Source organism: Galleria mellonella, unplaced genomic scaffold, assembly GCF_026898425.1.
Source record: "Galleria mellonella isolate WM207_F2 unplaced genomic scaffold, CSIRO_AGI_GalMel_v1 utg139, whole genome shotgun sequence".
Classification (NCBI taxonomy): Eukaryota; Metazoa; Arthropoda; class Insecta; order Lepidoptera; family Pyralidae; genus Galleria; species Galleria mellonella.
This window is the reverse complement of record NW_026441995.1, coordinates 10,874,180-10,946,268: the sequence shown is the minus strand read 5'-3', so window position 1 is coordinate 10,946,268 and position 72,089 is coordinate 10,874,180. Positions and strand designations below refer to the sequence as shown.

The following is a 72,089-nucleotide window of genomic DNA, read 5'->3' as shown; positions in this document are numbered from 1 at the left end:
ACCTGTCATCCGCACCAATATATATATACCCAAAATATATTCAAATTAATTTTTGGGAAAATTTAACAGTGCAATATTCAAAGGAAATCGGCTATCACAGACAATACGTTGACATTTTCATTAACATTACCATACTCGAACAGGTTTGTTAAATCTTTGTTTATACATGTATGTTTGTAAATATTATAAATGTAAAGCACTTCACAAAACTTCTCAATAGCAATAGAAAGATACTCATTTAGAGACTATAAAAAATAAGTAGACAAACAATATCAGAATTTATCCAATTATTACCCTGATATAAACTATTACCCTGTTTTACAAAGGTAAATGTATTTGTTATTTTTTTTTATTTTAAAGGTAAATCAATACTGATTCGTAAATCTATTTTTAATAAGTAATTGTATCTTTGAAAAAGGAATTGTCTATCTGCATATGTAAGGCAGAATTAGAGCTTACCACATTACCTGGGATGTCCATACGAGATAATTGTTTTCTGCATAACTAGCTGCAATTATGTAACAATTTCTTGTTACATAATTTCGCCTTACCTATAAATCGATCTATATTTTCGCCCACTCAGTTGCTTTCTACACTATTGTTTTCTAAGAGACAAAGCTTAAGGATTTCACGGCTATTCGAAGCCGATTCATACCAATCACGCTTTCGCAGATCATGAGTCAGGATGCAAGATAATGGTAGGTAGTTCAATAAATCTGCTTCGGATAAAACAAGTTTTAATTTCAAACTGTGGTTAGCTCAACCGCGTCGTGACTCACTATAAATAAACTAATTGGAAAAAAATTCCTTTTCCAAAGCCTCTGTGGTCTAAGAATGAAAGAGATGCAGATACTAAATTAAACATACCAGTGACACCTTAGTGAGTCATATAACTGGGAATTTAACACATTGGTGTGTCGTTTAAAATGTCATTACCTACTAGCCCTAATAGGCCCTTCCGAGATATAAAGCTGTTATCTCAATATTATCACACCTGTGGCGCCGCTACGTACCAATAGAGAATTTTAGCTATTGGAAGTCAATTAGGAAAGCAAGTGTCAAAACAAACTAATCTACAAATTATTATCATTGATATATGTACTACCTGTCGGTATTATATCACAAATGCTACAATAAACTGTATTAAATTGCAATGGCAAAATGTAACGTTCGGAATACACAGAGAAATTTCCAGGGTCATCAGCTAAGCAAGTTATACTTACATATATATATATATATATACCTGTCACGCCTGTCTCCCATTAGGGTAGACAAAAGATAAGGAATATCAAATGCTTCGATTCAAACGTATATCTTTCGCTTCCTCTACATTTATCCATCTTTTCATACCCGCTCGCCAGTTAAGGGCACTCTTAATTTGACCCTTCTTCAGCACGTCGCCTATTTGATCAACATACGTCCGTCTAGGGCAACCTTTCTGGCATCTTCATTCATTCCTTATTCTCTATGAATGTCTTTCGTGATCCTTCTTTCATCCATCCTCTCCAAAAGGCCAAACCAACGCAACATTCCTTTTTCAATTTTTTTTCACTACATCGTCTTTCAATCCACACTTCTCCATATTTCATTATTCTCCCTATTTTTACTCTATGTTTTAATATAATACGAGTACATACATATTTTTTAGAACTCTCACCTCCACAGCATATATCCTACTTTCATGCTTCTTCTGCCATATGCATGATTTGCTTCCATACATGTTATCACAATTATTAACCCAATTTATTGGACTATAGGTATTTTATCCCAGCCGAACATTAACTCGTGCCATATCTTTAAGCCTTAATTATACCTAAGAAACGTATATTCATTTCAGTACATAGTCATACAAACTAATATAAACACATACAAGCACTTGTAAACAGAACACTCGAGATTCTGACGTTTTGTTTTCCATTGCTGTCTCACCCATCGGCCCCGCACCGTCTGCCCAAAACGTACATAGTGATTGACCATGATTTTTACCTTTATACACTAGACACTTAACACTTGTTTCCCAACTAATCGTAGAAATACAATCCAGATGTTTTAAACAAAGAATCTATCAAGATATCTGTATTTAAATCTAAGTAAGTGATGATTCACTGAAACGAACTGATTCTGTAAGAGATCGTTTAAATTTGTCAAAATCGGTTTGTTTGAAAGCATAGTCTAAGAATCACATAAACAAGACTACGTACTGTATTTCTATAATACACTTTGATAGTACCTAATACAAACTTTAAGCTCAAACTGCACTAAAGAAGCTCGCCACGACGATCTTTCTAGACTACTCTGTACTAAAGCAGTGCGATAGTATGGGACGATTGATGATCGTCTCACTAAACAGACAAACGAAGTGAGTAAAGATGTGATTACGGCTTTAGTACGTAAATATACGGAAAACTAGATGGAAACAAAAGGCTACATAATATTCCTTCCTTATAGAAATGGAAAACACCAAATGCTCTTCTCACTACTCGTAAAAGACCAGATTAGATTGAACATTGATTTGTGAACGTTAAAAGAGAAATTTTATATATTATTGTAAATTGTAAATCATAAAAGAATTAAAGGATTATAAATCGACTAAAAAATTCATCGAACCTCTCATGAAAAACAGCAAAACGCTCCGTTTTGCCGTTTCCAAATATCCTTTCTGGTTAAAGTCTATAGCCCATTCTCCTCAATGCTACTCATCGTCAAAATGCATAATGTATTTTGGTTCATACAAATGTATAGAAAAAAAATATTTCATTGCACACCGCTCTGCCACCGCTTCGCACCGCGCTAGTGCGAGTTGAGCTTTTCTAGAGTAAATAAGTATTAAAAGATATATCACTATATGAACACTCGATAGTAGATACAAACAGTCCAAAGATCACTGAGACTAGATATTTACTTCATGATTATATATACGCATAATTCATAAAAATCATTTAAAAATAAAATAATAAGTAATAAAGGCACTTCATAATATATATATATATATATATATATATATATATATATATATATATATATATATATATATATATATATATATATATATATATATATATATATATATATATATATATATATATATATATATATATATATATACATATATATATACATATATATATATATACATACATACATACACACACAAAAAGTCTTTTTTAGCAGAATTAATATATTAATCATAGAATAGAATAGAATAGAAAGAATAGAAATCATTTATTCAAATAAACTTACATTGAAGCACTTTTGAAAAGTATATCGATTTTGGCGCTTCTTTTTCATAAGAAGAAAAATCTTGTTAATAATTATTATTATTTTATTTTTAATTATATCACGTGAATACAAACCCCAATAAAACTGTCTCTTAAATTCCTCAAAAAGAAAAAAAAATAAAAATATTGTGTTGATCCTATAATGTTATAATCTCTTTGATGATATCGAAATGGTGATAGGGATTTGTTTAATTATCGATTTTATTTTGGATTATATCACGTTACAATAACAGTCTTGCAAACAGAAATGAACCATTAAAAAATAATGAAAACATAAATCATCATTGATGACAAAAATTATGGTATGGTCTTATGAACTTACGGAGTCAACAACTTGTCAAGTATTCGAGAATAAAAATATAAATTGTATTGATACTCTTACGCACATACTGATTGTCGTCATGTGAAAAAATTGTAGATACATAATCAATCTCTAAAAAGGGCACAGAAAATAGAGCATATTTACCCAAATTTGACGTTCATTTCTAACCATTCAGTGACGTTTATAACCAAGCGTGTAAAAATTTCTTATAATGTCTAGACCTTATTATAGTCCCTTATTTATGGTAAGAATTCGGCTCCACTTATACCTTGTCCTACAATAACTTTTTTTTTTTTCAATTTGATTTCTGACTTAAGTATAACTTTTATATTGAATTTAATCTTAGATTATTGTGTAAATCGCTGCATTCAAAGCTCTTGCAAAATCGTTAAGGAATACGTCAATGAGTCATGTGACAGAAATCACCTGCTATTAGGCGCAAGCGTTGCTAACCAAACACATCACCTATTAGACACGACACTACATTAACACCAATAGTAATTAGGTAAAAAAGGTAGGTACTATCTATAATTATATTTTTTTAAACTATCACTTGTTTTCATCAATTTAGATCAATAAGAGCAATAAATAAATTAATGAAAATTATTAAATAATAAATAATAATAACTATAAAAACCACCCCCTGATAGTTATTTTGGAAATATATTTCATGTACAGAATTGAGCTCTCTACAAAATTATTATAAATTTAGATAAAAGGTTTCTAATGTAATAAATTTTGTTACCGTAGTTTATAGACATTGACACAAAAAAATACTAATAAACATTATTACACCAACTAAACAATGTTTAATCACTGTTAATTTGTTTTAAGCAATATAATAATTTAAGAAATATTTTAAATTAATTTGTGGTTTTATTATTTTATGAGTTTTTTTTTTTTATTTCAAAGTAAACAATTCGGTCTATAATTAAGTATAGATTAATCGTCGTAAGAATTTTTGTCTGTTTGTCTGTTTGTCTGTTCGTCTGTGCGCGCTAATCTCAGAAACGGCTGATCCGAGTTGGATGCGGTTTTCACGAATATATTGTGGGATGCTTAAATTTACATTTAGTGTTTGTTTCATGTCAATCGGTTCATAAATAAAAAAGTTATGTCAAATTAAAGAATCACATATAAAATGCTATAATACAATGGATGGACGGATATTTAGTAATCTTTCACTGTCAAAGACTACTTAGAAGAGGTTTGGTACACGGGTAGATTATATCCCAACTTAGCACATAGGATATTTTATGTGGTTACTCACGCGAGTAAAATCACGGGACACAGCTAGTATGTAATATAACAAAGGAAACTTAACCGACTTCAAAAAATAAAAAATGTAGGTATTCGTTACGCATAGTTGTCGCAAATTGTAAACCAATATCGATGAATCATTTTTAATGAATAAACTTTCAGACTTTTTTTACCGACAACGCAATATTTGGATGAATAATATTAAACCGCGGAATATTAAGAATATGTACGTAATAACGCTTATGAGTATGGAAACACTGGAACGTATCAACAGGTAAGCCACACGGGCCCACGGGCCCTGACCTACTTCTCCACTTGTTGATTTATTACCTCATTTGGGTGTTTGTAACAGCTACTGATCTGATTCCAAGCCGCAAGATTCACCCTAATCTTTATGATTCATCCTCGTCTATCGACAACCTTGGTAGTGCAGTTTAACATACTACCTCACATTCCGATAGTCGCAGGTTCAATACCCGCGCTGTTTGTAGTGTCGTAAGTATTTTCTACGTATGTTTTACATATTTTAAATTCTATTTACCTACGTAGCGTTAATTCCCGATCGTGATTTTAAAAAATGTGTAAACAAAGCGACAGTTTAAAATTAACTATTTTTTTTTTTTATGCAACTTAGAATGACAAACAAGCTGATGGAAAGAGGTAACTTTCGCCTATAGACATGAACAGTACCATAGACATAACAGAATATACTGTTTCACCCATGATACTCTCCATGCGTTACCATTCCTGAGGAATAAGTTTTTATGCCTCTGTACCCTGTAAATTCACTGTCATATCCCACCCTTCAAACCGAAACACAGCCATGCAAACACAACTGCTTCACAATAGAAACACGAATAGGACATAGGTACCCAAGGAAACAACTTTTATATAGACTCCCTCTGGTATACAATACTTATTTATACAATACGTATATGTTTACAAAAACAATGTATTTAAAAATTACTGTCAGTTGTCTAGTTCCCATAGTACAAGCATTTTTTTTTATTTTGGTACTAGATGGCGTTGTATAACAATGTCCACTGATATTTATTGCCTATTATTATTCTCATATTTCATTTTTTTACCCCGCCAACATTAATAAGCATCTACAAAAAATATAAAATTAAAAATATTACAAAACTTATTATAAGAAAATTTTTGCATTATCTTATGATTTGATTTAAGATTCAAATTTACAATAATAATTGAAGCAACTAGACGCCTCCTATTTTTATCGAAGTTTATCCAACAAATTTTCTACATTTATAATATATATAAAAAATGACAGTTTCTCTAATAAAACATTATCTTAAAAGGATGCTAATAATTTCGCCCTGTGCAGACAAACCTATGGATTTTTTTATGATTTACAAATTATCGGTCAATGACTAACATATATGATTGCTTAGCAATAAAACTGCCTTTTGTACTACAATATACTTATTGAAAATTGTTCAACAAATTCTGTTATTTTGGTGCAATAAAGTGTTAAATAAATAAATAAATATGTATACGTACAAATAGGCAGGTAAATAGTAAACCGCAATGTAGTTCGCAATTAAATCGATAGTTGAAGGGTTGCCGTAAATAATAATAAACTGGTAAATGCATCTGAAGTTATCACGAGGCTCTGTCACGTGACCACTAGCATCCAGGCCTTCTGTCTTGAACGTATTTAGGCTAAGATGTCTATTTTTAAGATGATGAAAATATATATCATGACTGCAGCAAGTTTACACAAGTTAAATAAATGTACGAGTAAAACTTTATTTATCCAAAGTACGAAACATATTCATGGTTATTTTATATGCCTCTCCTCAAACGGCTTTCAGCTTTGTGTAATTGGTACAAAAAAATTGTTAACAAATCAAAATTATACATAAAATTGTATACTTTTACAGTACAATAATGTTTTGTTTGTTTTTGTTACCTTCCAAAAATATACGTGCACAGTATAATCAAATCATAAACATACGATTAAACAAATATGTAAGTATAATATAATTAATGCAACAAACAAAAATTTTTATTCGCACTGCTTCTTAATTAATTAATTATAAATCAAGCAAGTTCGGCATTTTGTATTTTACTTCTTAATACATAGCATTAACATAGTCTATATAAAAGCTGCAAAAATGGTTTCCAATCCAACAATTCTATTTGTCGTATGTCTGTAATACGAGTATGTTACAAGATATCTTCACTTTTTCCTATTATTCATTTTTATTCAAAAGGGTATACTCTCATGTCGATTTCAATTCATACTTATCAGTTTTGTCAAGATTTTGGTTCACTATTTTTGTAGAACAAATTCACAAACTTTTATTAATGTGAACAGAAGATTCTTAAACCTCTTTTTTGTAAAAGTCAGTTAAACATTCGAGAAGCGAAATTTCGAAAATGAAACAATCGAATGAGTTTATTTTATTTTGTAAAAACTACCTACTCATCTGTTAAGCTTAAAAATTATTTCGCGCAACTTTATCCACGTCTATTAGGATATTTATATACCAAATGTTCAAATCCATTCATAAACACTGATAAAAATTTTACCCTCGGAGAGTTGAAAATGTCACACATTATAATAACAGCGCTCTGACATTGGGGATCAAACAATAAATAAATCAAGTTGTCATGTAAATGTATACTCTACGCCGTCGTGTGAAGCAAAAAAATCGTCATCACATAAAAGGTTCATCATTTAAAATTATAAAAAAAAATTGGTTACCTGTAGTTATCATTGAATAAGGCATGAGTGGAACTGAATATTTACCGAAAAATATTAAAGTCTTTGTGTAGATAGATACATTATTTATACAAAATTCGTATGAATATTTTAGCATGTTACGTAACATAATAAAATTCACCTCTTGTTAACTGTTAGAATGAAAATAGTGTGAATAATTTTAAAATTTGAATGCGGTATTTTTAATTCTACTATTTAGTATCTGATTGTACATCTTGATTTTATTGTATATAAATTTCCTTTTATGAAACTCAGAATGGGCGTACTTGTCAGCCCATCTGACGGAAAGCGGTTACCGTCGCCTATAGACATAAATAGTAGCAAGGACATTGCAAATTACATTGCAATGCCCATGATACCCCTCGCCATTACTATTCCTGAGAACTAATACATATATTATGCTTCCGTAATTTCACTGCTATATTACACGCTTCTAATCAAAACATGGCTATGTTTCGATTGGAAGGGTGTAATATGCAAGTACAGCGGCTTCACGGCATAAATATGGATGCGACAGAGATACCCATACAAACAAATTTTTTACAGTCTCCCTCTGGTATCAATGTATATAAAATTGACATATTTTATTTTAAAAAAATTACAATATCTGATATAATTGTTGAGGGACCTTTTGCCCAACACAGGGATACCATGTGCTATGATTGATATCATTACCATCATCATATCAGCCTTTAACTGTACACTGGTGGACATAAGCCTCCCCCTGGAGAATTTTGCTAGTAGTTGCCACACTTAATAGGCGGATTGGCAACTGCAGTCAGGCTTTAGGGATGTTTTAAGAAGAACACTGCTGCCCATCCCTCGCCCTCCCTTAGTCAATTCTTACGACACCTCCGGGAAAGGAAGGGGCCTATTCTATGGCGGAACCATACGGCCAATAATTGATATGATATATATTTATTACTTTTATTTATATTTTCAGTGTGGTCCCGGCATAGAATGGACCACCCCTTTCTTTCCCTTTAGTATCGTAAAAGCTGACTAAGGGAACTTAATGGTCAAAGAATGGGCAGCAGCGTCTCTCTTAAAACATCATCAAAGCCTAACTGCGACTACAAACCAGCCTATCAAGCATTGCAACTACGGGCAATATCTTCCCAATTATAAACTGCCATAGAGATTGGCTGCTTTCCTTAAGACAGTCTATGAGAGAGCTCTATGTGTCAGCAGTAACGGCTGATGATGGCGATATCTATATAGGAGTTTCAGTAAAAGTCAAAGTATCACAATATAATATCACTAGTAAGCATATATTTGCAAAAATCTACGCAGACGAGGTTAGACGCCGCACTTTCTGCGCCATAACAAGGATTCTGTGTGCGTCTATTGTGAAGCAGTAACTCAATTAGTAATCGCACTTTGGACAGTAAGTGTTCCTGGTTATAGGCATGCAAGAGTAGGTGACCTCCGCCCGCTTCGAAATATTTTCAACCACACAGAAATTGTTAAAATTTAACTTAAGAATGTAATTTATATTTCAATAATATTTCTATATGATCTCAATATTTTATTCCCTTCAAACTAAACATTACTGATTTAAACACTACAGCTTCGATGCACGAAAAAAATATCATTTATATTTATTGAATAAAAGTATTTCCATGCAAACACCCTGGTGTTCATTATTCTTATGCTAAGTTCTTAGAAATCGCTTAAAACAAATTGCAATTAATTGATTATAAATGTTATGACTGCAAAATGATTTAAACAAAATATTTACACTTTTAACCAAAATAGGAAGAACCATAAACTTTCTTTATCGGTTTATGGGAGGTAACAAGCCATAAACAATTGAGTAGTCACGCTCTCGTCACGTGTGAGTGCCGGCTTCCGTTTAGCAAACAATTGTCACGTGACCTTTGTTTTAATACAAATTCCCTATATTACACATGCTCCGCACATTGAAGATCAAAAAGCAGCTAAAATAGATTTTTATTCAAGCACAGCCGCTTCCTCAAAAGTAACAACGCATGAGGTGTTCCATGGGTGTCCTTGTGTTTTCTGTGATATCTGTGATACTACACATGCATATACCTTTTACCATAAGGCCCAGTTGATGGGCCTTACGCTTTTTTGCTATTCTAAATTTCATAAAAATAATAAAAAAATGTAACCATATCAGTCGTTAATTATCCATTGCTGAACACAAGCCTCCTCCATAAGGGTTTTACCTGTAGTTGCTACACTTGGCACGCAGGTTGGCAATCGCAGTTAGGCTTTGGTGATGTTTTAAGAGGGGCGCTACTGTCTATACTATTAAGTTCCTTTAGTCGCATTTTACGACACCCACAGAAAAGGAAATGGTTGCTCAATCTATGCCGGGACTACGCGGCAAAACGTAAATGTGGACCCAATTGTTACTAATGAGATATAGCGTGTATTTTTTTACAAATCATAATAGCAAATTATGGTTTGGAATAGGTAGGGATGTGTCATTAATCAAGAGTACCCATTGACAATCTCAGTAAAAGGGAACTAACCGGAGAAAGAAAGAATTAACAAAGTCAGAAATTGAGTCATTGATCTTTGCATATAAAATGTATTCAATTCTAAATTTAAATCAATCATTTCATGAGACATATATGACTAATCAATAATCAGCTTCGGTAGGCACCCAAGCAATGTACTGCGCGTATCAACACGTGCTTTCAGCTGACTTTTTACACGTGATTACAGAAAAGTAATTCTTTACTGAAAATTTAATTACATATGTTTTCTCGCAGTGATTAAACTGTACGCATTTAAGAATATAAATAACTCATGTTACAACCAAGTTACGGTTATTGAAATATTGGATATTCATAAGAAAAATATTATGAACACTAATAAATACAACACACTATCGTACTTCGGTTACACCCTGAGGAAATAACAGTTACAAAATAAAATGCCATAAAAAAAGGTCATGGAAAATCTATCAAACAAATATCATTAAAATACATAAACTAAATGTAGATTATTAATTTCACAAAATGACTATATCTACGACTTCTTCTACTGTTGATCATAAATGACCACACACAGCTGTAGCAACGAATTAAAGGGTTAGTTATAAAAGGGGTTAGTCTAATATTATTAATGTATAAAAAATATATATTTATTAACAGCTAATGCTCGTGAATTTGTCCGCGTGGTATTTGTTATTCCTGTTTAGTATATTATATCAATGTATGTACCTACCTATTTATTATTTCTGGGAATACTGGACCAAAATTGACAAATGACGTGTCGTTCTCACTCTTTATCTTAGGTCAAAATGACTTAACTTAAGTTTTTCTATCCCACAGGTACTCTTTAATTTTCCGTGATTAAAAGTATCAAAAATGTTGATCGGGGATGTAAAGGTACCACCATGCTAAATTTCATTTAAATCAGTCCAACAGTTTGGAAAATTAGACTTTACTAGACTTTACTAAAATTAGACATTATTAGGTTTTATTATATATATAGATTGGCATCAGATATTTTACATGCTTGAATCTTCCTTTTTTTGTACCACAAAGTTGGCAAACAAGCAAACAGTTCGTCTGATGGTAAAGGTTTACTGTAGCCTGTACGACTAGGGGTGTCCTGTCTTAATACGCCCTTTTTGTAGAATCCCATACTGTAATCTCTAGAGAAAACCTCTGCTAGAAGCTCATTACACAGCCTAGGCATTCGTGGAAGGAAATTCCTTTGTAACCGCATTACACGCGATCAATTAGGTTTTAGCGTGTGAAGATGAATTTCCTATCGATGGCGAGCGGTGCGATGGTAAAAGTTAGCGTGGGCGTCATTTCGAAAAATTTCTCAGAACACAACAATATTGTGTTACCAATATAATAAAATTGTAACTAAACAATGCCTATACAATGAAGGTATTTAAGAAAAAAATATATCCGGAATCTAAGTAAGAGCAATAGAAGATAAAACAAAGATTTTCAAGCTTGTCTTCAGTGTATATATTTATTGCGCCGTTACGCAATTTTTTTTTTCTTTTTAATATTTTAAGGGCTTTTACCTTCTACGCAAAAATTACTACACCAAATTGATTAGTGTTTTTACTGTTGTATTTCTGATGGTCCGACTTTAAAACTGATGTATTTAATTGTTTTTTCTACTTCTGAAATCCAGGCAAACAAAGTATGGGGTAAAAAACTATATTATATAAATTTACTAATTCATTCATAAAGTCATACGTATAATATTTAAAAATATATTACATTATATCTAGATAGGATAAATTAGAACAACAAACTACTTCTATAAAAATTACTACATTAAATCCTTTAATAAACACGACTGATGCAACCACCAACCAACCAACAAGAAACTGCATCTTTGGGTTATATAACTACATATAGGTATTAAAAGCGGTATATTACTACAGATTCACAAATGAAGTGTTACTGAATACATCCGGAAAGAAATAGATCGTTATAAGTTATAAGTACAAGTTTTAAGTTAGGCGTTGGAGTCCCAGATTGTTAAAACATTTATGTATCGGTATATATGGCAATACAGTAATAAAACTTCATAGAACATTATTCATAATATCCGGACAAATGAAAATTTCCAAACTAAATTCAGTATGACAATAAGTATTGAAAAATTTGTGAAATAAATGTCTGGTCTATTCGGGTGTTATAGAAAGATAATATTAGGTGGTTAATAGAATGATATGGAATGGTAAACTTTAGAATAAATATATGGTGTACATTTTTTATATACAATTTAGAATGGTAAATAAGCTAATGGACCACCTGATGGAAAGTGGTAACCGTCGGCTATGAATATAAATAGTACGATGGATATAACATTATATTGTGTCACCCATGATAGTCCTCATGCATTACCATTCCTGAGAACTAAGGTGTTATGCCTTTTAACAATATATAAGGAATATAGTCATGCAAACACAACTGCTTCACGGCAAAAACACTAATAGAACATACAGTCCTGAAATAGACAACTTTTCTACAGGCTCTCTTTTTTAACCATACACCTATAACGACATTTTATTAACGTAAATATATTACTATAACTATTATTGTTTTTATGATTATTTTAATTCATATAGTTCCGTAGTATCAGTTCTGTCCCCTTTTTGTTATTACTCATATTATATGTGTGTATACATATAATACATATACATACAACATATATACAATACATAACAAACTACCTACTTGGATAATAATCAAAACAATTATAAAGTACATCATTATTCTTATGTACAAGCTCATTAGTGATGTGCACATTAATTGACATAGGTATTTAAATGCAGACTTTCAAGGTCTAAACAATTACAGTAAACAGAAAAACATTATCTTTATTTTAATTACAAACACGATATAGGTACCGGACTGATCTTAAATCTAACAAGCAACAGAAGTTCAAAAAACAACGACGTTCTAGATTCCGGGCGCGTAGTGGGTGTGAATCACCAGCAAGGATCGTATGGGTGACAAGTCAATTTAGCAATTGAGGAAGTCCCAATAAGCACTTGAGCTTAGTTTCGTACTAAACTACTGCATAACCCCATTGTTACTTATAATCTAAGAACTGTATAAAATAAATATATAAATGTAGTTGAATAATAAATATTCTCAATCATCATCATAATATATCAGCCGTTAACTGTCCACTGCTGAAATACTTCAGACCAATAAGTCTTCAATCTTTCTTAATCAAAACTTTGGCCTTCCCCATAGACTGCGAAGAAACGGTCCGAGCTACCTGCATCCACTAACTTCTTCATTTGAGGTCGTCGCTCCATCTAGTGGGGAGTCGTCGTGTATAGGGACGCCACTCAAGAATTATATTATATATTGTAATTAGTTATGTCGGTTTTACTCACTTTTTAAATTCAGCGATTTCCGACTAGTTTCAAACTTCGTAGGAGACCTTATTTATGAGCGCAGTTTACCGCATTGTCGCGAGCAGCACTAACCGAACAGCGCTCTCTTTGTATAAGAATATTTGAAGACATGGAGATGTAATCATAAATAATCATGTAGGAGATAATCAAAATGATCGATCTCCTAAGCAGAAACGAGCCTACCTCACTTTAGGTGTTCTACCTCTTTTATAAGACTATGTTCTAAGAAATTGTTTAACAAAATGCCTAACACCACCATCATTACACCACGTTCCTTTAATTGGATGCATATCTTCAATCCTAGATTACATGGTTGTGTTCAGTGCGACTTAAGTGTAGGTTATAAATTAAATAATTCTGTCATTTGGCTCGAAAACTAGTTGTGTGTAGAAGAAGCCCTGTAGGTACGTACAAGATCTCAATCCACATTTAATGTTTCCATATCAGAAAATGTAGTGTCAATGCTAAAAATATCAGATTATACGCTTTATATAATAACATTATATAAGATATACTTAAGTCATGCGAAGCCTATCCAAACATAGGCATACATGAAGAATAATACAACAACAAACTTATTTTTGGCTTTTCGTCCTTCACTGTTTCAATCTGTTTTATAACATAATTATTATTATTCTTTAGACAACATTCGCCTGTTTCTGAGGTAAATCAATCTAACAATGTTTTAGATTTAGATCGCTGTGGTCTAAATCAACAAGAAAGTTGCGAAGTATTTCAATTAGCATTTACTAAAGTAACATCATCGTATCTTTGTATACTTCACACAATAAATTTAGAAATTGACTGACACGTTCATTTCCACGAATTCTGAACCTTCAACTGAAACGTACAATTCCACAAGGAGCTCAGCGACAAAGATAACCGTCACTTAGTTGCACACCTACTTTTAACATGTAACGAAAAATAAACAACAGATTTCTACCACCTTTTATAAAACATAAACCAATATGCAAAAGATTATTGTATATATGATATACCTAGTTACGTATAAAATTTCAAAGGCTTTGATATAGTCAAATAACATCTGTTATTTGTCTGAAATTATTCAAACATTCATTGCTTTTGATATTGGGACACGATAAAAGAATATCGTTTAGAATCCTCGGAAAATGTATTTATCTATCAACTGATGGATTTCTCCTTTTAGTACTCTGTAATTAAAATGTAAAAAGCATTCATTTCTAAAACGATTTTAGTAAGTGTATTACAGTGCAGTTTTGTTTGCAAACCAAAAAGAAATGCTTTAGAATGTATGGAACTGATGAATGACGCGATGTTATGTGACGTGTTCATCCTTTAAGGCCTATATCACAGATAATATAATATTGTACTGGAATCCATATGTCCTTGTCAGTGCTGTTGTCGAAGAGTACAGCATTATACTATTATGACACTCCATGACCTAAACATATTATTTTTTTCTTTTTTCTTTTCTTTTTAATATTACACAATTTCTATAAAGCGTCAGTGCTGTCAGTGGGAATTATTGTTAATTAGTGCAACCACTTGCTTCTACATATACCAGTGTATATTTTGATTTAAATGTCCATATTTCATAGTAAAATTAATTATAATTTAATTTATGTAAAAGCATTTCCTTATTTCTGTATGCCCTATGTGTTTATGTGAAATGTATCTAAATTAAAATTATTTAAATAAATCTGATAATATTAAATTATTGTACCAATTTTTAATCAGTATAATAATTTCAAATAATTGTAATATGTATTTAATTAGAATACACTCTTAAGTTCTACCGCTTGACCAACATAGTGTGAAGAATTGTTCAATATGATGCCTACGGCCACATTCTAGCATAGAATAGCTCGACCTCGACAGAGAGACACCCCTATAAGGTATAGGGTATATAGGGTATTTAGCCTAAATGGTTATGTACAGCGCGGTTTCAGAGGTGTTTCTTCCCACAAACGCTCAAGTTATGGAATGAGCTCCCTATCGAGATTTTTCCAAGAGACTACAGCATAGATTTATTCAAAAAAGAGGTAAAGAGGTTTCTTCAAGGTCGGCAATGCGTGCGTAATGTCCCTAGTACATATTACAGGGAGGGAAGGAATTGTTAGTAATGCGAGCTATCAGTTCCATTGCTAGCAATATACCCTGTCAGGTCGACCTCCACGCGGTCCCCCTGGAAACCATCGTGGCTAATGCTAATTGAATTCGCCAGGATAGGCTAACTAGCCTGTTTTCATTCTCATCGATCACCCTTCACTGATGCTCCGCCAGCGTATCCCGTTAGCGCGTGCGGGGTTACCATTTCATTTTCACCCATAAAAAAATAAGTACATATTATAGGCGTTCATAGGCTACCATTATAACTGCTTACCATTAGGTGGGCCATATGCTTATTTGCCACCTCAGTGGTATCAAAACAAACTCTCTTAAATACTTATACGTACTTACTACAACCATTAGGTAAATGTATATTATGTACTCGCTTTAATTAGCGCATTTAACGGACCTAATAATTAACGCAACTTTTTATTGTAAAGTATAATATCAATCTTCTAGACCGAAAAACAAATATTGAATAAGTGTTCGGTGCTTGAACCCTTATTCGATATTTATAGGAATATTGTTACTTGATTACCTATAATGAATTTGTTGTATAAACTCTCGATTCTTCATTCAACATCCGAAAGATTGGGCGTATGCCTCGGGCACCTTTTACGACAAGTCCCTAATTAAAATTTAGCAAACTGTAATCTATGCCACAGCTAAGGTACATAACACGAAGATAACATCGTGAATAACTTATAAAAAAAAAACTTTATCATGTTTGTCATCACTGTGCCATAACTATCATAGGACATGTTTGTTGACGTGTTTGACATGACATTGAAACCTAACATTCTATTTTGTTCTGCAGATATCTGTGTTATTCATACATACGCAACATTGCACAGGCACATTTGTTATTTAAATGTGTATTACGTGCTGAAATATTACAGCACAACAAAACATTGTAATTTTAAATGAATTACATAATGTAATATATATCTACTTATTTCATTTCTACATTTTAACTGAAATGATCTAGTTACTTACTCGTGTCGACAATTCAAACAAAATGACACTTCGTGCCACATGCCACAAGTAGTACCTACATATCTAGAAGCTAAATTTGAAATTGCATTTGTGCTTCGTCCACACATAATACATTTAGCAACAACCATTGCTATTTTTACTGCTATTTAATAACTTGATGCCGCATCAGAACGCTATCCTATTTTTCTGTAGGGATTGTTAGTAACAAAGACTCCACTTCTAATAATATATCATGTCAAGTGGTCCTCCTCGCGATACTTCTGGGAACCATAGTGGTTACTTCCTAGTGAATTCATCTTGATGAACGAACTAATCTGGCTTCATGCTCATCTATCGTCTCTTACTTACTTTATATCATCCTAATTCATAAAGGCAGCCATATAAATAAGGATAAAATGTATTGTATTTAGAGCCAGGGGACTATGGATATCTTGAGCCGCGGGATATAGAGGTAACAGAATCTATAAAATGATGGTATAAGTCAGGGGGAAGCACAAAAAATCCCAATTAAACGGCATGCAACGTCGTGTTTAGCTGACCCCATACGCGAATAAAAAATTATACTAATGTATTAATCTATGATGTAATCTATCCCTATATTTATCAATTATCCAATCACTTCAGCCTTTTAAATGTAAATCAAAAATCAAATATTGAAACCAAATTAAATATGTACTATACAAACTCTCATATTTTAGATATATTTGGATTTTAGTTTTGTATATTTTATCAAGTCCATCTGACCCATAAGCTCATCTTTACCTTCTCAAAGTCCCCATTTTCTGTATAGAATATCCAATCTTCGACCATCCTCGATACCGGGTACCCTTGACCTTCTTGCCCAGTGACTTCTGCCTTGTAGGTAATCAACTGATTCAATTAATGTAAAATGTTTCTTTCACAAAACATTCAGTTAAATGTGCAAGTGTCCACACAAAGAACGGTTAAGCGATGCTTTTCCGAATAGAAAGGTCAACATGTCATCACATCATTACAGTGACGTAAAGCTTGACAATTAGACGGGAACTTGGACCAAGACAAATTGTGTGAAGCTTTAAGCGATTTTTGACGATCAGTTTATGAATGTACTTTCATATAAATACAACTTTTCAATGAATATTATGCGTGATGGAAGAAAGTAGAATCGTGACATCTGTCTCCACTCTCATTGGATTACGGGTGAAACCGCGGCTTTCACAACTAAATTATTGTATCAGACGCGTAATGCAGTTATTACATACTTCAATTGAAATTGCAATACATTTTAGATTGTAAAGCCGGATTATACCGTAATTAGATAAATCCCCAATCCACTATTGTATGCGAACATGCTAGTTGTACCTGTATTGAATGAACAACCATTTAATATTTGACCACTTTATAATTAAAATATATTATATACAAACATTTAAAAGGCTGACAATGCACAAGCAACTCCTCCGTCATGTAAGCGTTCATGGGCGAAGGTAGCCGCTTTTCATCAGGTAGACCGTTTGCTTGTTTACTTTTCTAACAATAAGAAAACAAGAAATTTTATTGTAACAATAACCAGATTTAAAATATTTATTTAAAATCCTCTTGAATGTATGTATGAATTTGAGGAACGCTCGCAACATGACCGTTTATAAATAAGGGCTTGCCCTTATTCATATTTATTTATTATTCATTTATTCCAAAAACATGAAACATAAGATCACGCATGTATCTTTAAATTTTTTAGTTATACATATTTTGTTTTATTCCGCTCTAGCTTCTATTATTAAAATATATGCAACTGCCAACATTCAAAGATTGACTAGTATTATTATTACCAGAAGTTCTACAGTCTTAAATATTAACTATCAATCTTAAACTGTAATGACAGTCCACACAAGTGTTACTTCTAAACGAGGCATCTTTAAACAAATTAATAGACTGCTGATCGGAGCTTATTGTTAATCGTTCAGTTTGTTAGTATAATTCGCAATTTGAGTTAAAAAATTTGTTAATTTGCCTAAAAATGCCTCGTTTAAAAGTAAAACACATGTTGTAAAACATGTTTGTAGTGTTGTCAAATGCACATACAAATAAAAAAAATATTTCTTATCAAATAACCAGTTAATTACCATGTGGGGTGGCCACTTCCGTAAATGTCATAAAAGGCAACTAAGGAAACTGATCATTAAGGGATGAGCAGCAGCGTTCCTCCTCAAACATCACCAAAGCCTAACTGCAGTTCCCAACCCTTGCTTGTCAAGCGTGGCAACTACTGGCAACTTCGTCCAATATATTCTCTATTCAAGTCGTTCAAGTTCAAGAGTCTATATTCAACAGTAATTGGTAACGGCTGATATCATCATTAATTATATATGTTATACAAAATTATTGCCAACGTAGACTTATTATAGCATCCCTAGTTTTTGTATAAAATAACACAATATTAAATAGAGGTATTTTATAATCTTTTTTATCTGCGTTTCTATTCAAATTTTACCAATAAAACATCCCATAAAATATAATCAACCAAATTACCGTAAACGATAAAAGGCTCTACAAAAAAGTCACCTCAAGTGTTTATGAAAACGACAGTCATTCTCCATCAGGCATAATATAATTTTTTTACCTCCTTAACAATAAAATAAATTTCAAAAGGTTAATTACGAAATAATAAAGATTCAAAATGATGTCGCAGAAATATATACAAGATAACTTAAGAATACTGTGGGTAGAAAAAAATCTAAAATTATTATATACAGAAACATAGATTCCAACTGTCATAAGAAGGTCCTTTTTTACAATGTCGATACGAAACACTGTTCAATAAATTTTAATCACGTTTTACCATTTTACATCCGTGTAATCAATAATTACTAAATTTCTAAATAAACCACCGACAGTCACAAAGACAAAACTGGTTACAGAATTAAATTTGTAGTTGTGACTGTCTATGACTAATTTTATCTATTCTTACTTCCTTAATAATATTATAAATGTGAAAGTGTGTTTGTTCGTTACCTCTCGGAGCCTTAACGTTTTAACTAAACTAAATTTCATATAATTTGATATATATATACATATATATTAACATATGATTTGGGATGTAGAAGAAGATTTCTTTCTATATATAGACTACCACTACTACTACCATATAGCAGCTACGAAACTAAATTAAATATTTTTTATAATTCACAGTATAAATCTCAGAAGTAACAATTTTAACTTACGTTTAGCAACTATTACAATTTAGCTTATCTGTGGTAAGACTCGTGCGTAAAACCATTAAACTTTTCTAACGTCCACCAAAAAAAATATATTTCAAAAATATAACAGAAATACGATAGTAACTGTAATATTTAATATACATAAATTATCTCGAATTAGCATAACATGAAATATTAAATAATAATATACAATAATAAAAAAGGTATTTTTTTAATACATGTAGGTGGATTTTTTTAATACAACTTAGAATGACAAACAAGTTGTCGATCCACATGATGGTAAATAGTAACCGTCGCCTGTAGGCATGAGCAGTACCATGGACATAACAGAGTATTCTATTCCACCCATGATAACCTCACGCGTTGCCATTCCTGAGGATGCAGGTGTTATTCCTTTAAACCCTGTAAATTCACTGCCATATCCCACCCTTCAAACCGAAAACACAGCCATGAAAACACAACTGCTTCACGGTAGAAACACGAATGGGATAGAGGTGCCCAAACAAACGACGATTGGTGCATCTGCGTATGCTAATGACAAGGCACTAGCGAAAGTTGAAACAAATCAAATTATTTGGCCTACGGCAGCGAATTTACTAGGAATTAACCAAGATGGTTTCCAAGGGAATCCATCTGGAGGACGAACTTACCGGGCATATTACTAACAATGTCGATTAGCCACCTATTACTAATAATGCCTTTCCTCTATTAAATACATAGTAATAGTGATGTTGATGAATATAAGAAGATGAAATACCAAATTTAAAACCGTATTCAGAGAGACAAAATGTAACAAAACAGAAACCAAATCAACAATAAATACGAATACGAGTTTAGACTTACTTCGTATCTCTAGTTATCTACCTACACTTATATTTTATGTAATGACAGCCTCATTACACAACCGATCAAGTTCAAGGTAAAAATAATCTGTAGCGTTCAGCTAACTTAATTAAAATGGTATAAATATATAAACTCGAACAATTTACCCCAAAAAGAATAGTCAAAATATGAAAATACTTTATCAATTTCCCATACAAAAACAATCATATGACCGCGTGAATTCTATGCAAATATTAAAAAAATTTATTTCTATTTACATAATAACAACTTTATTATTTATTACAAAAGTTTTTTTTTAACAATAAGCTATTAACTATCTTTTGAGAATTGGTAAATGTACATGTTACGAATAAAATAAGTACTTAATTATATTTATATAATCACCCCTATTTTTTTTAAATACAACCCACGTTAATTACAGCAGTTGTAGCTTTTTATAGGTGAAAGAATTTTTAAAATGGAATTAGTGTTCTTTAAGTTTATCTATAAAAAATATAAAAATCAATTAACTTTCCTTAACTTAAATTATAAGAATAAAATCCTTATAAGGAAATTATTATATAAATAAATATATAACAACCTTCCTGGAAAGTGATATCCAGTATTTTTATACATATGTATAGGAATTACTTGAAATATCGTATAACAGGAACATCTTTTGGCACGGTATTTTTTGTGAGGATCAAAAAACCAACAGGTAATCCAAGATTAACACTTATACGTCCCACTAGAAAGCGCCACAAGCAAATGCAAGTTATTCGAATATATACATACATCAAAAGTATCTAGGGATCAAGTACAGTTCTAACTATTATTTTTATTCATTTATTTAACTCTTTATTGCAATATAAAAATAAAATATTACAATGACATTTTAGCAATATAATTAATATAATTGAAATAAATTATCCAATTAATATTTACCAAATTTAGTTTTTAAGTCTAACTGACTTCTGATTATTTTTTAGTTCCGAAGTAGAAATTGCAATAGATTTGTAAAAACGCTAATATAGACTATTATAAGAATCCTGATTGACAGTTGATTTCCTATTTTAAATTTATCAAAATTTAAAGAAAATTCTTTGTTCAAATAGTAAAAATTACTAAAAAGAATCAATAACCCAAAAAAAAAATAATAATCATCAATTGCGGTGATACTCTAAAATGTACTTGATTCCTATACATTTTTATTGTGTATATATATATATATAGATTTAAATATCTTTATCGATAGTTCCCTTTTATTATTTTTTATTAGCTAGCTTAGCTTGTGTTTCTTTAATAATAAAGAACAACAATTAAAACTCATTTAGAGAAATAAACTCATTTTAACTAAACATTATATATATGTTCAGTTAAAATGAGTTTATTTCTATATATCCAAACTAAATAATATTAGGTATATACATATAAATTGATAGGCATTAAAATTACATACATTGCAGTGAATTAAGAATATTAAATTTCATGCAGAAGAATATATCATACTCACCCAGGATCATAGTAAAGCTTTCAGTTATGCGTAATAACATATCAGAGAGTATATAATGTGTTTTTTTAAGCGACCAAGCACCCTGGAAAATAATCTTAACTACGCCAATATGGTTTAGATCACCTTGTTTTCGTAAAGGGTACAAAAATTATTGCACTACATTACACCGCTGTAACAAGGCAATAATGTCAAATTAATCATGATATAAAGTTGGCAATATCCATAAAACTCTTGATGCGAAAGGATACAACAGCTTTAGCAGTTAGTAATATCAGAAAAAGTGCAAGATCCTCTTCCCCACCGGATGTCGCGAGATCACTGATTATATGCATATTAGCTCAAATGCAGACAATTTTCTTCGCGAAGCGTCGCGCGGAAACGACCCGTCTACTCATCGCTAGTCAACATCGAAACGACATCGACACGGCGATTCGACTCATCCAACCAAACGAGAAACGAATAAACGTGGAACGTGGTCGTGTTTCCAAACGGAGCATTCGACCGCCAACTCTCGCGTATATTGCACGTATCTACTGAACGCTCCCGCCAGCGAAACTTTACTCGCACATTTCGATAAAACGTGAATGAAGTGCTGTTTTTGAACGTTTTTATTTAAATACTTTCTTTCGTCTGACAGTTTTGTTTTGTGTTGGTTATTTTTGTTTGTTTTGTGACTGCACATTGGAGGTGTTCCGATTATTTTCAATTCTGCCAACTGTTTACGGTAAGTGCGGGTTGAATTTTAATTTATTTATTTAGTGGCTCGGCCAGCTGATTTATGCGGACGAGAGGAGATCGCGCCATGAACTGCATTTTCTTGCACGAAGGTCGTCGTGCGTTTCGTTGCAATCTATTCGGTTTCTATGTCATTCATCTTTTATAGGGTCAGAGGTCTACTTATCGAGAGCATTGTTTGCCAGTTTATTTGCTAATTAATATTTAATCGATTTTCCAAGTGGCTCATTACAATTGATTCAATAGTTATACTAGTTATATTCAAAAAAGGAATCACGATTACTAGATGATATATACGATTATTTATGATCATTAATTTTAAATTATTTTGTTCAAGTAACACAACCACAAATTAATACCAGCCGATGTGATTAAGAGAACTGATAATTTATAAATTATTATTATGTCAATAATATAGCCTGAATAATAATTATGTGTAAATATTACCTTTTTTTTTTAATATTAAACTATACCATTTATTATACATTCAACAACACCTATTTAATGATCTCACAACACGGCATTCAATTTGCTAATTGATCAAACCTTTTACTGTATACCTACCTGCTATTATTATATACAATAACATACAAGGAAGGTGTAATAATGTCTACCTGAAAAATAGACAAACTAATTCACAAGGCTCGAATGCTCCGTGCGTTGAAGTCTTTTGTGAGTAAACATGTTATAAAAAAGAAAATTAACAATAATATTAAATACATTAATTCTTACAGCTGTATCATAGAAACTATTTATTTTATTAGTTAGTTACCTTTTATGGAACAGTGTGTAGAAATATTAAGTATTTTAACAAGTATCCGTCATGTTATATGTGACATTAGCATATTAACCCATATTTTAATTGCTAACACATTGCAGACTCTCTATTTTATAATTTTAATTGCCATATTTGATCTCAGTAATCTGAGATCGGCGACCTTATTAATGTATTTATACTCGTATAAGCATGATAAATAATTATCAAGGCGAGGATTGATCTACGTTTTCCATCAACCTTAAATTTCCCTATAATATTAACGGTCAATTCCAAAGATATAAATTATGTCGATTATTTTATATGACAAATGTAACTTTTATTTTCCTGTGATAACAGCACGTTTGTAAACAACAATGTCCGCAATGGATTATATTACATGATCATTAAATAAATATTATGACTAGTGTTATTATTACTGCATTGACCTCTATAATTAAATAGTAATGTTCGTACAGTTAAGCGAGAACAGTTACTGTACGTAGTCGAAAGGTTCATACACTATTTGCACTGATCTATTACCAGCAGTTTCCTCAATTTTAGTTGCACTACATTTAATATATTTCTATACATACATAAAGTCTTAAACACAGCTGATATTATAGTGACTATGTGTCTTAAACATAGATAAAGTCACGTCTCAGGTTATATCTAAAATGTGACTTTATCGCGCAAGAATTACTTGCACAATAAATAAAGAACAAATTTGCAAAATAGAGTATGCAACCAAGTTAATAAAACTACTAGATTAACAATCTCATTATTTTTTTTTTTTACCAACTATGTAAAAAGTAGTACACAATTTAATATTTAATTGTTCATAGTAAAATAAAATCATAAAAGACAATGTATCTAAATCCTCTTGCCTTATTAGAGTAATGACAGAAATGCCATGATAGTAAACAGATTATATAACTAATTGTAAGAAAAAGATAACTAGAAAAATTTATAATAATGTAATAATATACTACTTTAATTATATAATAATAATATTCATTAACTTTTAAAATCCTTCATTTTAAGTTATGTAAATTTATATGTATATATTTTTTCAACAGATTTCAAAATGGAATAGGTACACGATCCGGTTATATTTTTGTATAAGTATTTATGATATCTACCCCAATTTGGAAGACTTATTTTTAACCAAAATAATTACTCCTTATCATATAAATTTTCTGTGGAATAATCTTACAAATATATTATGCAGGCATCTAAAGCGACATTATGTGGGCAAATCTCAAACCCATTAGTAAGTTATCTGTCTTAGATAAAAACTATTATAATTACAGCAGTTTTATTATTCTGGAGATGCCTGTACAATTAGAAATGTTCAATTTATTGTACGTTCTCACGCCAACACTACATAATATGTAATTTAACAATTCCTTTTTTCTCACAACTCCATTATCATTAACCATATCTATAATCTATTACAAAACATTTATGCAAAGGAATTTTATATATAATAACTGTACAGACATTTTTGTTTCTCTATGTTTGTCCGAACATGTATTAGACCATTAAAACACTGATATAATTAAAGCTTTATATACTCTGAATATATCCCATATGCCGGGTCAACGTTTTCAATATATTTAATAAAAAATAAACCTATAATAATATATACTCGAATAAGCATACGGGTCAATTGTGTCGACGAAAAATTCAACGTTCATCATTAAACGATCTCATTATTTGCTTTGTACAAATACAAAATATGTATATCCAAGAATGTTGTTAAACCTTTTATATATTATTGTTTTATGAACAAACATAATATTTACATATCCTCTGTTAATTTACAATTTAAGCTACAGTCTTATTAATTAATATTCAACATGCTTATAACCTACAGAACAGTTAAAATATTGTAAACATGAAAATAAATCAAATTTTATTTAATAACTTTTTGATTCTCATTTATTGTTGAAAACTACTTTATAAACTAAAATTACTCAATTCCTAGAGGAAGCATCCCTCGACCTTTTTCCCAATTCCCTTCTATTCATTTTGAATATATAAATCTTATAGGAAAACAAAATTGAAGTAGTTAAATAAATGTAATGCTCATAAGGGTGAATATATATTTTGTATCACAATTGACCATTTTTCCCCCACAAAAAAAAACAATCCTTACAAAATTTCTATAGAAATAAACACGAAAATAAATACTTTTGATTAAAATAGGGATTTTCAAAATTCTTAACCTTTTATATTTTTTATAGATTATCAAAAAAGTACAAAATCATATTAGTAGGTAAACTTCTTAAATAATTTTTGTTTTTTAAATTGATTGAAAATTCATGATAATTGAGTGACCACTGAAATAAAATTCGCAAAATTACCAAATCGTTATCTCAATTTTAATACAAAACAGGATATGCACTAAATGTGTGTTTAAAGTTGTTTGGATATTTAAATTTCTATTAGTTAATCAAACTCAAATTTGATACATAGATTAACAATGTCTTGGCCTAACATAAAACATAGGGTATTTTTCGTACTAATGTATAAAGGCAAATCAACAAGTCACAGCCATTGTAAGATATGGAATACGTTTACTAATATGTCTATTCAGTAGGCATTCACAGCAATGATATTTAGCGCGACTATCAACTCAACACAATGCGAAACGTAATGTAAACTACGCGCGTGCATGCCGCCGCCGCATACACACGGATTAGGTTACAGAAACTGGGTACATGGATAGAATATGATCATTGCACTTGTTGTTACATAGTTTCAAGTCTGAAATTAGGACGCCTATATTTAATGTATTGTCCATTCGGTAGTTGCACTATATTAACTATTATAGATACGGACAATAGGAATTAATTGACATGGAAACCCGGAACAAAAATATTTCGTGATAAATATACAAAAAGATTTGTAAAATATAATAGGAATTTCCTTTTGTTCTAAAAATAAAAAAGAAATATATTTTTAAATTTGTGTTATTTACCATTATTAATTAAACCATATTTCTATACAAAAGTACTTCATCTGATAAATGCGGTTCTTGTCAAATATTTATTTTCAAAATTTAAAAAATCCAAGAATAGTGTTGTAATATAAATACATAGGTGTATATTTTTCTTAAATGAAGTTCTAATCATATACAATGTCTAGAATTTCATTTAGCTCAACTAAAATTGTACACTACAAACTAATATCCAATTTATAATAATAAACAATTTTAAATAATTAATTAAGAAAATAGAAATTATGGAATTAAAACTTTCTTTGTATAATTTTTGATTAAAAAAAATAATAAAAAAGAAAGAAATTCAGTTTTAATGTCTTTATTTTTAATGAATCTATAATTACTATATAATATTATAGTGATGCGAAACATCTGTGTGTTTAATTGTTGATAAAACAACACAAATTCACAGTGATGCAGCTTTTGTATGATTTTTTATTTCTCTGTAGTATAATTATAATCAATAGTTATTTTATTATCCAAATTAAATGCAAAATTACACACACTATTTAAATAATATGTACAACAGAATAAAGTATTAAGTAATTAATGTACAAATAGCTGTATACTTTTAATACCACATTTTTTTCGTTAAATTTACAACATAGGTACACAGTACATCAAATTGACATTGGCACGAGAGCCGAAGGCGGTGGAAACTTGTGAACCGGCCGACACACCTGCCCGGCGACCGATAAAACCATTCAACTTTTATTGCCATTATTGCTAGTGAAATGTATTTATGGGTGCCTACTAGAAATCAAATTACAGATGACTTTATAGATTATCAAAGACACTTAACAACTGAAGAAACATGTGTCCCAAAAACACAAACAGGTCATAATAATAAATTTGTTTTTAATTTGATGCTGTTCAAACAATTTTGTGGCCTATACAATATATGTGCATTTCTAATAATCCATAAAAGAATAGATTTAAAGGAAAATAAAATAATATTTATGAAATTTTAGAAATTATGAATTTTACAGAACAATATTTTTAAACGGAGGAAATTTCTGTATGGATAAGGATTTCTCCATATATTGCATGGGCTGCAATAAATTGCACTAAAACTCCTTTGATAAATAAAAAAAAAAAATAGGTCATTTCATTTTGTTAAACCTATTTTTAATCATTCTATTAGATAAAGTAAATTACTAAAAAAATATAAATTAGACTTGAAAATTATGAACCTACAACTAAATATGCAAACCCGGACCCTTGGGTGGTCTTAGTTTTTGTATTATCAACTCTAAAGTCTTTTCCGACAGTTCTTATAATGAAACATACAACAAGCACTGCTTTGAGATTAGTTCTGATTTTTAAGTGCATACATACGTTGCATTACGATTTCACAACGTTTAGATAATAATTGGTTGGTCGTCCTTGAGCAGCATTAAAAATAAATAATACTTCATAATTATTTTTAAAATAAGTAGCCTTATTTTGTTAATAAATTGCATACGCATTTTAAAATAGGTTATTTTTTTTAAAATGCATGTTCCAAAGTCTAACTGGGGTGCCTATTCAGCTGCCAAGCATGGCAACTACTGGCAAAACCCTATGTTCAGCAGTGGATAGTTAACGGCTGATATGATGAACCCTGTGTTCGGAAATTGTAAATAAAAAAATCTATAATAAATAAATAAATTTTTAATCTATTATTAAAATATCGAAATTCTTACTACAGGTGTACCCGTTATTTTGCAAAGCAGTGCAATTCTACTTTTGAAAATTAAAATTAAACAAAAAATAAGAAATGTTTTATGCGCATTGGTTGTATAATTCTCAAAACACTGCATTAAAACTAACGCGTGAAATTTCTGTCTGTGTAAAAAAAAGTTTTTAGTACAGTTCAATGAAACATGCAAACTTAATTTTATATTTCTCTCACTACCAGACCTTCAGTAATTGCATCCGTTCTTTAAACCTCTCCAGTAAAGGTTTTTGGAGCGTCTCCAAGATATATATGTATTTAATTATTTCTTCATCTTCAACTCGATTTATTAACATTTAGAAAGACCTCGTAAACCGATATAACATCAAAGCGCTCACTCGAAAGCCAGACTCGGGCTGTGATTGCCTCGATTCACATGAGTTTATATTTTACTTAATCAATTCCGTAGCAATAGGTATCCAATATCAATAAAAACAAAACGTTAACGCATTGACGAGCATTAAACTATTGACTATTTCAGTTCAGTGTTAGTTTAACAAAATCAATTTCACCAAGGGCCAGCGAATAAGATGTTTTTACATTTTTATCATTTTTAACCTGATAACAATGTGAGTCCAAAGTGACTATTGTATATAAAAAAATAATACCAGTTAAAAGAATGAGTTCTTTATTTTTTTTTTTTTGTGTATTCCATAATTCCTATAAAAATTCAAAATATCAAAGGAAATAAAATGTTCAATTTATTCCAATATTTTATTAATTAATTTACAAATTAACAAATAAATGGTAAATAAATTATATCAATATTGAATGATATAAGAAAGACATTGGTGGATGTGATTTTTATGTTTTTATGAGCATTCGATCATGAGAACAAGCTCGGAGCGGGATTGTTGGCGTACTCTCACGGCTCCCTTCCGTCTTCACCTCATGGACATACAATAGCTACATTACTGCTTATTTTTTTCTTCATCTTCGTTGTTTACATTAATCGTTAACGTTCATCAAGAATTCCTGGAAGTGAAACTTGTCTTTTTATTAACATTTTATTGAATCGAGTTCGCTTCCGCGTACAGGTTTTTTATTTTGTGCTATTGATACAAGTCCCTTGGGACAAAAGTCAACCTGGTCTGTTTCAGATTTAGGTTAGTTCTTGTATTAAACATATTACACGTTATACACCTAACGCAATATGTTAACACAAGAGCTAACGCTTCTTATACACTAACATTTCTACTTATAACGAATTCAAACTGTTTTTACTGGGAACCGTGCCATTTGGATGTGCTACAACTGACAATCAACCGACTTCGGATTATTCACTATCTTTTTGAATGTAGTCCTACTTATAAGATGTATGACAATATATTATCTGCATACATAATTTAAATGTTATTATAAAACCCTTATTTGTATGAATGCGTGTTCAGTAAAGATATAAGAAATATTGCACATCTTGACTTAATTTTAATTGCAGAATTATCAGTAAGTATATCTTGAGTGCTCGCATTGGTGCCTTACCGTGGAGACGGGGTTTCGACCTTACGCCGTGAACAAAGATTACCGTTGCTTGCTGTCTTTTTTTTTTATTTAATTCTGCGAAATGCTGTAACGGTGTCGCGTCCATTTGTTTTGGTTCGCCATCGAACAGCACTGAAGGTTGTATTGCATTGCATTACGCCAAGTATTTTGTTAATATACATGCGTGTTTATTATATAATTATTCGTTACAACGTACCGCTGCTACTTTTGCTATTTCAACAACGGTATATGTTACACTAACTGGATACTTTGTCACTATTTTCTAACGTCTTGTATTTATAACATCCAAATTCATAACATCTTTAACTTTTCTATTTTTCCATACAGATTAAAAATCATTATCTCTTCTATACAGTCAATAATAGTCAGTGACAATTGAACATGGGATTTTGTTAGGCAGTTTTCCCGTTTTCATTAAGTACATACACGCATTGTCCTTTCGGTCCTCTTTAAAACGATTTACCTGTATTTTCAAAGTCATTGTTTCATTTACTGCTTCCAAGCTTTGTAAAATCTAATATGTATTGCTAATAATAATAATGAGTGAACACTTTAATACTTTGTCACAGTTATATTACTGACAATTCTGAAAATCTTTAACAATTTAAAAAAAAAAAGTTATAGTAAAACGACATGGTACAAAACTATACAAAAAGTTATAAATTATTAGTTAATTTAATATAGAAAAACTGTTATACTACACGGCCGCATAGGTACTACCTAGTATGATTAAAATAAAAAAAAAATACTCAATTTTTATTTAAATTAAAATAAACAAAAAAAGTTAAATATATTTTAACCAATTATATCACATCACTCATACTTTTACCCCATAAAATATTTGTGAAGAGACGACAACATATATGTTGACAATGTAATGCGTAGAAATTGACTAAAAAATTCGGTGACGTAGGTTAAATGTAGAATAACGAGACATATATAAAATAACTACGAGTATACATGCATTGATATTATGATCGTGAGCCGACTGATGTGATTCATTGAATACAATTTAAGTTCTATTTAACCAAATTTACCGTATACATAATTTAGCTATGTACTCGTATATACACACGTAACTTTCTGTGTCGTGATACTTTGAAATAGGGTTGCGAGGTCTACGACTATGCATGGAATCCATGAGAATTTCTTCGTCGTTTTAATTTTTTTGTATATAAATTTATATTGTATGCAGTTTATTTAGTAGTCCATTATATTTGTCTATTTATTTTAATTTTATATAATAATATTATATTATATTTTTTCGTTTTATTATCCTGTTTATTAACCTCTAGCCAAAAAGATCAAAATTGCACAAGCAAAAGTTTGTTTTTAGTTAAATTTGGAAAACTATTATTGCATTTGACAGCTTATTTCTTGAGAAAAGCTATTCAACATCGTAATACGATCATAGACAAAGCCGCGGGAAACAGCTAGTATATTGTTGTTGTAAAACCTTGTTGTACATATTTAGCTAATTATAGCTAGTAGTTAAAATAAATTATTTGTTTCTTACTTCTTAACATTTTAACTATTGAAAGTGTATGCGAAACTTTGTAAGAATCTCACTACAATTAATTGGCAGGAAGAAGGGCATACGCTGTTTTATAATCTGTATGTCTTTGACTATAAAACATACATATTTCATAATATCTATGTTTTATAATCTTGCGGATAAGAAGATTATTTATTAAAATTGTACGACTAAAGAACACTTACTTCGAATATAATTTATACAAAACAAATTAATCACTTCGTGTCGGGTACAATATTTAATTAACATATCATTTTATTTAAATTGTAATAACAATATTTACTAAAAGAATGGCTAATTAAGATTGTCCTAGAAATAGATAGGTATATAATATATGCATATCTCAATTACTGCATTGCTCAATTATTTGATGCAACGATGTTTCAGACTAAACTATGTTACGCTTTCTTGATATTCTATCAATATAATCCTTCTTTTCTTGTTTATGATTTTGAATTATTATATCAGCCGTTAATTGACCATTGCTAAATATTGCATAGACTTCCCCCATAAGAGAAATCTTGCCAATAGTTACCACGCTTGGCAGTCGGGTTGGCAACCGCAGTTTGCCTTTGGTGATGTTTAAAGAGGGACGCTACTGTCCATCCATCGACCATTAAGTTTAGTTACTTAGTCGCTTCTTACGACACCCACGGGAAAGGAACGAATAGTGCGGCGCATTCATTACCGGTACCACACAGCAATACAGTTCTACTCGTGAAAAGCTCAAATAACATAATAATTTTGTATCATTTTATAGAATTTTAGCAAATATTTAAATATAAATTCGAAGTAAATGTAACTTTACTTCACCAAACTAGTTATAAATTAATTGAAACTGAATTGCAAGAATCTTATCCGGATACTAAAATTTTTTATCTAAAACCTGTTCCATTGCAAAAAAGAGATTGAATAATTTGATCCACAACATTATTAGGCAAATTGATTACTATATAGACACAATCAGCGATAGGACAAGGCGTAGAGCGAACGGCCAATGAAAGTGACACAAGTCCGGACGAAAGTGATTCTGTAGATTTATTTACACTTGTTCAAAATAGACTCGAACGCTTCTAAAACTGGTGTCCAGTACATCTTTGGCCCCGCCCGCCCCGCTATTTATATCGCTCTAGGCGAAGTTCTGCTTCCATGTACGGAAAACTAGAATATGCTCACCGCTACCCACAACAATTAACTGCATGTTTCGTGCATTGAGACATTTTTATTCGCTTTCTTTGTACAAAACCAATTGCTTTGCCATCTTTAGTTCCTATCTTTTTATTCTTTGCCAGTAGATACGTTTGTGTTATACACTTTTTACGAGAGTTCATCGAACTTGCCCTTTTAAGAGCCCTTTGTTTGTTTGTAAACAATATGCTTTTCGGAACTAAGTGCATTGATGGACACAGTTTACTGAAGCAATTTCTATACAACATCAACTGAATTCTTCTTGTTTTAAGATATTAATACATCAAAAGCTGTGCATATTTGTGCATTTCATTTATCCCTATTAATTGTTATATATTAAATGTATGTTTAATTTATTCGTTATATTTTACAATATTCATTAGTCATATCAATTTAAATTTTATCGAAAAAATAATTATTTATCAATTCTTCGATGTTACCAATTGTTCTAAATGTTCTAAATATTTTATCTTGTTATAAATTATCTGATGAATTTTTTTATTTTTTTTTTTATTGGACAATTTTATTCTTTCCCTATGTTCATGCATTTTAGACACACAGGATGATCGACCGTTAATAGGAACAGGAAATCTCATTTAGCTGTGGCACGTTCACAAGAGCAACTCAATGAAGGATGTTTGACATTAGTTCAGCCTCAAAACACTATCTCCGTAAATGGAGCAGCTGGTAAACAGTCCAATGATCGGTCGCGGCAAATGCGTCCCAATTGAATAATAAAATCATATATTTCGAGCGAAGTCAATTGTAAGGACTGCCACTAAAAAGAAAGAATTCGCACCAACGCTTACGTTACCATATTGGTGCTGTTTACGATTATGTAGTTGTTAAATTCATTGTTGTATTATCTTCAAATCTTATTAAGCGTTATTTGATATCTTAATCCCAAATTATTCAATTTTTTTTATAAGGATTCCAATGCTTTTTGAACATAAAGACTACATTAATCTAAGTCTAATATGTAATGTAATATCTACTCATTAAATTCCAATTCATAAATTCTATTAACATAACTACAAATCAGGGGTTTCCGAGTTCCGGATTCTCCATTCCAGGTCTCAACGTTCCTTGTAGGATAGATAATTAAGAAAGATAAATAACCTAAAACCAATATAAATCAATGAATGCCTATAGACGTATATATTCTAAATGGCTATCCAATAAAAATTGTCTATAATTATGATAAAGTAAACGTTGGTTTCTCATAATGAATGGTTAATATTTTAAAACAAGTTAACCACAGGTTTTACGAGATAACGAGTCAACTTAAATCACCAAATGCAAGTCAATGGAATCTCATAGCTATTCGAAAACATTTAAAGAATTTCAATAAAGATTTTGTAAACCAATGTCAATTCGTTAAAAGTAAAAACGTGCGAGGGACCAATTATCAAAACTACCGAGAGAGAAATGGAATGCCCCATGTAGTGATATAATTTCGTTTTCCTTTTATAGAAAGTAAGATTATAACGAAGGTGGATGTTGTGGACATGTTTACTAGTATATTGCTGCGTTAGTTGGGAACTCGTCGATCATTGGTACAATAGCCGTAAAACCGGATAACTAAAATGTTTCAATTTGTCAAAGATTCGCCTGCGATTTTCGTATACCTATACTCGTATTGTGCTATGTTTTCATCAATTCTTAACAAATTTTGATAATTTTTACTCTTTACTCTCACTTCAGTCCGAATTTATTTTTGTTACGATTTTAATCGCATTTTGCGGTACAATATTTTAAAACATTTAATAGTAATAAAAAAGGACAATACGCATCGTTAGTACTGCACGTAAATTATAATTTTCAACAATTTCGCTGTTTAAATAGAATATTCAATACAATCATTAACTATATTTGTTTTAACATATATATTTAATACGTCTGCATATAAAAACTAGTTAGGTAAAAGTATCAGGACTTAGACAAAGTTTAAGAGTATTCTTCATGTCTAATTTACAGATTTTTGATCACACGCCTGTAGATATTAAAATGTATTTGACGACCATAAGTTTTTCTTTATTTTTTTTTCAAAACACTGTTTTGAGCAATAATCTAAGGTTTAGATCAAAAGAAAAAAAAAACAGCAACGTGGTAGCAATAAAACGATGATGACTAAATCGATGTGAGATAAAAATGGAAGTAAACTGTATCGAGTGCAAAAATAATTGTTAAAATCGGTTCAGAATTGATAAAGATATCGCTAACATATAAACAAGAAAAACACATTGGTTTGCTAATATTTAATTATTTTCTTTTGCGAGTAAAGTGTAACAGCAAAAAGATTTTTTTTTTTAATTAGACCACTAAAGAAACACACAATGTTGGTACTAAACTTGAATGCATTGATAATAAACTTTTTAAAATCAGTTTTAGTATCGTGGTGATTTCTTATAAATTTTTGATAATGTGAAATTATATTCCATAATATGCACAATTGTGGAATAAATTATTTAGATAAATTATGATTACTTGATTTTAATAAAGCAATAACGGACAATTGTATATTTGAAAAAATATAAATAGATTAAGTTATTTAATTACAGGACATTTCATAAATTTAAGAATTTGATATTCTAACGACGCTACCTAAGATAATTGAGGAAATTCCTCAATCTTAAGTACCATTTCTGGCTCACAAGGGTTTTATTACTTTTATTAAGTCCTACATAATAGTCTAAGTAGGTGTCTGTTTGCAAGTAATATGAATCTTACAGCACTCTAAAGCGTTCTAACGACTGATCAAAATATAGCTCTAAAATGATAATACAGATTTCGACTAATTTGAAGAGCTATCGTACTGAAAATGATTGTAGTTTTTATACTTGCTTTTACTATTCTCATTATTATTTTTATTTTATATTATAAATAACTTAAACATAAAAAAGACATTCTGTTTTATATCAGTTCGATTTTGCAAAATTCCTTGGCATTTTAATAAAATTTTACAGTTAAGAGTACCTGATACGATTGCAAAGCAAAGCTATTCGAAGTGATCAAAAATTCATACCTGTTTGCAACCATATTGTATACACCTGCTTCCCTCCTAGACAGCAATATATACAGGTAGGGTTGTAAGTGTACCTTTTACAGGGGTTGTTTCACCTAACGCTGTAATATGGGGTTACATAAAAAGTTTATGGTTTGTATACTGACCTTCTTCACCTTAGGTAAAAGTTTCGTGATATCATTTCAGCTTTTGCCACCAGTGGATGTCTATATATAAATATATAAGTCCTAAAAAGATATTACAGCGAACCGGAGCAAATAAGAATAAAAACAAAATTACATTTCGATGTATCATATTGCATTATTTTTATTATATCTTACATACATGTCTCGATGTGTCCCACTCCTGATATTCTCGACCTTGTATATCACGAGTCATACATAACATTTATTGTTGTACCATAATATCCAGTGTATTTTTTTAATCTAAAACCTTTAAATAAGTAGGAAGAAACTTATTGTATACCTAACATATTAATTATGAATCGAGTTAGTGGTTTCATTTATATAATTTGTCGTACCAATCCATATCAAACATTGTTTGCTTTTGGATACGGCGTAAAAGATATTAGCTTAGTTTTTAGATTAGCTTACTAACCGCTAAAGATTTTGTTGGAAACTAATCGAAAAAAAACCTAACAGATCCATTGTCAAAACTGTTGGATACAATACCTACCATACTATAAACTAGAAGGAAACACAGCAACATAATAATTCTTAAAAGCTACATACCTATACACATAATAATTTATATGCACCAATAAAGTTTGTAGACATATTATTCCCGGAACTGTCAGTTCTGTAATATATTTATTATTATCTTACGTACAGCTTACTTAGACTTATAACAAACTACAATCGGATATCCGCCTTATTACACATCCTGCTCAAAGTACTACGTACTACCTTAATATGAACTACAACTTGTGTACATCATAGTACGTGTACTGTACGTGAGCTTATTTATTAAGCAGCTGGTATTTAGTAAGCGCACGCGCCACTCTACAGGCGAGAAAGAAATCGTTAATTTGTCCACAAGACACAATGTTTAAAAGTCCTTAAATTTCTGTCATACAAGTCAGACAAGAATAATTTCATGATTAGGTATTTGACATAAAGGTTGAATTTTATTACAAATGAAGTATGAAAGCACTGTCATTATATATTTATACATATCGACGAGTATGAGAGTGACATATTTAAATAGAAATAAATTCCATAAATAAAAAGAGAAGAAAAATGCACTGTATTATAATTATCTTTAAATTTATCAACTAGAATATTTATTAATAGACAAATAAATAAGTGATTTACCTACTACATTCTTAATATTTTGCGTGTGGTCCCGGCACAAAATAGGCCATACCTTTCTTTCCCGTCGGTGACGTAAGAGGCGACTAAAGGAACTGAATGGTAAAGGGATGGGCAGCAGCGTCCCTCTTAAAACATCACTAGAAACCAAACTGTGGTTGCCAACTAGCCTACCAAGCATAGCAACTACTGGCAAAATCCCTCCAGTGGTAAACTGTCATAAGAAACGACCCGTTCCATGTGACAGTCTGTGGAGGAGACCTATGTTCAGCAGTGTATAAATGATGACTTATATGATGATGATGATGATGAAAATTTTTATTATATTACATTTACAATTTATCTAAAAATCTACCTCGAGATAGATATTTCAAAGAAAAATACAGGTTTGATGACTGATGACGTAGTAAAATTTCAACAAAATATAATTACTATTATTTACTGTAGGAATTAAAATTATCCACAGATATATACTTATATTGTGTAAATACGTAACAAATAAAGGGAACGACGGTAAACAACACATCTAGGTAAATGAGTGCAACGGTTATCTATTTGTTAGTTGATAATAAATAAGTACATACAATAATTAATTGTCCAAGAAATCACAATTCGTAAATAAATGGATGAACAATTCAATTGATAATTCTATTTTATCTCTTTCACACTAGTAGAAAAGGTAGAGTCATGTAATTTGTTTTGGAAACATTAAGGTTGGGTACATATGGTTTTGTCGTTACCAGGAAATAGGGTAGGATAGGAAATAAAGATTTACGAACATCGCATCCCTGTGTGCATGCTCCCTTGAGAGAAATGGGGAAATTTTCGACTTTCCCCTGTTTCTTTCCCCGCAGTTAATGGGCGAACCAGACAGGAAGCATCTGCACTGAGGTGAATAAACTCTAATTGCGATTTCAAACGCAAAGAATATCATGTACACACTACCCTCGACGTGTATAGCAATTAACAATGTTTGTTGGTAATATGTTTAACCCATATTAATTAAACATTACAAAGTGTTGCATAATAATGCACTTTAAAGAGGAACTTTATGTAGTGTTGCAAGTTGATGGATATTTGTTTATTATTTAATGTAACTTACGATGATATTATTTATATCTTAATAACAACGTTAGGCGTCTAGGTATATGAGATGTCTTATAACGAAACTGGCTGTTTTCCGCAACTGTTTAGATATACAGATTCACTCGTTCTATTCGCGTGTATGAACCCATATAATTCCAAAATTTTTTCGTACTACTTGCTTATTTATACTTTATTTAGAAAAGATCTGTAAAAAATATGTGTCTCTAGACTCAGCAGTTTCAAGTGTGAGTCTGTCAGTTAATCAATCTCTTCTTATATATTCAAGTTCAATCTAAATATTCTATTTGGTTTTGTTCACTGGTTAGAAATGAAATTATACGTACATTCCACGTCAACTATTGTACCCATTTCTGTAAAGTCAGTTAATAACTTTGCAATTGTATTAACAAAATATATATAGTTATAGATAAACAAATATGAAACGTATCATAATATTAATATTTTTCTGAATTAATAAGTCAACGACGAGAAGACTCTCGGGGCTGAGTGCCCTGGGTTGTGTCCGCAGATGTACGTCACCTGGTTTTTCAAAACACAGGGCATCCTAGCTTGAGTACCAAGCAATTGGTGATATTGTGTGATTTTAATTTTTAATTATCCCATCTCCTCCAATCTCCCATCGACTCCAATCTATAATAAACATTTCATATTATATATATATATATATATATATAACTTTAAAGTTAAAATTATTATAGAAATTCTTGGAGAAAATGTACACTAACATATAGCTTTATTTTCGATTAATTGCAAATATCCGGGAGTAATTAAATCAGCTCTGTTAACAGAATTGCATTTCACTCGAACTGTAGTTAACTCGCGTCTATACATTTCATTCAAACAGCGTTGAAATTCGTTAATAATTTTGCCGTTACCTGAAACAGAGCCCCTGCTCTGACCTAATTCACTGTAAATTCAGTATTCAATTTCATAGAGGTACATGTTTGCGGAACTTTCTGGTACCTATATTAATAATAGGTAAATAAATTGATAGAGGGAGGGGAATGTTATTAATAAGGACTAGTAGTGCCATTGCAATATAAGTCACGTCAACCTCCATGCGACCTCTCTGGAAACCATCGTGGTTAATCTATACTATTAGTAAATCTGTAGAGACATCAATTCTGTATATAAAATATATTTCCAAAATAACTATTACTATGTCTGTATGTTCGTTATAGAAACAAAAACTACTTGATGGATTTTAACGAAACTTGGTACAATTATTCTTCATACTACTGGGCAGGTTACAGTATACTTTTCATCACGCTACAATCAATAGGAGCTGAGCAATGAAGGGAAATGTTGGGAAAATGGGAGAAGTTACTCAATTTTTAAGCTTCCGTCGCGTGTGCAGCCTTAATGGCCACTTTTTAAAATGTAAAAATGTCCACCTGTGCGAAGCCGGAACGGGCTCCTAGTTCTTTTTTTTTATACAACTTAGAATGGAAAACAAGCTGACGGCCCATCTGATGGAAAGTGGTAACCGTCGCTTATAGACATGAGCAGTACCATGGACATAACAGAGTATACTGTTTCGCCCATGAGACTCCCCATGCGTTGCCATTCCTGAGGACTCAGGTGTTATTCCTCTGCACCCTGTAAATTCACGCCATATCCCACCCTTCAAACCGAAACACAGCCATGCAAACACAACTGCTTCACGGTTGAAACACGAATGGGACAGAGGTACCCAAGCAAACGACTTTTGTACAAAGTCTACCTCTGGTAGTTCTTAATAAATTCATAACAATGAGCCAACTGACCTGACTGATTTCATCCACAGCTATCATTTGTTACATTTTATATATATGTATGTGATTATATACTTACATATATACTCACATACATACATATAAATCAGATTGGTAACCCTCCTTTTTGCTTCGTCGTAATTGAGTAAAAAATACAGGCGAATTAGAAAAGTTCCTAAAAGCGCTAAAAAATTAAAAAAGCAACTGATTCTTTCCAATGTCTATGGAATTACGGAACATGTCAAATTCCATGTGCAGAACTCAAGAATTATATTGATTGACAATGAACCCTCGTCAAGTCACGTCATGTATATCAAATGAGTATTCTATACTACACTTACCCGCTCTTCCGCACTCGATTTCAACTGTCCATAGACAAGAGACGTATGAGGTGTTGCTGCCTTGAAAGTCCATTATTATGTTTACCTGATAGGTGATGCTAAATATAGACCTACGTGACTTCATTGACAAGATTTCAAATTAAATAACGACAAACTTGGATTCGATTGGAACAGGACATAAGCAATTTTTATCCTGTACCCGCAAAAATATATAAAAGAATGAATTCCCGCTTCCATACCCACAAAATCTCTAGATCACACTAAAACATAAATAAAAAAATATATTAGAAATAATTTTAATAAATCTTGTACTATTATAAACGCAACCTGTAATTATTACATGTGGAATCATAAAGTGATAGGCCTCACTCAACGGTGACAGCCCAGCCAGTAAAAAAACGCTTGACGGTCTGCTGATCCTGATATCGAAACACAACCCGAATGAATATTGTTCAATCAAATTTCTAATTGAAAAATATATTTTATTTACTATGTACCTCGGAGGACGCGCCAGTAAACACTATGTAAGATACACAACAAAATTAAGCAGGTCTACAAACTTTTGAGCAATCTTTATAAATAATAATTTTGTTCCTATAACTTTATCTATACTAGTTTTTTTTTTTTTTTTTTTTATGAAAATAGTAACCGTCGTCTACACACATGAACAGTATCACGGTCACAACAGACTATACTGGGTCACCCATAACACCTTTCATGCGTTGCCATCCCTGAGGACCAAGGTGTTATGCTTCTGTACTATGTAATTTTACGGCCATATGCCACCTTTCAAACCGAAATAGGCATAAACACACAACTGCTTCACAGCAGAAACATAAATGGGACACAGACACACAAGCAAGAAAATGACTACTAAACTTACATCTGGCTTTACTCATTTTTATCGCTTTGTGTAGTAGTGTCGTAGGTACAAAAAACAAATGAAATATATACTTGTAGGCATATTGTTAGGACTAATAATACTCTCTATAACCATAGCGTATGTTGTATTTAAACATCTGAACATTTTGCTGTAAAAAAAAAAAACTTTAAAATAATCAGTCAATTATTAATAAAAAAAATCAATCAACTATAGAAATGCACAACGATTATTTTTCTATAATAATTCGAAGATAAGGCGAGGAGCTATAATAATGGCTGTAAATTCGAACAATTTCAAGGAAATAGATAACAAAAGGCCGAAGGCACAAACCCACTAATATTGCACTGTTAGGCAATATTTCGTGACATGCTTCTTTTTTCATATTAATTGTCCACCGAAAGGTACGAACTCCAAACAATCAACGCCATTGTTCGACGCCAACCAGAAACTACCCGATAATAAAAGCGTGCTTCACGCAGTAAGAGCACAAACCAACAGACAATAGTACTGGTACCTATTTAATTTAGTGCTTTCCCTTTTTACTCGATCTCCTTGTCCAACAGAGAGCGACGAGGTTGACAAGGTTTTTAAATTTAAATAAAAATACTTACATAAATCAATTAAAATAGTAAAGGGCCAAGGAACGAACATATGTACGGAAGACATAATACGTATACTTATTTTTAACGTATATTATAATACCAAATATTTTACGATAAAACACTAGAACTAAGTACAAAGTTTATAACAATTATTTATTAAAAAAAGAATTATAAACCATTCTCGAGTCTAAACCGCAGAATATTAACAGAGTTTAGACGTGGAAATAAATAAATAAATATAGTACTTAATCTAAGCCTTTACACCAACGACATAGATAAAACAATAATATTTTTTATGCTAGAATGACCTGAAAAAACTAAGACAAAGAAAGTATCTTAAATCTATTTATCTAACATTTTATCTACATTTCATTCTAATTATGGTAACAGAATATACCTTTTAAGCAGGTATTTTTCATTAAACTGTTAGAAACAACTTGGTTTAACTTTTTAACGCGTTGCGGTCAAGGAACCGGCTGTCCTATAAGATTCGAGGCAGTATTAACGAGTCAAGTTCACCAGCCACTTGACCGTAACTTCAAAAAGGTAGAGGTTCGTAATTTGTCAGTTTTTGTGTGTTTACTCGTACTTTACGTGATATTTAAGTACCTGTTTATTTATATCTTAACCATTTTTAACTAGTGTTAAATCGATGAAAATGAGTTTTTAATAAAAAACAAATATTTTCACTTATACGTACTATATACGCACTAACTTTTAGTAGAAATACCAATAGGAAAATAAATAAGAGAAAATAAACAAATAAGAAATGTATTGTTCAAACTTATCTGTTCTTGTATATTTTTTAAAAATCTTTCTAATCGAATAGTATGATATGTATCACTGATTTTATGAATAAAAGCAAGACAAAAAAACCTAGCTGTAATTTTGTCATTAACTTTAATATTTGTGACTTTAAAAAGGAAATGTTCTTAGTATGTCTATATTTTTTGTTTGTTTTACTATATTTATGCACATTCTGAATCAATTTAGATAATTCTTATTGCATTCAATAAAATTTCCTTACTCCTCTGTAAGTCCTCTATTAATTTTATTGCTATTTTTTCTTCCGGTAAAGTCTTTTGATTCTTTAAATTGTCTAGCTACAGCTAGCGCACAGTTGTAAGATATAAGTAAAAAAATAATACGTGAGCAATACAAAGCACAACATTCTCGTTTTATGTATTAATAACATACTCGTAAGTATCAAGCATATCAATTGATAATCCGTTTCTTAGATTTAGCTTCGACCTCGGCCTCGGAAATCCCAATGAAGTTAGTAAGAAGTATGATAGATTATGTTCAACGGATAGTATACATCTTCACTTATATTATAAATTTGAAAGTTAGTTTGTTTGTTTGTTTTTTACTTTATAGCGCTTTAACGGCTCAACCAATCACTATGAAATTTAGTATACACGTACTATATGAGATAGACAAGTAGGTATATAGACTATTTTTTTTCTTGGTCAGTAAACATATTCCGGTCAGACGACGAAGTCACAAGTATAAAATAAATGCACACAATGTACTTGTAAGTAAAGAAGTACCATAAACTTTAATTTTCTCCAATACATTTTTGTCTATTTTTAATTCGTTCTTTTGTCTTAATATAACGTACCAACTAGTCAATGTACATCACCTACATGATGTAATAAGTATGTGCATGTTGTTCCATATTCTATATAGTTTTTATTATAGTATAAAAAAACCTTAAAATTATGTAGTTGTAATAATAATAATATATTTATTTATTTATGACTCTTCATAAACAACTTAGCTTTACATATGTAGGTAGTATTTAGGATAAAAATAAGATTAAATTAATATATAATACAGTAGTTCGCTTAAGTACGACATATCAAATCCTTATAAACTTTGTAGTACAAGTATATTCTTATAAAGCTCGTATACCTACCTCAGTAAATAAACCTTGACCTTTTAAATTACGAAGCATCAAGACTCATCTGTACCTTATTCGAGAGGCTGCATACAACTTAGGTACAATCGAAAGCCGTTGGGTTATAATAGAACAGCATGCAAGTCTAATGATTGCAAAACTGCGTAGTGTGACCGCGCAATTTTGCAATCATATCCTGCTAAAATGTAGGTATAACTTCAAGACGCTTTGAAGCAAAGATTACTTAAAACATCTATAGATTTTTTATACTACTCCTAGTTCCGGTTCAATTTTTCATCACATCTGTCGGACGTATATTATAATTATAATGATGCACTTCAAACTAAAATATGCCTTAATTAATTAAGGTGACAAAATTTGTGAAATCAGTGAAAGCTCACACTTTCAGCATTATGCATCCGCGTGCTATAGACGTTCGAGAAATAAACAGTAGACATTAATTATCGTTTGCAGGATGAATAGGAAACAAAGTGGAGTTCACCAGGTGTTTTGTAAAAGTACCTTGGAAGACAGTCGGCCACCGCCATTGCCATCGTGCTAATGCGGAAGCTGTGACGTGACGTCCTGGCCGCGAGTGGAATAGTTAATCACATCATTTATCGCAAACGAAAGTGAAAACTGGTACTGAGTTATAATAATATACTAGACTATTTATTATTAACATAAATATCATGCGCATAATAGAACTACAATTGATATTCATCGCATAGTATCATACTGGACATTTAAGTGCCTGAGCATACAATAATGCTCATGATAATTTATCCTAAAAAGGACCTGTAAATATCTATATTTAATCCTTCAAAATTTTTACCTTTAAATACATATGAAATATATATGTCCAAAAAATATTTAGTAGAAGTCCCTCAATAGTCCTTCCCGACCACTGTACTGTAAGCAATACGAAGCTATATTGTATAGATTTAATTATGTCATAATGGTATTATTGTGTCGCAATATGGCTCAAGTAAAAGTGAATCGTATCGGATGTGCTGTAATAAGCCCCGCCTATTGTGGAGCGAAATGTGCTTCATTAGACTTGCATTAGTTAGGCTGCTAATAATTATGTGAGTCCGGTACTTAAATTTTAATATTCGTATCTGAAACTCTGTTCCTAGCATCTAGGAATAAATAAATACCTACTTAGTCATGTACTAGGAAGACAGGAAGCTACTCGTAGGTAATTAACTGTAATGTTTGATATCATTAAACATTTCATCCTACATATTAAATGTAATGAATTAAAAATAAAATTTTACTGAATATTTTATATAAATTATGCACATGCAGTTCCTTTACGCTGCTTTTTGAAAATCATTTTTAATTATCGAAACACAGATTTGAATAATTTAAAGATTAAGGCAAAAAATCAATTTTTAGATCTCCCACCAACAGTCAAACATTATATGAGTTATTTAAATTTACTATTTTGTTGTTATTATTCAAATTTTATTGTCATTGCTTCAGCAATACAAATGGAACACTGCAACTATTGGTTAATTTATTTTACATAGTGTACGAATAGAAAAATATAATTTTTGTACAGTCAGATCTGCTTAATGTATCTACTATTATTAAAGTAACAATTATTATTTTTTTAAACAAAAACGTCACTGGAAATTCTTCACACTCGTCTGAATCAACCGGTCCATCCAGAAGAATCCAGCTTTTGACTGTTATATTGCATTGAATTAAATACAATACATTGAAAACTTGCTCCTTATAAAAGATCATAGTTAAATAACGTAACTTCCATCTGGTTGATCCGATTCTAGTTATACCAAATTTCAACTTCGAAATTTAAATTTCACTGATAATAAACTTCCACGCCTCACCGAAGATTGCAGCAAAATAACGTTACATCTATATTGGGACAACCTAACAATAATAGGTATAAATTTTTCTAATAGGATAGATTCAGAGCCACAACATTATGTACTACAGGTTAACGTAAACCCTAAAGTAACCAAGGAACAACTTATTATCACGTCACTATCGAAATTTAAAGAAAATTGCAACTTTATTTGATTATATCAACAACTTTACGATCCGTATTTACATTAATTAGTGTTATCAAAGAAAAATAGGTATTTATTAATTAATTCTTTTTTATGGTAATATATAAAAAAAAATGGCAATGCCAATACTGTATTGTAACGTGACCATAGTGATGTCATTATACTGTCCACAGAATGTCAATACAAACGACACGGATCGAGTGGTGGACTCAACAAAACACGTCCCAACATACACTCTGAATGTCAAATACACAGCAAAACCACGTATTACTATTGGGAATCGGTTGTTGGGTGCGTGATGGTCATTCAACTTTTACAATAAAAATTATCAGTAATAATCCAAAATAATTGAAAAAATATGAGTACAAATTCGGTATCTAATTTTAACGCAAGTGGTCATTACGTACAAAAAACAATCGTACTTAAATCAATGCATAATAATAAGAAAAAGAATATTATTTCAACAACAGAATATTAAAATAATATACTGTAATAATAGAAATCCCCAGATAAGACAAAATGAACTTCCTGACCACGCTTATAGTTGTTACAATGCAGATTTTATCTACTATAATCAACAATAAGACAAGCGTGAATGAAACAGTTATTTTTACATTGTATCAGTTATTATTATTTGCCTATGGAGGTACCTATCCATTACTTTCAGTTCTTCATGGCAAAGCTATTTGGGACGATTCTATTGAATTTATGTGAAATCCAATATTTTATATTCTTGGCTATGTATTTATATTTTTATACACGCCATGATTGCGCTCTGCCACGCCCTCTTTTGTTATGACCGTAGCATACGGCCCTCAGTACGTAAAATATATAGCATTCTCGAACTATGGCCCTTCGAGCCGCATCAAACTAGTGAACAAACATGTAATAATAATAAAAATACATTCCACGTAACATAATTAAGCAAACACAGTGAGTTTGTTAATTTCCCGTTGTATATAGATGTAGTATTAAGAAATTGAACATGTTTTAAAGTGTGAGCCAATTAGAAGAACTCATAAGCAGAAACTATTGTATAACCATACACGAGTGGAAACATTTAGTTCTAGCAGATCGCAGATATACCACAACGGATATTATTTTATCAACGTTATCTATTTCTTCGACGTCTTAATTTTACTTTATTCAACTTGCTCCTTAGCGACAACTTTCACTGGTGTATCAAGTAATATTTGTTCAATAAACATGATTGGACTTCGCCTCGTGTTTAGTTATTCTTTTATTATGTTCATTCATTCAAAGAACTCAAGCTACATATTAAGCTCTTAATTAAGTAACATATATTCTTATTGAAATATACTTAAGACTTATAAAATTGCTGTTGTACAAACTAATGTTACGAAGAGGATAGATTTTTTTGTTAGTCTATATACTAATATAACAAAAAGAAAAAAAATTGTTGCTCATTTGTAATCGATAAATTAAAAAACCATTCAATAAAATTTAATATTTTTCACTTACAGAAAACTGTATTATCAGCGAGTTGCATAGTTATTAATTTAAAAAATTTTAGAGATCCCTACCAAAATTACTATAATGTAAACTAAAATATCAACAAATTTTCTGTTAAAGCTAATATAAAATACTAATTTATCTTTCTATCTATCTATTCATACGAAGCCAAGGTGGATCGATCACTAGTAATTAATAAATTTAAGATATACTTAACAGATTTTAAAAATTCTTTCCCCTATACAAAACTAAATTATCAACCTTATCAACCAACAAAATTATTAATATGACAACATTTCCAAAAAAAAAAACATGCAGAACCAGAGCGGGTTATTAGCAATCTATAAATCCGTATTTTAAAAATACACGGAATCTAATAATGTGTATTATTTTTTATACCTACTTGCGATTATATAAAATTTCTTTTTTTATACAACTTAGAATGGTAAACAAGCTGACGGCCCACCTGATGGAAAGTGATAACCGTCGCTTATAAACATGAACAGTACCGTAGACATAATAGAGTATACTGTTTCGCCCATGATACCCCCCATGCGTTGCCATTCCTGAGGACCTAGATGTTATTCCTCTGTACTCTGTAAATTCTCGCCAAATCCCACCTTTCAAATCGAAACACAGCCATGCAAACACAACTGCTTCACGGTAGAAACACGAATAGGACAGAGGTACCCAAGCAATCGACTTTTGTACAAAGTCTCCCTCTGGTATTAATATCTAACTATTACCTAAACTATATAATACAGAACAGAATTTATGTAATATAACAAATATCTATAGGTATCTAGATCAGTTAACACGTACTAGTACACACGGCTTGGCGCCGGTTGACATTCTTGAACCGACGGTGCGCTGCGCTGGAGCAACTTTCATGACTAGTTTTAGCTAGTACTAGGCTCGGTATACAAAATAAACAGTAGGTTCGATCAACTGTAGTGATTAGGCTTTATACTCAACTAACTCTATATTTTTGCAAAACAACTACTTTTCAATGTATTAAATATTAATATTTTCATGAACAATTTATAAGTGTCTAACCGACTTTTAGTGACATTGATACTTTTGAATTAGATTAACCTGCCTTTTAATATTTTAATATCAATACTAATAACTAATATGCATATATTTAACAGATGAATCAGGAATAGATGCTTTTTAAGTTAATTCACATTTTTAAATGTCGAGAAACGGAAAATGTTTACAATTAATAAATAACCTAGGACGCTGTCAATAATTACAAATCTTCTATCATCACTAAGCTATCCTTCTCTATTGTTTTATATTAGGTTTGACACTTGACATCTGTTTTTATTGTATTTGTATCCAAAATGCATGTTATAAACTTTAGTATTTATGATATTAGTAAAGATTTAAATACTAAACTCTACTAAGGGGTAATGTAGCCATCAGCATTGCAACATGCTAAATAAACACAGTGATTAGAACTGGCCGTCGCCTACGCAAGTTCCTTTAAAGTACGACCTACAGGTGCCTACAAAATTGTTAGATGCCGCAATTACTACCGCTCTGCCGCCATTCAATTGCACACCTACGATCTATCTGTAATTACTTGCTACGGAATGGCATCTGTTCTTATACATTAAGATTTTGTTCCACAACAAAAAGGCTAGTTTTTATTTATTTATTCAGTACTTAATATATCTTTACTGCAAATTTACGATAAGGCCGCCTTTTGTATCATTTTTCATTAATATTTATTGTATATATTATTTTTATTAGGTGATGAAATTTATACGGAACCACCCTACCGGATACAAAAATAATTGTCAATATATTAGGCACAAAATAATAAGCATAATTGTTAATAGCAAATCCACTTCAGCACCAAACCAAAGCTTTTTTACATAAATTTCCTGTTGGAACTCGGAATTGAAATTTAACTGGAATACAAGTAGTATCTGTTTAAACTGTGTAAAGCAAAAAATGACATGCAATGATGATCATCTATTCCAATTTATATATATCTATGTATTTTAATAATTAACATAGGACTGTCCTAGCTCTAGCTCTCACATTTGACTAACTCTTTATTCGTTTCTTCGAATAGACATATTTTCTTGAATCTCTTAGTATGACAGGAGAAAACTAGCACACTCCACTTATGATCTAATAAATTACTTAATCATTAATAAAATAAATGTCATGAACCAGTTGAAAAAGTTTATTGCCCGTCGTGATACTTTTAATAAACGTAAGAATGTTTTAATGTTTATGTGATCATTAGCATAATAAAGCTCATCCTTTCTTGTAATCGTTTATAAGAAATAAATTTCTTACCTTCTGTTCAAACTTTCTCGTTTAATTATTGTCAAAGGTATTGGATAAGTACTAGTAACTTATCTGGGCTTATTGCCTGCCGTGTGGTCTCGATATAGAATGGGCTACTTCTTCCTTTCCCGTGGGAGTCGTAAGAAAAAACTACGGGAACTTAACAGTCGAGGGATGGGCATCTTAAACCATCACCAAAAGTCAACTGTGGTTGCCAATTCACCTGCCAATCAGAGCAAATACTGGCAAAACCCCTCTCTATGGGGGAGGCCTATGTTCAGCAGTGGTTTAAGGGTTGATATAGTGAAGATAATGATTGCCTTTATAAATTATATACGAAAAAATTTAACTATTTTATGACAAAATATTTCTTTTTTTTTATATTTCAACATCTACGAACGACACAATTGGTCTATGAATACGATTAACCGAAGAGTACTCTCTTCATAATTCTCTCGAAGAAAGGAAGGCCGCACTATACAGGTTTTCGTAAAAATCTACTTTCTTAATAATATTTGAAAAAGTCACTATATAATTTTAATTTATTCCACATTTTCGTTATATAGTAATACATATACCTCCCTAGTCCTAGAATTATGCATCCAAAGGACGCGACAGTAAATCACCGTGAAATTTTTTTACGATACATTACAATTCACATAAAGTACGCAATATGCTGTTTTACATCCCTCTTACCATTTTAAACAATAACATAAAACTTTATGAAACATTACGTTTATGATCTACATAAATACGACATAAAAGTGCTACAAATTATAAACGAACTTTCTAAGGATAATTAATGTAAGAACCAAATTAAAGAGGCTTAGCTAGACGTACTTATATTTACGATAATTATATTGCTCACAATCATGATAGTATTTTTTAAAATAAATAAATTGTATGGAAAATTTTAACATAATGATCTCCATTGACCAAGTTATAGATACGTATTAGATATATGCAAAACAATAACATACGGGTCATTTGAAATGTTAGGTCAATGATAAAATTTCGTAATATAAAGCTAACTATAAGAGTCTTCAATCCATTATCAACTTCAACTCAGACTACTTAATAGACTTAGAATCAGTTTATTGCAAACATAATTATTGTACTAATCATGAAGAACGTTTATCAAGAACTCGATGTCAATAAATCATTCCGAGATTAATTGACGCTTTATATATGTAGACACGTTGATTTGACTATCTATACGTTCTCAGTATACTATATTTTAGGTATTGAAATATATTTGAATTATAGCTAAATTAATATATAAAGTTATTCAAGCACTTTTAATATTATTTTAAAATATCTACTCGTATTCATAATATTCTACTGAGATCACTTTTCGGTCACAATTATATTTTTCAAGTACAAACAATCATTTTTTGTTATCTTGACAGTTACTAAATAACAACTTCTCGTTTAGTATTTAATACACTTTTTATTTTAAGTTAAAAACCATTATCTGTCCACTGCTGAACATAGGCCTCACCCACAGACTGTATTAAGGAACGGTCTTAAGCCACCTGCATTCACTGACTCCATGCAATGTATTTGAGATCGTCACTCCATCTAGTGGATGTCGCCAACTATCAAGTAATTGTATTATGTATTATAAAAACTTTTACTATGCTTAAAAGTTGATTTATTGCATTGGACACAAATAATAAATTTGTTTGTATTTATATTTCTAATATTGTTGACAGAAACGAAGACTTGTTGCTTTTATATTCAATCGCTAGTTGCATGTTTTCGTTAAGACAAAATGTTTAAAAAATATTAATATCTGAAGTTAGTAGATATATTTTATTATCAGATCAATAAATTAATATCATTACATGTTTTTCGCTTCTTTTAAGGTTTCACTTCCAAGATCTGGGAAATGGGACGGCTCAACTTGCGTGATACGGTTACCAACTCTAAACGTAACCTACATCTTTTGTAGTAACACATGTTAAAAGAGTAATCCCTATTGAGTGCCGTGTTCTAAATTGTAAAGGAAACCTAAATCCAATCTGAAAGGATTTTGTAATTTCCCACAGGAAAAGTGAGTATATTTTAAGCGGGTGGAACCCGCAAATACGTTCGCATAACCGAGATAGATTGATCGACCGGAATAAAAAAATATCGTAAGTCTTTCTCCATCTCTAATACGACGTGTATACCAATTTCATAATATCAAACAGTAACAAACATACAAACTCGCTTTCACATGTATAATATTAGTAAGGATTACAGCTTCATTAATCAATTCAAAAATTTTTTATTTAAATTTAACAAGTCTCGTGCATTGTCTAAATTTTAAACTTTATTACGTATAAAAATATTTATTAATATTAGACGACTAATAGAAAGTCTATGTAAAGTAGATTATCTACTATCTTATTAATATCACTGTGCAAATATGCATAAAGTTCATAAAGTTCTTTTAATGTCTAATATTGCGGACTTTAATGAAATTGTTACACAAATAATTAACATATAAGATACTTTTTACCCTAATTCACACAGGAAATAGCCACTGGAAATAGCTAATAATAAAATAATATACATAGGTCCTTACTAAGAATTTGATAAACAATCTGCAAACTACATCTATGCGTTTACAGGGACTGCGCATTTGTTATATCGATATTCATTTACACACAATGTTCAGAAACAAACGGCTTCTATGTTTTGTTTTCACAAGCCACAGCTGATAATAATTATATTGTACTGTTAGTGCATATTTCTATATTTTTTTAACATTGTTTTATAGACAGCGCTCAATAAGGAAATACATATTTCTTGTGTTTCTACATTTTAGTGATATATATATATATATATATATATATATTATATATAGTTTTCCATTGTTTCATTAGCGCTACGATTGGTTAGTATGTCCCGACTCCTGCGCAAACTAACAACAAAACAACATGGGCGCACTATTCCAAAAATTCTTATTTATTGTTTATAGTTCATTTAGTCTTAGGAATAATTCGAATGGAGTCAAGCATGTTAGTTTTTAATAGATCCACAAGTTATGAAATACTACTTACAGTTAACCAATTACAACAAAATTCTAATTGTAAAATTTAAGAAAATAAAGTTATCTACATCCTGCAATCCTTAAGACCTTGTATCCCAGTTGATTTTTATCTTAATTCATTATAATGAAACATATCCACCAGATAAAATAATACTGTAAATGACGGAATAAAAACTATACTTTCATTAATGTTTGTAATCGCATTTTTACTGTTTTTTTTTTTAACTAAATAGACAACAACGACGCTAATAAATTTAGTATCACGTACAGCGCCAATTTTTTTAAATAATTCTGAGTAGTGATTTTCATACAAAACTATCTATTTTTAATTTTTTTTTTCGACTTAATTTAGAGTTATTCTGTTTTTTTTTTCTTTTAAACTATCCCTGTATACCATATATCTATACCAAAACAAAAAAAAATAAATCGGTTAAGCCCTTTTTGAATTTTAGCGAGACTAATAACCAACAATTGATTTATTTATATATATATATATATATATATATATATATATATATATATATATATATATATATATATATATATAATATGGCAGTTTTCATCACGATACGTAATATTATTTATAACCCTACATTAGTTATTTTCCGAACAAATTAGCATAAATTATAATACTGCAAACTAAAAAGTGTAGGATAATTTAAATTATAATTAGTTTACATACTTCTTATATACAATATGCTATAAATAAACAAATAAATATGCCACATCGTGAGGAAAGGATGTTACACACTAAATATTATTACAAACGCTGTACGTTGAATACCGTGCAAAATGCATGTGTCATCTCATTGCGCAGCAGCAGTTGCTTCCTGGGAGATAAAATTATAGTAAGTAGCATAATAATACCATTCAATCACACACGCTAATTATCAGAAAATATTTTACGTAGATTGTACATACTTAACGTCTAATACATTACTTAACGCCTTTACTTCTTAACGTACCTGAATATATACTGTTCATGTTCCAGAGAATTCTTTACACATCATTCTATCAAATGTAGTGTAACGTATAAAATATCAAAAGTAGATTTTTGTCAAGAAACAGAAATCGAAAAATAATTTAATAATTAATTTAATCCACGCAAAATAAAAACCAAAAAAAACAATATGTAATGTATTTCGAACGTAAATCCGGATCTTTGGCGTATAATCTAGCGGTTCTCAACCTTTACTGAGTGTCCGCCTCTATTAATTTATTTATTTCATTCATATTCATTTAGTTATTCATTACACAATAACTACACAATGTAGTTAACTTTAAAATCTAAACCTAGTTACACCAATTACATTGTAACCTATTACGATTAAGGGAGCGTGGATTGTTAATATAACTGGGACTAGCTGCCTACCAATTCTGCAATAATTATATTGAAAGATTCTCAAAACGATAAGCTCTCTGAAAGAAATATTGACATTTAATATGATTTATATTATCAAGATTATTTAGATGAGTAGATACAAAATAATGTTACAACTGTATTGGAAATAAGAACATGGTTTCATAGGAGTGTCTCCAACGCATTAAAAATACAAGTCTTTGTTCCTGAAACAATCATGAGCCAACAATAATAAGTGAAGAACGGAATATAGCCGGATTCTCGGGAGCCGGTCGTCCGAGCAGCGCGATGTTTACTCCATACAAACCAATATTGACATTCTCTTTGTCTACTAGCTAACAGCTAATCTCTTTGTATTGAATATTCTTTTGTGTACTGTAATATTCATATATTATTTATTAGAAATTCAAGTTAATTCATTAAACTTCTAATGTTAAACAGATTTTTTGTAAAATATTTAGTTAATCTATAAATTGAGCTTTTACCTACAAACGAACGCTTTGAGTTAACAATATATAAGTATTTTATTATATATTATTTATTTTGTAATAGGTACATTCATACATCTGAAATTTTGCTTTTTTTTTAAATAATTTTTAATACAAGCAATATTATCTTCGTCTTCTTACTAAACTTCCTGAAAATGGCCAATACTACAAAAACAATACCAATTTAATTTTAAAATGAAATTATCTAGCTGAACTGTTACTATATACTGTTCAGATAATTTCATTAATAATATATTGTAAAATAATGTACTGTACTATCGTAAACTCGAAAATTTTCCAAAGAACGATTTTTCTTTACAGTATTAAAATATAGGAAATATAAATCATTATTTTCCTACAATACCCACTATTAAATTGAATCGTTACTAATAACCTAGACATTTTGTAGTTGCCAACTATCTCATTATTTAAACACTTGAGATCTTGATCTATGTTAATCTACATTTATATGTTTAATGAGATTAGTTCTCATTGATAAAAACTAAACTACTTCTTAGCAGTGTGAATTTAACATAGCTATAAAATATTACAACGAATGAGTGTAATAATTAAACAATAAATTGTGCAATGAAGGGTGTCAACACCACAGCTGAATATGATCTCAATTCCAACTTGATTGTGTTCTGTGTTGGCGAGTTCGTTTGAAGGTTATTAAACACACGCATGACAACAATTATTGTGATACTACGATTATTATTGTGTGCAAAATTTGGCTCGTTGAAATATATGGTTGTAACAGACTTTTTACCTTTTTAATACGGATCCTTTGAAAAAATCTCTAGCACAATTTACAGGCAATTTATTGACCTACAATACAACTAATAACCATCACGATTAAACCCTGTAATAAAACAATTAAGTCACTCCAAAAATTAAACAGACAAGACCTCAAAACATCTTACAAGTTTTCCATCAGTTTCAAAAATATATTTCAACTTGATTTATTATATGAATGCAACAAAACTCACTGTGAGAGCACACATCCCTTTTACACATAAATAAGGTTAAGGACTATTTGACCAGTCGAATAATTTTTATTTATTGAACTGGTTAAATTAACGATGCGGTTTCCTGGTTCCAGGGTTACGCCGGACGAGAGATCCCGCCCGTTATAATGTGATCGGCGCACGACGACGCGCGTCTCTCCTCAAGGTATGTTGATCTTTTTTAAATCGTAATTACTAAAATATAATTTACATACTAAATCATAATAAAACTATATAAAATATGTGTCTGTCTGATTCTCTATATTACGCAAAAAATACGGAAGCCTATATTTATCATGGAAAATAAAAAGGTCAATCGGCCTATTGTGGCGAATTTAAGAGATTTCTATTAAATTCTCGAGATTTCTCTCTGATAGTATCCAGAAAATCGACCTGATATAATACAGTTCCTTCTCTCAACAAGACTAGATGTTAGCAAAGTAAAGTTGTAGATAGTCCCCTTGACTACAATGTTCTTCCACCTATATAAGAAATTAACATAAATTAAAGTCTGATATCCACGATCGGTATTCAATTGCCTATATAAAAGAACATAAAAATCAACTAGTTTATGTGAATAACATTTACACCCTACGAGAGATTGCTAAACGAGTCCTACGCAAACTCGGGTAACCTTTAAAGGCTGATACCGTCTGCATATTCATTGTGCAGGGCACGCCTGCACTCTCGCAGCCATGAAACGGCTGATTTATTGTTATTCGTCGGCGAAATCTGTCGCGGCGCGTCGCCCGCTTCCGTCAAAGTCTGTTTCCCTTCCAAAAATATAAAGACGATACGCCGCCTCCGTCTCGGTACGATGCATACGATTTCGTATTCGCACGCTCATTCACAACGTCCGTCCGTTCGTTTAGAAACGTATTTGGGAAATAGAGCGAGGAATCACATGGACCCTTAGAAATCCTGGCTCGTCGGCTATTTCCTATATAATTTTGGAATGATACCAAAATTACAAATTCAACTAATGCATAAATAGACACTAATAGGGGCATATGACGTTTCAAATTTTAGAATCTCGTATCTCAACATACTGTTGATCGTCACTTAAGTGAGATAGTAGTTAAACGCGCTTAAATTTGTAATTACTTGTGTCGGCTTTACTCACATTTTCAATTCAGAGATGCCCGACTAGTTTCGAACCCAATAGGAGCAATTATTCATAAGCGCGTTTTACAGCTGTGTCGCGAGTAGCGCTTTAAGACCAGTGCGCTGTTTGTTGCAGCGCGCGTGCTACTGGTGGCGGTAAAAAATATCTATTTAATAAGTATAAATAAAAATTATTTCAGTACAATATTTCGCACAACTATGTTCAACTTGGACAATGAATAGCTGACAGATAATATCACAGTTCACTAAATACGGGTATGCTGAAATAATGATGTGTATTGATAATTTATTCTGAATAACCTACAATGTTTTATTACGAACGGAATAAACATAAGCCTTGCGACTTTCTCGTGTACCGCTATCGTCGACATTTTTGCAATTAAAGTAGGTACCAACAAAACAGATACAAATTTTATCATTGATCTGAAACATTGAAAAGAAATAATTATATTCACACATAGTAACTTATTAAGACTTAAATCCGTAAGTAACGTACATGTTATTTATTGACAATAATATAATTGAATGATTACAATGATTTTATTCTAATAATTATATCAATCCCTTCCTGTCTTTATAATAAGATTTGACGCGATTTTCTTAGCCATGTCTCATTTAAATAGGCTGTATTTAAATTTAAAAAATATAGACAATATTTAAAAGCCCTTGAAGGCATTTTTTCGAAATAAATTATGATTAAACTAATAGTTACAGTCATTATTTTAATGACAATAGCAGTATCTATTTTTTATAATCGTTATTAATATTAAGAATGTGAAAATGAGTTAGTTTATTACTTCACAGCACTATTAGGCCTCAAACAATCGTAATAAAATTTGGCTTAAATGTTCTATTTAGGATGAAGATGAACATTTTTATAAACGATCAATCCAAAATATCTAAGTCATGCAGACGAAGTTGCGAGAAAAGGCTAGTTGAAAAATAAAGGCCACCGAATTAACAATCAGTGGAATAGGTACTTTTAGGTGCTTGTTTACATTACACTTTGACTTATACGTATAAACAAGAATAATCTATATTGTTATTGATGTCAAACGATTACATTTACGCACCACTGTTTACGTCGTATCCACTTAAATTGAGCGGGCCGAATATTAAGGGAGATGAATGGGCTATTCTTATAAATAAACATTCGTTCCGTGCCGGGTGTCTTCAATGCGTGTCAGAATATAGTACGTACAAAACGATTAGCTCCGTCTGTTCTTAAACATTGACGAGATGCATTTGTTCTCTAACATTCTGTTAACAGTAATAGGGCCATGGTTGAATTTTTCAACGACTTTTAAAAAGGAGGTGATTCTCAATTCTCTTGTACGTTTTGTGTCTGTTTGTGATATCTTTACTAATTCTGAACCTATTTTAATAATTCTCACAATGAATAGGATTTATTCCTTTGTTGGTCCTAAGGTTTGATCCAGCCTCCATTTTAATAGCATCGTCGTATAAAACTTATAAGGTCTTATGAGATGGTAATGGCTAGTATAGCCATATTATCTGTGGCCATGGTGAGGAAAAATTCCCTTAGATTGTATCAATATAATTATTGACTTATTTATTACTGTGTTTCGGTTTGAAGGGTGGGATATGGCGTGAATTTAAAGGGTACAGAGAAATAACATCTGAGTCCTCAGGAATGGCAACTCATGGGGGGTATCATGGGCGAAACAGTATACTCTGTTATGTCCATGGTACTGCTCATGTCTATAGGCGACGATTACCACTTTCCATCAGATGGGCCGTCAACTTGTTTGCCATTCTCAGTTGTATAAAAAAAAATCATATCACATTTTTATTAAGTTAATTTTAATAATTACACGAATGAAGTAGCATATCAGAACCAATAGAGTACTATCATACCCTCCATATGCCCGTGTGGTCCCGGCATAGAATAGGTCACCCTTTCTTTTTCCGTAGGTAGTTGTGGTAGGTGGTTTCATAAGAGGCAACTAAGGGAGGGCGAAAGATGGATAGCAGCGTCCCTCTTAAAACATCTCTAAAGTCTAAATGGGGTTGCCAATCCGCCTGCCAAGCGGAGGCTCCCTCAAGGGGAGGCTTATGTTCAGCAGGGGATGATTAAGGGATATGATGATGTTGATGATACCCTCCATATGTACTCGGTTTTTACTATATATGTAACAAATTATGAGTTTTTTCATCCTTTTATAAAAACTGCAATGGGGGTTAATACATAAGAACAACACAATCTTATAAAAAGCATATAAAATGGGCACAACTAAAAATACTTACAATTTTATATCGACCTTGTCGCAGTTACCGAAAAGTGAACATACTACGATAGTGAAATTGTCGCGACACACGCGGTTTGTCTGCTCAGTCAGTAGGTCGGCCGCTCTCAGACAACCGGCATACTTGCCCACCGATGAAAAACCTGTGCACCTGCAAAGGCCCAATGCATGGAAGCTGTCACGTACGCGCCTACACAGTAACTAATTTATACTCGCATAGATACAGCTTTCAAAATCTCGCCTGTATTACTGATATAGGTAAACACAACTAGGTACTTGGAAGTACTAAAATATACAGCCGATTTCACATTTTAATGTTATCTACGTCTCAATACTGAAAATCTTTGAATATGTCTATTATACACTACTAGTCTAATGGTTTATAAAAGTATACCTACTAGTTGACCTGGTTTGCCCTTTGCCGTCACCTACCGGAACCATGATATTGAAATCACTTATCAATATAAAGATGGGGATGATTGGAACTAATAGCCCCATTGCAAGCAGTATTTGTGTACTATCGGTTCGACCTCCATGCGGTTCCCCCTGGAAAGCATTGTGATTTATTCCTTATGCTTAGCTCATTGGTGAAAGCAGGTCAGTTACATGCTTTAATCCTCACCTATCATCCCTCACTAGGTGGATCCTAGGGTGTATAGTTAACGCAGAAGGAATTACCATGTCATTATTAAAAATATCTCTCATGTTGGAACAAACAATACACATTTACAAAACTTCATTAAAACCGGTTGAACAGATTCGAAGATTAGTGTGAACGAACATCATGTCTTGGGATTTTTATATATTTAAATATACCGACTTATATACTATATAAAACAAATAATAAAGTTAATACTTTAGCTGCTTTAGCTAGACGGTCACACATAAGGCATATACCTGACTAGACAGAGTTTCAGAAATGAAAACCCTTCACAACTGGTTTTTGAGTCGCTTATAAATTACATGATCACAAAACAAAAGTTCGTTGATTCATATTAATGTAATCATGTATGATATTTTTTATAACATCATTAATGTTTCAAGTAATTTTTGGTTAAAGGCCTCAAATTACCAATTAGTATTTAATAGAAACTGAATACATAAAATACTTAAAAGAATATTGTTAATTATACGTAAACATGTTTTAATAGGTACCTACCTAAATCCATTACTTATCAACATAACCTTATTTAAGGGGCGTGTACACCTAAGGGACCTGTCATGAAGATATAGCTAGCTATAGGTAACAGTTTTTTTTACAATATACATTTTTCCATATATTTTAATAAATTTATTTGGAGGTTGTTTGCCCATTGTTTATACTACTATAGTTGTTTGAAACTGTTCTACCTACAATATTATTTTAGTAATGGGTACTTATTAACCTATCGGTGTTGATCGTTAAGGTAATGTTTTTAAAATCAAAGTCTTGTAATAAAATCCTCATTTTGATAGTTTAATTATGCCTATTATTAAATAATCGTATTCTGGAAAAAAAAATAAAAAAAGTTATGTAATAACATAAAAAAATATACAAAATTATAATAAGGTTAAACAACAATATATGACACGATATAGTGGAACGTTTGATTTATAACTGTTAATATGGTAATCTGAAATGTCCTTCTCCAAAACTATTCTTTTCTAAATTTACGAATAAAGATTATTTTCTTCATAAAATTGGAGAAATTTAGTTATTTAACTAGTTTATGTACGTTTTTATTTAATTGGTGAAAATAAAATATTAATTCACTGGCAAGGCATCAGTGACGGATGATAGATGAGGATAAAGCAGATCAGTTGACCTCATGAAGAATTCAACAATTATCGTTGGTTTCTAGAGGGCACCACATAAAAGTCAACCTGATATATTGCTATATATATATATATATATATATATATATATATATATATATATATATATATATATTATATATATATATATATATATATATATATATATATATATATATATATATATATATATATATATATATATATATATATATATATATATATATATATATATATATATATATATATATATATATATATATATATATATATATATATATATATATATATATATATATATATATATATATATATATATATATATATATATATATATATATATATATATATATATTGCTAACAATGGGAGAGTCAGATCCCATAGCTAACAATCCCTTTTCCTCTAGTTTATGTATACAATTATTAAGACATTTTAAAAAGAAATTTACGGAAAAATATTTCAGAATTGCCATAATCGTCAAGACCTAAGGGTGTAGTCATGATTCGACGGAACCGGAACCGGAGCATATACATGAATCCAGTTATGAAAGTAATTGAAGAAATATATATTAAGAATGCATTTTTTTAATGGGTGATAATGCAATGGTAACCCCACTCGCGTTATCAGTATACACCGGCGGGGCACCAGTGAAGGTTGATAAGTGAGGATGAAGCAGTTCAGTTAGCCCACCGTGACGAATTCAACAATAATTGTTCACGATGGTTTCCAGGGGGAACCACGTGGAGGTCGACCTAATAGGGCATATTGCTAGCAATGGGGCCGTCAAGCTCCATTGCTAACAGTCCCTTTCCCACCTGTAACGATGTATTAGACACTCAATCCTCTCTGCCCATGCTATATGAGACTTAGCATTATATACATTTCTATAACAGTCAAATCAAACCAACAGAAATAAAATTATAAAATTGTAAATAAATCGTAAGGATTTATATATATAATAGTCAATCGTAAAGATTAAAGTAAGTTTGTTTCTTTGTTACCTTTTAGCACTTTAATGGCTTAACCAAACACTATAAAATTTGGTATACCTACATGTATTTATTTGCGATACAAGATGAATAAGAATATAAGCTACATTTTATTCCAATGAACATCGGGTCTACCATGACATGAAATTCCGAAATTTCGGACTCAATTTCGTGTTTTTGTTTATACCAAAATCGGACCAATAAATGGAGTTTAACATTTCTTTCGTCATACATTCTATCATAAAAGTCATGTATTATGTAATTCTAACATCAAATTTCTGTTTCGTTTGACTCCGAAATTTCAGAAAACATTTCATGGTAGGTCCTCAGGTCCCGATCACGCGGTCTAAATCGCATGAAAAAGCCAATTTCAAATATTTTATAGGTATACCCAAAGAATATATAAATGTAGCTTTTTAACAACATATTTAATATAAGTAGGTACCTATAACTATTTCGTTGCATTCCGCCGGTCTTGTAGCTGCAGTAACAAGCAGCCGTATCTAAATGTCTTTGTTTATGGTTGTCACGGTCATTAAAGCTCATGGGAAAGACAATTCTCATTAGTATTTGTAGGTAGAACCATGAGTTCAGCCCAGCTCCGCTGACGAATTAACACCGGACTCGATTTAACGGTGATTTTAACGTGTTCGACTTTTTTTAAACAAAAATGCACGAATTACCTTTTAAAATCGTGTAGTAAGCGTCTTGTTAGGTACTCAAGTGTCTATTTAAATACAATTATCTGTATACATACACACAATGTATTATTAGATACTTAGGTATATTTTTTATACATATGATTTTGCGTGCATGCCTATAAAACCAGAAAAGAAAATCGTTTAATAAGAAATTAATAACACTATAATAGTCACAAATTATTACTGACGAAAGTAAGCAACGTAAAACATACGAAGCATATAAATATAGAGTTCCTTGTTTCTGTTCGTGTTAAACTTTATATAGAACAGTAGAACTTTCTCAGCTACCGTTCCCCTCTATAATAAAAAATACATTTAAAAAATAGGTCGACAGCTAGCGTGTCGCGTCAATATTGCCATCCTGTCGTCGAAACGAGTCACCGGCAGTTACCTAATATGCAAATTTGTCCAACATCGTGCGCGTCCAGTTAGCACCGACCACTTTCTCGAGGCAAGCCATCAATGCCATTACCATACAATGAACATTAATGGCTATCAACAATACACGTGGCGATTACCACGTTTTACCTGTTGTGCGGCGATTAAGCCATTTCACAGTGAATTTGATGATAGTGTTTCATATTTAAATTATTATCATCTATAAGGTGAGTTTGGTCAATTACATACCTGTCACAGGGTTTAAAAAATATGGATAAAAGAGAAAAAATTAATAAGGATTACATAATTTATGAAGGATATATTTTTTTAAATAACATTACCTAATTTAAATAAACATGCATACTAAGAATATATGTGCACATGTAAGTAATTTACATATTTACAATTCTTACACGTTGAAACTATTCATAATTTTAACCCTGTTAAGCTTTAACTGTTAGCAAAGCTTGAATTGACAAGTTTTTTAACAAATTTAAAAAACATTTTTGAAAATCAAACTCGTTGAGTTGTATACACATAAATATTGTACCTACATGCTTAAGTAATTAAAATGCCGTTTCATTATCTTAACGTCCAAGTAGAGATTTAACTCCATAATCGATAACAGCACACGTTCTTAGAAATACTCCACTCGAGTTCTGACTACTTGTGACTGTAAAGCTATTTGTGTGCAACCCTGCGTCGGCGCACCTCTATTCCGCAGTCAATATCGTCTCGCTCCCGCATACATGTCAAGGTAGGGTTCAACATTCGAGGATTTAGCACGCGCCGATAATAACACATACATATTGAACACACGTGTTTCTGTTTTGTGTAAACAGAATGATCTCATTAGGTCAAATGCAGTCTCTAATAGGATGTATGCACTTTGATCATATACATCTTTCTCTATTATCTATTTAGTTGATTAAAGAATTCCAGGGTGTGAATTCCGATCGAATTACAACACTGGGCTAACTTAATCCCGCTTTCTAATCCTTATACACTGTGGTATTCGAATTAAGACCCAATCAAGCACCCATTGAAACACGGTCAATTCCCGCGAGACGCTTCCGCGTGCGCGAGCGCAGAGCGCTACGGTGGCGGCGCCTGATGCGAGATCATTGCCAGATGCCGCTGATAGATCGCGACGGGGTCAACAGCCACTGCCCTTGTTTTGCGCACTAAACGATTTACTCAAGTATAGGTACCTAAAACAAATAGATACTTATCGTAAATGTAGGCTCTTGGGTACATTATTAAATGATAGATTTGTTTTCGTTACACCGCCAAGGCCAAGAATAAAGCAATATGTGTTTACATAAAAGGTTAAACGAATAACAACCATTAATTGCTATTTTCGCAAAAACTTATATTGTACTTTTCTCCAATTTGCAAGGAAACAAATTAATTGAGGAAAGAAAAATTCAATTCATATTTAAAGTTATATTGCCAATTTTTACAGTTAGATAACAACAATTGCCAATTTGCAATGTTTTAGTCAGGTTAAATCTAAATAGATCTTATGATGAACTTATAATGAGCAATGTCCATCATCCTAAAATCATCCTTATAATTATTTTTTATGTATTTGAGCTATTTACTTGAAACTGTATTGTAAAACATTCGCACCCACGCACGACATCTGCTTACCTAATTTTTATTTGCACTAATTTGACTACATATGGATTTTGTGAAAAAACATAATACACACTTTATGATGGCAACCCAAGTTTTCATCATTTTTTTTTTATTTTTTTTATACAACTTAGAATGGCAAACAAGCCGACGGCCCACCTGATGGAAAGTGGTAACCGTCGCCTATAGACATGAGCAGTACCATGGACATAACAGAGTATACTGTTTCGCCCATGATACCCCCCATGCGTTGCCATTCCTGAGGACTCAAATATTATTCCTCTGTACCCAGTAAATTCACACCATATCCTACCCTTCAAACCGAAACACAGCTATGCAAACACAACTGCTTCACGGTTGAAACACGAATGGGACAGAGGTACCCAAGCAATTGACTTTTGTACAAAGTCTCCCTCTGATATTCATCTATCTATCTAACTATCTGGTATCTCATCATTAACTTAAATTAATATAGATATTAAAAAAGATCTGTCCGTTATATTTTTATTTGTATAGCAATTTAACACCGTAATCATCGGGAATAGATAACACTTAAAGGGAATAAGCGTCATAGTATCATTATTTTGTGAGGCCTGTGGTACTGTTTTTATTTATGGGAGATGCCCTTCACTCAGGTGGACCTTGATGGTCCACGTGAAGTCTTTGTCCGCCACGTCTGCCGTTTCAAGTTGCTTTCTTTTACTTATGCACTTCGATTACAAATTTCCATGATAGGTACTGGTTGATTAAATAATGCAATAATATGCTCGTAAACTCTCAGACGTATTAGTGTTTAATAAAAACCTGGCAAAATACCAGCAATATACCAACGCAGTACTATATCCAACCTTTAGTATATACCTACATTTACAAGTCTTTTATTTTTATTTCGTTTTTTAATGGTAGTATTCCTTTTTAAATGAAATGTTAAAAAATTTGTTAGAAAATAAGTAAAAATAAAAAACAATTTAATAACTTCCTTGTTTTGCAACATACTAACGATATTTTATTAACTACAACAAGATCTAATTAAATCCAGATATTATTAGTACCTATGTATTCTATGTCATGTAGCCTGCCTTTGTCTCTGAGGTACAACATGTTACCTAATGCCAATTGAATTGCCTTGGACTTGACATGTTGACTTTATATACTGAAAATCATTATTAATCAATAATACAAGGTACGTAATTGCTTCAAGTAACCCCGCTAAATTAATCCCTCACAGTTAGTGATGCCCTGTCAGCATAAACTAATAACGTAGGTGAAGTCAGCATTCCATTATCATGAATTTGAAAAATTACAATTTTTTTCGTTAATTACCATTCTATTCAGATAGCCAATAAAGTGTAGGTGCAGTTGATTACTGCTCTCATCATAAAAAAAAAATAGTGTGGATCAACTAAGTGTATATAAAATTATTCCAAATTTAAACTGCTGTGATAAAGCTGTACTATAAGGATTCCTTTGCAGCATTCTGCTATGTAACATTAAAATCATGTTTGTATAGAAAAAAAAACATTCTGTGTAACATGGAATATGATAATAATATTAAAAGCATGATGATTAAATCGAAGGTGATTAACGAAATCACAATTATGTCATATCTTGCCTAAAAGTATTAACAAAAAAGATTTTTTTTGCCGACTTAAATAAATCGATAAAATTTACTTCAATATAGAAATTAAACAGTGCCTTTATTTAAACCTGTTTTTCTTATCATTATATTATTAAGTACAATTCCCTCATATTATAATGTATATATAAATCGTTATTCATTATACACACCTCCATGTTCGTGGACGTCCACATTGACGGTGAAAGGAACTCCGAGCCTTGATAAATATATAATAATAAATGGGTAGATACATACACACATACATGTAAACGGTGACAGCTTAGTCGATGGAGTGGTTAACTGCAATCTCAAGATCCCCAGATCGAATCTGATTTACCTCAAAATCTCTTCAATTTGTTTGGTAAATTACTGACATTTTTAGAAGTCATGTCACATTAACAGAATTATTAGTACCTAGTACTGAGTACACAGTATATAATAGTCTACTTATGCAACAGACTCATAGCCCAGATATCGTAGGTTACCGCGGTGATAAATAAACCCAACCCTATCACCGACTCCTTACTAAATAGCAAATTAATTCAGACAAGTAATTACAGTACATTCGGTGCCGGGTTTCAAAGCCCAACCCACTACAATCTCTATCACAGACATGCGACAAGAACCTAACGCACATAAGGAGGGGAGAAAGGGATTGTTATTAATGAAGTCTAACAGCCCCATTGCTAACAGTTTACAATATCAGATCGACCTCCACGCGACTCTCACTGGAAACCATCATGGCTATTCTTATGCAATTCGTCACAATGGGTTAACTGACCTGTTTTCATTCTCACTAGAGATACTCAAGCGTATGCCGATAGCGCAAACGAAGTTACCATTCCAGTCTCACCCATTAAAAAAAACACATTTAAAGACCAACTGGTAACTCAATGCCTTTCTTCGGGTATATCCCGAATTGAAAAATTATATGACAACTCGGAACGCATTATTCAGTTTAGAAATCTAGATATTTCTTGGACAACTTGTAGGAGAGCGTATTGTACGAGTATTGTAATACTAAAATACCGACTACGAGTATAAGAAAGGTGTTCAACTGAGATCTCACTAGTGACATAATAAAGCGTAATTTATGACACAGCGGGCAGTATACACTACCACTAATAGACTAATACTACCTCTAAAACAAGATACGCCCTCTTAAATCTGTAATGGCCATGATGTTCATGTTAATATGCAACGATTACCTAGTGTTGCTGGTTGTTTAATTAGAACCATTCTACTCAAGTTCTCCACCATCAGTGTATGTGCGACTGCCAACACTCGAAGATTGACCACCACTATTACTTCGTCCATGCTATTACTACCAGAAGTTCCACAACCTTCTATATTAGCTATCAATCTCCGACTGCCATTTTGTTCACACACGTTTAGCGATACGTGCTTCCCCTCTAAACGAGACGCCTAGTATTAACTGTTCGGTACCCAAACTGCAATAACCAGCGATTGTTGACATCCGCAGGATAACTGTAAAATGATTACCTAGTACTTTCCATCATATAAACTGACAACTTGTTTGCCATTCCAAGTATTATAAAAGGCATATTAACTTGTATCAACAATTGATAACATCTATAGATACTAGTTACAAACAATTTAGACATTACTTCACCACCAAGCTATAATTTGCATACCTGCATATTTTTTACTCAGTCACTCACTACGTCGCGTACTTATAAATGGAAATTGACGACACAGTATTTGTTTAGAAATTTTTAACAACACTAGAACATAAAAGTATTTGTTTGTGAAAAAAGAAACAAAAGTGCGCATGACATTATCATCATCAGTCGTGTATGTAATTTTGTCTTTCGCTTTCACAAATTTACTTACGAACTTTTATACTCCACTAACTTAATAAGGATTTATTAACATTCCAAACGCATTGTCAATAGGTACATCAGCATCTCGTTCCACTATATCCAATAGAAAAGAGATACAAGCTATGTCATTCAAAAATTTTGACATCCATTATGGACGTTTCAATAATGGGATCGGAATTTGTTCTTAGCTTTGTAGGTACTTATAATTTAATGCACTTTAAAAGTGAAGGCAAATCTCTGATTACTTACTCCATTATTATCGGACTTTCACTTTCTTTAATGATAAAGGGCCTCAAGGTCGAACGTTTCTGGTATTTGGACCATTGCTTTATTATCTTTGAGCTCTTTAATAATTAATCTCTCAAAGTTTATGTCAATTAGACTTTTATACGCATTCATTCTTACATCGATTATTTCGGACAAAAAAAAATTAATTAAAAAATTCTAACATCTATTTAAATAATAAATATCAGGGCGTATCATCAATCAAATAGGATGGTCATCGTTTGTAGTAGGTATTTAGGTGCTCATTGAATACGCAGACCGTCAGTATTCGCGAGCTATTGAACTATGCATAAGGCCGAACCTTGATCTAGTTGACATCACAGCAATATAGTGCATAATCTATCTCCTATCTTATTGAATTAAATCCAAATATGCTGAAGCTTCTTTGTTTTTTTTTTTTTCATGTTCACTTACATTTCCTTACAGATGTTCATTAAATAAAAATACTACAACCAATTTACTTAAGAGTTATGAATAATAAAGGATTTATCAATAATTATGCGAATTGACAAACCTTCAAGATTATGTATGCCTTTCAAGCTTTACCTTAAACATACTACTTAAGTAATTAAAACATTTTACAAGTGTTTGTGTAAAGAAATAATTCTTATGATGGCAATCATATATTTCCAGGTGTTTGCGATGTGGTACACGTGGACGTTATTGCTGGTGTCGTGTGCACTGGTGAAAGCGGACGTCGCGACGGGAGTGGAGACGTCCGAACCGGTGACCACCATCGGTTCCACAACCCTTCAGCCCGCCGAAACCGAATCAACAACTGTCTCAATAATAGAGGAATCCTATGGCACTACAATAGAAAACTTTGATCAAGAAGCAGCAGCGGCGAAACCTGTAACTACTACCCGCCCGCCACCTCTTACCCTCGACCGGCAAGCAGGAGAACTCGCTTGGCGATCTTGGCTTCAAAGTCCTGAGAGCGGAAACCAGAATGCACCGCCAAGGAGAATCATAACCAAATCCTTATTTATCACGCCTCTTGTATGCCCCAAAGGACAACGGCTCGATCGCAATGGTTGTGTTCAGGTAAAGAGTCTTTGACATAATTACAAGAAACTAACGCTGATTACACACTGATTTATTTTACAATAAATCCAATAATTTTTTTTTCTATCCCGGCAGGGAGTTCCTAGACGAAAGTTAAGTCATAGCTGAACTCTTCCGACAATTTGTCGCATGAATTAGGATAAAAGTATCCTGTACATCAGCGATAACAGTATCCTGTCAATCAGTCTAGACTATAATCTAATTGTGTAGCAAATTTTATTCAAATTTATGTAGCAATTTATGCATAAATGTGTACTATAAATGTGTAAATACTTATGAAATGGCAAAAAACTCGCCTACTGATAGAAAGCTGTAACCGTCACCTACCGACATGACTAGGACCTAGCAAGAAATTTTCGAATAGTAATAAACAAAGTAAACATATTGAAAATAAATAATTGGCATATAAAATGGTAACTAATTAGCAACAATCTATTTACATAAATATAATTATTTTCAGGTCATGACCGTAAACAAAGACGAACATGAACGGATTCTTCTCGAACAACTGAACGCACTATTCCCATCAGTTTCTAACGGAGACGTATTATACGACTACGATGATGACGAGCCCGGACCACTGCAACTCTCTATACCCATCGGTTTAGATCCTCAAGCAGCGCCACTACAAAGTCAAGAGCCATCTGCGCAGGTAATTCAACCAAGACGTAATACTCGTATAACAAATTCATGTACTGAATTTCAATATTCAACTTTCATAATATTCCATTGTATACAGTTTCTACTTTGTCTACAATAAAGTAATGGTAGCATTTATAAAAATACACATAATAAAGAGATTACAGACAAGTATAAGAGACCTCGCAAAATTTTATTACTCATATTAGAACTTGTAACGTAATCTTAATACACATACAGCAAATAACACAGTTCTTTAGAAATATTCGAATTGCAAAAATGTCATAATACTTCGTTCTATATGGATTAGAAAACCTTTATAGATTGTTTTATTTAAATTACTTGCATAATAATAATCTTTTTTTTTTCCCAGGCTCAAGATCTTCAACCAAGCTATGTACAAATTGATAAAAAGGATAATACTACCTCCAACGGTGAAGTCAGTATAGAAGCTGAATTAGAACTTTTAAAACTTCAAAATTCTAACAACTCTGCTACAGATGGCACCGACGTATTGAACCATAATGTTATGAATAATTTACTGGCTCTCGCGGATAAACCAAAACGAGACAGTCCCGTTAACAAGTCAACTGTTCCAGCACCCAATGCCACAGACGAAGGACAAAAAGAATTAGTTTACGGACATGTCAATGTAGATCCTGTTCTTTATGGCGCAGAAAATGCAAATCAACACACTATGAATAATGGACAATTGGTAGTATACAATAAAACATCAATAAATATCGACAACATCAACACAAATTCATCAAGCCAAGAGCTCAAGACAGATTTGGAAGGAACTACTAAACTTAACCCAGAGAATGATTACTCGGACATTGGAGAAGCAATTAAACTTATAAGCCGTTATGCTGAAGTAACCACAGATGACAACTTCTCGAAAAATCAAAAAAAATACGCTATAAAAGATGACGGCATACTGGGCACCCGTACAAAACTACAACATCGGCGTAACAGACCGAAACCAGACACCGTGCAAGCACGTGTGCCGCCTGAATTAATTTCCAAAGATAAAATACCTCTTCATGTTGGTTTACCTAAAACTGAATCGTATTACCGTTATCCATGGATAGGCCAACATTCGCCAACTCCACCTCCAGACTATCCATTCCGGCACTTGCAAGATTACTGGCCCGGCCGAACCCAGGTCGGAGGAGTGTATAATATTCACGAGAATCCAAGACGCCATCATCATTCATATCCGCACTACTTTAAACCTCGTGGATACTATGTGGGCAACGGCGCAATCTATAATGGACAAGACAATCGTTCTGGTCCCCTTCAGTTTTATCCCCACATGGTAACCCAACGTCATGCAATTCCAATGCAACCCCGCGTCAATAACCAGGACCTCTACAGCCTCCTCGGTTTGAGGCATTGGTTCAGCAGTGAAGGCACATCAAAAAGATAGCTGTTTTTTTCACAACTAGACAATTCGATGTTACCCGACGACGTATAATGGAAGCTATGGGAAATAATGAATATAGCATGTAAAAGCTTTACAGCTAATTTAGCTTTCAACTAATAGCAATTAGGTTTAGTTTCAAAAATGTATAAGAGCTCTTTGTACTTATTTTTTTATCTAGGTACCTACCTTTCATTTCTGTCCATAGCTTTCAATATATTAGCCTATTTATTTCAAAGCCAAATACTAGAGTCATAATTAAGTTAAACGTTTGTTAACTGTTTTAAGTTCTTGTAAATAATTCTTGTTAATTTTATTTTTCTATATATAGTATTATCGTTGTTTTGTATTATGTTAAATGTAAATTGTTGTATTAAATATCACTAATTTATGTTTATTCGGTGTATATTTTAATATTTTCGTTGTGAATCTGGATGTTGTATGTATTTGATGTTCATTAGCATTTTTAAAATGTATAATTTTCTAATTGTCGTACAAAAATTGGCACTGGCTTGCCGAATTGTATTGTAGAATCATTTTTTTATAATGATTTGTCTTACATTTATTAACACGTAAGATTATATTCAAATGTGTGTAGATATAGTTTATAGGCGATTGTTTGCTTTAGTTCAAAATAACCAAATGTAATTTCGGACACATAAAACCCACCTAAACCTTATTTAAATCGAATGAGTTACTCAATATTATGTACAAAAAAAAATTCTAATTCTCGCATTTGGTTAGACATTATATGCATGTCGCATGAATTTGACTGTAACGGACATGGGGGTACGCAAGGTAAACGTATTTTTTGGCAGAATTGAACAAAAATATATAAATCCAGAACTGCAATTAGTTTGAGTAAAACCAAAAAAGGCTGACGCTGGTGGTGCACAGTAGTTTATCGACAAACACTCTGTGTCCAAAGACAAAAAATCCATATCTGTAGCTAGAACAGTTCTGTAGTTGGTATCCGCAATTATCCCCTTGTATTAAAAATATATATATGTATCATTATTATTTATGATGACAGTGACAATTTATTATCATATTAGTAAATAGAAATATAAACGACATAAATACGTCATGAACAAGATTTGACGACATGAAATGGGTAAATTTTTATAGGTATAAAC

General features: G+C 31.5%; 1 protein-coding gene across 1 annotated transcript; it reads left to right on the top strand.

The window, feature by feature from the left end:
- The first annotated feature begins 22,563 nt into the window (after positions 1-22,563).
- LOC113512391 (uncharacterized) lies at positions 22,564-71,216 on the top strand. Its single transcript, XM_026896274.3, has 5 exons — positions 22,564-22,836; positions 55,282-55,352; positions 68,460-68,870; positions 69,352-69,543; positions 69,904-71,216. Exons 3-5 carry the CDS (start codon positions 68,469-68,471, stop codon positions 70,957-70,959), a joined length of 1,650 nt encoding a protein of 549 aa, XP_026752075.2. The 5' UTR covers positions 22,564-22,836; positions 55,282-55,352; positions 68,460-68,468; the 3' UTR covers positions 70,960-71,216.
- Positions 71,217-72,089: the final 873 nt, after the last annotated feature.

Excerpts from the sequence above, each read along its gene's own strand:
- LOC113512391 (XM_026896274.3), top strand. The coding sequence starts at position 68,469 with ATGTGGTACACGTGGACGTTATTGCTGGTGTCGTGTGCACTGGTGAAA. Across the intron at positions 68,871-69,351 it reads ATCGCAATGGTTGTGTTCAG|GTCATGACCGTAAACAAAGA; the intron begins GTAAAGAGTCTT and ends AATTATTTTCAG. Across the intron at positions 69,544-69,903 it reads GTCAAGAGCCATCTGCGCAG|GCTCAAGATCTTCAACCAAG; the intron begins GTAATTCAACCA and ends TTTTTTTCCCAG.